The 72089-nt window shown below is 46.5% G+C and overlaps 1 protein-coding gene across 1 annotated transcript; it reads right to left on the reverse strand.

Annotated features, from left to right (window-relative positions):
• Positions 1 to 244: 244 nt before the first annotated feature.
• On the reverse strand, positions 245 to 28136 carry CCDC69 (coiled-coil domain containing 69). Its single transcript, XM_040974457.1, has 9 exons — positions 27840 to 28136; positions 14686 to 14755; positions 12606 to 12706; positions 10998 to 11085; positions 5319 to 5392; positions 4448 to 4549; positions 3878 to 3997; positions 2612 to 2709; positions 245 to 1944 (listed from the first exon to the last, which is right to left on the reverse strand). Exons 1-9 carry the CDS (start codon positions 28134 to 28136, stop codon positions 1767 to 1769), a joined length of 1128 nt encoding a protein of 375 aa, XP_040830391.1. The 3' UTR covers positions 245 to 1766.
• Positions 28137 to 72089: the final 43953 nt, after the last annotated feature.

Below are 72089 nucleotides of genomic sequence, written 5' to 3' on the forward strand. Positions count from 1 at the left end.
AGCCACAGATACATGAGGGACACTGCACTTCCCACAGCTTGTTCGTTCCCCAGCCCTGGCCTCTTTCAGATAAATTCATGCCTTTTAACATGCACTCCACAGCCTACAGTGCTTGCAGAATAACAGGGGTACAGAGGAAGGGATTAAAGCTTGACTGAAGAAGTTTGGAAAGTGCGGGATATTTTGCTCTCTGCTTCAAAATTTGCAATGCACATTGGCATATTGAAGGTTCTGAGATGTCCTGCAAGTTTCATATCTCTTTATTTCCCAAAAAGACACGGCCACTGGTTCTTTCTTTCATCAGATTATGGCTGTAGATGTCCCATGACCTGGCTTCTCAGATGTACTTTGGAGAAAGTTGCACAAACAAATGCACACATGCTCCCATCTGCAGCTGTCCTCCAGGCTCCCACATAGCCTGGACAGACCGCGTCTCTAGAGGCAGCTCAGCACATGTTCCCTGCTCAACATCCATCACACCTGAACTTCAAGGGCCAGAAATGGGAGACCATGTCCAGTGCACTGAAAAAGGCAGTTATGGACAATGTCCCTTTAAAACTGATCAAAGCACAGGCTGATTCTTCCTATCTTATCAGCCCAGAGCCTGACGCTGAAGCTGGGAAGCCTAGAGGTCTTTTGGAGCCGGTGACCTTGGTTTACTTCAGTGACAGGGCCTGTGAACCTGCTGAGGAGAAGAGGGTGTGGGGTGTGGGAGAAGTGCATGGGATCAGGGGAGGGAGGCTGCACAAACCTTTAGAAGAAAAAATTCTGTGCAGGGAAGGTGACCACTGACCTTCAGCCAGCCCGAAGCTTCCTAACAAGAATGGGAAGTGTACAGTTTGTTGGGATGGGTGGCCCTGTCTGGGTGAGGAGCTCCAGACACCCATTCCTGCTGCAGCAGGGAATTCCGGGCCCTGCGGGAGCCTGGGGCTGGGTTGGGAGTGGGAGGAAGAGAAATTAAGGCAGAGAGCAGGAAAAAGGAGAGGCAGGGACTAAGGCTGAGGCTGGATGGCAGCAGAGCTGCGGTCCCAAGTATAGGGGCCACTCCCCATGGCTGCCTCCTCTGCAGAGGGCTGGAACTCCAGCTCTGACTATTGAGGGTACGCAGACCTTAGGGCCCAGGTGGCACTAGCCAGAGGGACCAGGAGGGCTAAGGAGATGAGCCAGGCCTGGTGAAGGTAGAGGAGCTTGGGCGTGGTCCCCTGGCTGAACTGACTGGCACCACAGTGACACTGTGGCTGGGTTGGATGTCTGTGGCATCCAGGGATTGCCTCCCAGCTCTCACCTTGCCCAGTTTCATTTCTGATTGGCAGGCTTTGCTTGGTGTTCCTGCTGCTAACCCTAGCCTGATCTTCAGGCATCTGAGAAGGGGACACTGCAGTGACCTGGAATCATTTGGCCAGTTGCCCCAACCATCCTAGAGTAAGGGTAAACTGAGATTAGGACAAGGCCAGGGTGCAGATGGGCACAGCTGGAAGAGACTGATAAGACAGAATCAACAAACTGGGCCTGGGAGCATCTTCTCTTCTGCTGGCTGGCCAATGGGATGGGGATCACCCTGGGAGCAGTCTCAAGACCTCCCTGATTTGTTTCTTCCCTGGACCAAGTTGAGGGAAAGCATTTTTGGGGCCTGCAAAGTCCCATGGGGGATCCTAGGTGACCCGTGCTCCCCAGGGCTCTTCATCTCACCCCCGCCTCCTTCTTTCCTGGGAGCAGGTGGCTCTGGCAGTCTTCTCCACAAAGTCCTTGGAGAGAGAGCCCATGGCCTAGGTGGCCAGGAAGGAGACCTCAGTTGCGGGCACAGAGGCCAGGGGGAAGGCAGGGGAGGCGTCAGCCCCCAGGACCCGGTACAGCAACTCTTCCTTCTCCTGCTGCAACTGTCGCCGCAACTGCAACTCCTTCTCCAGGGTCTCGCGGGCCAGAACCAGGTCCTCTGAGAGCTGCCTGTGAGGAAACACACAGAACCAGGTGGCCTCCTGGGCACAGCTCTTGCAGGGCCAACCCATCCTTGGCCTTCCTGAGACCCCACCACCCTCAGTGCTGGCCTGCGTGGTGACTAAAGAGCTGGGTCTTGCAGGCCAACAGCTCATGGCTGCTTCAAACCTCTCCTCCCCCACTTAACAGTCAGCTCTCACTGAATTTTAGGGTCCTCCTTTACAAAATGGGAACAATAGCAAAAGAATCCAGCCTTTGGATGGACCAGAAGACCAAGTGAGAGAGTAGGTAAAGGATTTGATTAGTGAAGACCAACACAGGACACTTGCTTTGGCAGACTCAGCCCTTAGTGCTAATTCATTCCACATTAGGCCCATGCAGCTCTATGGGGCTGGTCTCTTGCACATCTGGGCATTCCTAGGGAGCCCACTCAGCTAGGTTGGATACGAACAAGTGCTAATTGGGCACTGGGAATCCAGTTTTCAGACAGAGCTGGTCCCTTGGTTTTGATAACTTTCAAGACAAGAGGAGCCAGAACCCTAAACAGGCACCAGATACCACCAGAAAACCCTTCCCCAGGCTCCACCCAGGCCCTCCCAACTGGAGAGCTTGGCACAAAACAAAACAAAACAAAACAAAAAGGTTAGGGGTGGAGGCACCAGGGGGCAGGCAGTACCTGGACAAGAGTCCTTGGTTCCGGGCGCGGACGTGCAGGTCCTCATTCTCCTGCTGCAGGGTCGTGATTTTCTCCTCCAGCACCAGATTTTTTTCTTTCTGTAACAAAATCAGACAGTGCTCAGGAAGCTGCCACAGTGTGTGCTGTCACTGCTCTCTTATCTGTGGTCCTGGAAACACTGACATGTTCTGGCTTACATGTGACATTTCACAGAGCAACATGATAAACATTTAAAGAAACAGGCGTTAACAAAGGGCTGTCAACTTTTAAATTTTGCCACAGGAAAATGCTTGAGAAAGAATATATGTGACAGGCTTTGTGGTACACTGCTTAGTTAAGCCACTGCTTGGGTTGGCTGCACTCCATATTAGAGTGCCGGCTCCGAGTCCCGGATGCTCCATGTTTTCCATCCAGTTCCCTGCTAATGTGTCTGAGGTTTTGCCCTCCATGTGATTCCAGCCTGGTCCAGTCCAAGATACTGCAGGCATCTGGAGACTGAACCTGCCTATGGAAGATTTCTCTTACTCTGCCTTTCAATTAAATAAATCCTTAAAGGTAAATAAATAAAGAATACAGCCCTGATCATTTCATATCACCATTATTCACAAAGAGAGGATGTTTTGTGTTTGCCAGAAGAATAAGATCTATATAAGTAAAGTTGTTTGTCTTTTATGCTTTTCCCCAAAGCAGCTTCACAGACTTTATATGGACGAAGTGAGACAGTCTGCTTAAAACAGAGGGCATGTATCTTTCAGAGGCCAGCAAGATTTTCCCAGAGCCACACCTACTCTGTTCAGATTTGGCTCTGGGCTTCTGGCTCCTCTGTCAGGGACAGGGCCACCTGTGTCTCCCATGTCCACAGCTCCCTAGCCCTTGTTCTTGTGTATGCTGGCCTCCCTCATCTGTCTGACCTTTCAGGCTTGCCTCCTTGGTTAGGTCCTGCCTGACATGTGACATCTGCCAGTCCCTTCTGAAGAGCCAGGATACCAGCCCCAGCATCACACAAGTGACAGCAACATAGGAAACTAAGAAAAGCATAGCGCCCATGTGACAAGGAGCCACTGTACAACCCAGACCAGCAACAGCCTGGCCCCAGCTGGGCAGCATGGGCAGGAGATGAAAGCCCGGTTGGAACAATCCAGGGCATCCTCCAAGTACTTCCCTCCACTCTCCTTCCCTCCCAGGGCACTGTGCCGAGCAAACACCCAAAGGACAGAAGTCAGGCCCCAGCCTCGCCCGCCTCGCCCGCCTTGCCCTGTCACAGACCACAGCTTCCATGAGGAGCAGTCGCTTGTCCAGCTCGTGGATACGCTCATTCTTCATCTCAATGACAAAGTGCAGACTCTCCAGCTCTTGCTCCCAGAATTGGCTGGGGCTCCCATAGACCTAGATGGGGACACAGAGTGATCTCATCAGATGGCATGCACAGCAGGGCACGGGCTCCCTCTCTCTTCCCCCATTCTGCTATCAATCCACAGTCAGACACTTACAAATTGCCTCTTTCTCTTGGCTCATGGCTTTACCTCATTTTACCCCAGTAACAACCTTGTAAACAGGCTCCTTTGCAGACAGGGGGAAGTGCAGTTAGGGTAGGTGAGTGGTTTATGCCAATGAGACTGGCTATTTGTACCCAGCTTTGAGTTCAGGGCCTGTGTCCCCTGCTACCCCCATATGTCTCCCCCTGAGCCTTACTATCTCCTTCTGGCTTCTAGACTCTTGAGAGGGTAAGAGTGTCAGGTGGAACCTTGCCCTTGAAGAGGGGCTAGACTTCCCTGTTGCTTGACCTTGACCTTTCTGAAGATTGAAGAAAAGGCCTGCAAGTACACAGCTACTTACCTGGATATGCTTCTTATAGTCTCGGCTCAGAATGGACTCCTCCACCCTCTTCATCTTGCCCTGGAAGACCTCTAGCTGGGAGGTGAGTCCCTCTATGGTCTCCTGGAGAAGTAGGCAGGAGAAAGATGGTCAAAGCCTGGCTGTAGGTAGGCTTTTCCTCATCCCAAGCAGGAAGAGTTTTGAGTTCTTCAACCTGTCTTTGGCCTCCCCCACCATAATAATGCAGGATGAATCTACTCCAGTCCAGCCTCTTGCTATACTGCCTTTGATGGCTTCCCATACCTAGAGACTGAGTCTTGGTCATCAACATCAGGGTTAACCTGTCATTCAAAGCCCATTTAATCATGTTCCATGAACTGTTCCAGTCTCAACTCTCATTGCTTGCTTCCATGAACTCTCCCTTTAATTTCAAGGCACCGTCTTCTCTCCAAACTTCCTTACCAAGAATTTCCTCCCCCTTAACCTTGACCTTTGGGACAGAGTTACCCTCTCACAACAGCCCATGTGCTCCCCTCTTCTAGCCCTTGCCATAGCTCAAGCCTCACCTCCTCTCTCACCTCCAGGCAGCCTGGGTCTCTTAAGGTTCTCAGGCCTTTCATTTTTCTTCCCTTCCTCCACAGGAATAGTCTAGTTACACTATGGCCCAAGCAGTGACCAAGAGCCCCTTGACAGTTCTTGGGAACATAAATCTCATCTCAAACAAGTCCTCTTATGCTAATATCCCAGTCACCATACTGAAAGACCTGGGTTCACAGAAGACACCTGAGTCCTTCATACTTAGGTCAAGGCCAATAGCTGTGCTGCCCTGGGATTCTATGCTGCCTTCCTGCCAGTCCTCCCCTTCACATGGACACAGCTTAGTCCTTCTCACCTGCAGGGCGGCTTTGGCATTCTGGAAGGAGTGGGTAAGGGCTTCTTTCTCTTGTTCATGTGAGGCCTGGAGAACTGTAGGGAAAGAGACCTCTATAAGCTCAGACATTTTTCAGAGCCCAGGCTTCTTTAGGTCCAGAATGATCTAGGTGATCAGCGGGGTCCCTGAGCAGGCAAACAAGTGGGGATGCTCTTACTCATTCTTTTCTCACCTAGATTTGTGTGGGGGCTTTGCTATAAATACACTATTTAATAAATGCTCAGGGATACAGAAATAACTTACACACACCCTGGGAAGAATGGAGAACCCTACGAGATTGTGCATGTCACCCATACCCCACTGTAGCTAAGATCCAAAAATCTTGTAGCAGGTTTTTTTTTTTTTTTCACCACAGACCCACAAGGTCATGGAAAGCACATGGGGCCATTGCTTTGTAAACTGGGTTGACCACTTCACAAAACCATTAAATCATTGGGTTGTCAACCAGAGCACAAAGTTGTGGTTAGTATGTTGGATTTGTGGTCAGGAGACTCAACTGGCCCTGCCTCTGCTTCTCTAAACCAAGGCCTTAGAAGATCACATCAAACATCTGAAACTTGTGGAATGGGTTCAGAAAGCTTGGCTTGGCTGCCTCTTAGGTGTGATTTGAAAGTCACAGGAAGGGAAGGACAGGTGAGGACTTTCTTGACAGGACAATGCTATCTAGAGCTGGAACTATCAACATTCCCAGGTTAGTGCAATTTCTGCTTAGCATCCCACCTCTTCCACTGAAACCCTTCGGGAAAATTCCACCTACATTTCAGCTAAAAGGAGACAAGAGGGAATGACTAATCAATGGACAGGAAAAGAAAAAAAAAAGATACAAAATAAAAGGAAAAAGAGAGGACAAGAGTGGGAAGTTTAATTGAGTCAAGAGGCCAGATATAGAGTAGTGACATAGAAAAGAATGTTCAGTAATATCAATAGGCTACAGTGGTCAGAAGCTAGGACCCGCTGAATACAAATTATAGCCCTAGTATTTTTGCTTTTATTTTTTATGAAAAATAGGCTGAATTTGTTCATTTATCAATGACAAGCTCTCTCATTCCAGCTAAGATGGAGGCAATAAGCTTTATCAAGTTGGACTTGATGGATGTAGCAATGAAATTTGATGGAGTGAATGAAGCAGGGAGTTGGGACTTGGGAAAATAGATGGTAGTGGCAGATTGGGCAAGAACAACAGAAAAACCAGCAGATTTAAACAAAACCCAGGATTTTTTGTGTTCCAGTATTAAAAATGTTCAGGGTACATCCAAAATTGCTCAGAGTAAAACAGGGAAATATCAACTTATCTAAGAAAAGACATTCCTTTGGTGCCAATATGAGATGCCACAGGTGGTATAATAATTAAGAGTCCTTAAGGCACCCAATAAAAAATGCTCCAGGGAGGGGTCGGCCTTGTGGTACAGTGAATTAAGTCGCTACCTGTAACGTCAGCATCCAATATGAACACCAAATCAAGTCCTGGCAGTTTCACTTCCCAACCAGCTCCCTGTTAATGCACCTGGGAAAACAGTGGAGGACGGTCCAAGTATTCGGGCCCCACATCCACATGAGAGACCCAAAGAAAGCTCCTGGCTTCGGGCTTCCAATCAGTCTAGCTCCCGCCACTGTAGCCATTTGAGAAGTGAACCAATGGATGGAAAATCTCAATCTCTCTCTCTCCTTCATTTAAAAAAATGCTTATTTATTTATTTGAAAGGCAGAATTGCAGAGAACACTTGGCCCATCTTCTGCTGCTTTCCCAGGCACATTAGCAAGAGCTATATTGGAGGCAGAGCAGCCAAGAATCAAACCAGTGCCTATACAGGATGTGAGTGCTGTAGATGGCAACTTTACCCACTATTCCACAGTGCAGGCCCCTCAAACAAATAAATAAGCCATGTAAATAAAACAGGAATAAGGCTTGAATAGACATTAGTCCAAAAAGGATATGTAGGCAGTGAATAAACACAGCATCCCTGCATATACATTGGAATGGCTAAAAGAACAAACAGTAACAACAAGAAGTTTAGCAAGAGGAAGGAACTGTGAAATCCACAGGACACTGAGGGTAATGTAAAGTGGTAGTCACTCAGCAAAACTGGTTAGCCACTTCTCATAAAGCTAGACACGCATTTACTATATGACCTATCAACCCCATTGTATTTAGCCATTAGCAATGAAAGCCTGATTCCGCAACAAAACACACGCACACATACAACCTGCACATGCTTTTTTAGAGCAGCTCTCCACGCTGGAAGCAACCCAAAAGTCTTGTAAGTGAATGAGTAAACAAAATACAACTCAGCAATGGGAGAGTGGCTTATGGAGACACAACAATTTAAATCACGGTAAGTGAAGAAAGCCAAGATCGTTTTAAAAAGTCAGTGTCATTCATTTTTACAATAGCTTCCAAAAGGCAAACTAGAATGAGGAGAACAGATCAAATCAAATGTGATCAACAGGGGTTGGCTTAAGGGAGGATGTCAGCAGAGAAATTAGTCTTAGAGGGTTTTAAGGGGGTGATGAAATGGGTTTTGCATTTTGTCTGCAATCACAACCATGACAATCCACACATGTGTGACTGCTATTGTAATTCAGCAAGTTAAGCTGTCATCTGAAATGCTGGCATCCTGTCTGCCTGCTGCACTTCCAATCCAGCTCCCTGCTGGTATGCCTGGAAATGCAGCACCAGATGGTCTGTGCACCCTCCATCCAGGAAACCTGAATGAAGTTCCTGGTCATTCTGATCATTTGGGGAGTAAACCAGTAGTTGAAGTTCTCTCTCCATGTCTCTGTTTACCTCTGCCTTTCAAACAAGTCAATCAATCTTTTAAGCAATAAAAAGTACAAGTTGATTTTGGTACAAAAGATGTTATATTCACGCATAGCATTTTTGTTATGTGTACTTCCCATGAACTTTTTGAAGATCCTTTATCTGTGATAAACACTTTAAAATAACTGTGAAAGAATTCTGATTGATGGGAAGAACTTAGAACAGGTAATCCTTTCCTACCTGGCTTTTGCAATAGGACAACATGTTGTAATGCTAATCATGACATCAACGCAGTTTATAGCAAGATGTGCTAATACTAAAATGCGACTCTTCAAATTCCCAGGCAAGGGCTTTCATTCCATGTCATAATGTTTTCTGTTAATGTTGCAATGTCTCAAGATTCTTAAAACTGTTTAGGCCTCAGTTACAGTGTTCCATTTCAGGGAAATCTAAGGACATAGCGGGCAATGTAGGCAATCTTTATGCAAAAGGCACTTAAGGCAGTGTTCGTTATAAGAACTAAAATCTACACGTTTGGACACACCGCAAATAAGGAAAACCAGGAATGATATGTTCTAGTCATTGTAAATGTTTTAACAGCAGTAGAATGACTTAGGAAAGCATTGCTGAATGGAAATAACAGGATAAAATATTTTATATATAAATGATCACAACTGTGTTTCAAAATGATAAATTATTTTTGGAAAAAAGTTATGCAGATACTGTTGAGAAAAGATAAAATCAGTATGGCAGTTTTGAGGTAAACTTGAATTGTGTCAAAATATGCATTAACCTTCTCTAAACATAAACAGTGGTCTGTAGGTACGTGAAGAGAGGCTTAACAATATTAGTCTTTAGGGAAAGGCAAATCAAAACCACAAAGTGATACCATTTTACACCCACTAGAATAGCAATAAAAGAAGAATAGAAAACAACAAGTGTTGACAAGGTTATGGAGCAATCGGAACCCACAAGCCTTGCAGAAGGGAATGAATGCGAAGCGCAGCAGCTGCTGGGCAAATAGTTTGGTGGTTTCTGAAAAGTACAGTGCAGAATTAGCATATGACCCAGCAACTCCTGGCTGCAGACCCAGGGGAACTGAAAACAGCTGTTCAAGCAGGTGCTATTCACAGAGGCTGGGGGCAGTGCAGACAGTCCAGGTGTCCAACAACTGCTGAATGGAATAGGACTCAACCCCAAAGCAATGGAGTACAGCGCCTGATGTAACCCCAGTGGGCCTGGGGCACAAGGTACTGGGTGAAGGCAGCCACATGTAGGGGTTTCCAGCTGTACAGCTTCATTTACATGAGGGTCCAGAATGGACATGAACATGGAGACACACAGTAAAATGGTGGCCACTGAGGGCTGGAGGTGGGGGGCAGGGGCAGGGGATAGAGAGGTTGCCTTTTGGGTATAAAGTTTCCTTTGGGGTTTCAACAGAGTCCTCGAAGTAGACAGTAGTGATAGAAGCATAGCACTGTGAGTGTGCTCTCATCAATGTGAAGCTTAACATCTGCTTTACTGTGGTGATACATATGCTTTTTTGCACTAATCTTACTGGGATGTTATTCTAAGGATAAAACCATGAATGTACCAGAGATATTTTACAAAATGGGGTTCTCTGTGCAAATGCAATGATTTGCTGCAATAGTAACAATAGCAAAAGTGTTGGAATCCCCTAAATACCTAAGCAAAGAGATGAGGTTAAATAAATGAGAGAGCATGTTGGGATGCTGTGCAGTTACTAAAACTTATTTTACAACAGACAAAATGACAGGATGCAAGTGTAATTCCAAGTGAGAAGATCAGTGCATCCCCTTCCTTTCCGCAGTGTGTGTGTGTGTGCGTGTGAGTGTGCTTGCAGATGTATAATTCATACACAGGAAAAGAAACAGAGGGAACAATCTTGAAGGGGTAGCAGTGGTTGACTCTGCGTGCAATGACACATAATTTTAATTTGCTTAAGAGTAAGATAAGTTGTAGCAATTATTTGCTAAGTACTTGCACTGCTCTAAATTCTGTCTATCTTTCACTGAACTGTTTAATGCGCACAAAGACCCTATGGGGAGGTAAAGGAACTTTTTCAAGGTTATTCAGGGTGTGAGTGGTGCAGCTAGCTGGGAGTCCCGTCCAAGGGTCACAGCTCCAGAGAATGAGGCTCTCGTCATTATCCTGGAAGATCTTTCTCTTTCATCTATAGATCCTAATTTTCTTTTCTTTTTTAAGTTATTTATCTTTTTATCTGAAAGGCAGAGCCATAGAAAAAACAGATAGGGAAATGGGAGATAGAGATCTTCCATCCACTAGTTGTTTCTCAAATGGCTGCAACTGCTGGGGCTGGAGCAGGCCAAAGCCAGGAGTGTCCCTGGTATTCGGCCATTCTCTAATGCCTTTCAAGGCACATTAGAAGGGAGCTGAATCGGAAAGGGAACAGCTGGGACTTGAATTGTCATCCCTTTTGGATGCTGGCATTGCAAGTGTTGGCCCAAGATTCTAAATTTTCTGTGATGAGCATAGTATGTGAAAACGAAATAAAAAAAGTCATTTTAAGGCAAACATTTAATTTAGTCGTGAACTCTAAGACTGGCATTGCTGGGATGGATATGAACATTTTAAAATTCTATTTTTCCAGATGCTCTTTAGTACATATGTATTGCTTTTTTAAAAAAGCTTTCTAAACTAAGTTTAAAAATAAAATAAAGTATAATACCAGCCACGAACCCCCAAAGAAAATCTGTCACCCCTCTAGGGCCCAGGACCTGGCCGACTGCAGCCCTGAAGCAGAAGTAGGAGGGAGGAGCCTGCGGCTTCAGGGACAGGAGTGGGCGGAGCCAGCTGCGGGAGCCACCCACGCCCTCTCCTGTGAGCATCTCCATCCTTACCTCGCAGGGCCTCGTCCTGCTTTCCTTCCAGGACCCTTCGCTGCTCCTCCAGTCTCTTCTGGAGTTCTAGCTCCTTCTCATTCTCCACCTGGGGGCGCAGGGTCCCAAGCAGCAGTGAAGAGTGGGAAGAGGCAGCACAAGCCATCTCTCACCCACCCACCGCACCTTGGCGATAAGAGACCCACCCCCTTTCTGAGTGACAGGAATGGCACAGCCAGAGGGAGCTGAAGACTTCCAAGGCTGACTTGGACTCCTTGAGGGCTGGCAAGGGAGCTTCCCAGAGCCACATGCAGCCAGGCAGAGACTAGGAGTCTTCCAATCCCACCTGACAGTCCCAGGTAGGGCTGACTGTTCCTACTACTCATGTGTAAGACATGAGTGGAGTTCCAAGTTCCTGGTTCTGCTTGGCCCAGCCTGGGCTATTGCAGTAGTTTGCAGAGTCAATCAGTGCATAGAAGATTCTCTGTCACTCTGCCTTTCAAATAAGTAAAATACATCTTTTTAAAAACACATATAATGAGCTTGCATTATATTTGTAATTTAGAATAACCAATAAAAATGACTTAGAGGAAAAACCACTGCGCATCATCCTAAGGTCTTCCCTACCACTCCACCACCTCCCTCTGGTAAGGAGAGAAACTGAGGTAGGGAGAGAGGAAGAGCCAGACTGAGGACAGGGAAGACCTGGCCTGGGCCAAGTTCTGTCCTCACATCACTCCAACCTCGGTTCACCTACAATTGCTCGGCAGTTGCTCCTGGTTTTTCATAGCCGTGGCATGTGGCCAATCCAGGCTGCCATCCTTCCATTTTCATTTTCAAATAATTTTGAAAGCCTCAGTGTCACCTGCTCACAGAGCCTTCCTGAATCCCACATTTTGAGAAGCACTGTTGACAAACACTTGGCCAGCACTCTCACCTTTACACAGCACTCATACTGTGGTAAATAATGCTGCCTTCTGTAGGCTTCTGGTCTCAGTCAGGATGGGGTGAATTATGCTGCCATAATCAATAACAGCACAGCCTCCTTGGCTCGGAACAAAAGATGAATCCTGCATTCGGGGAGTGTCCACCTCACATGGACGGCAGCTCCACCATCCAGGGACCACCACCTGGTGGAGAGTCAGTCTATGGAACAGGTGCTATTCCAAATTGTGCCAGTCACTTAGCCAGACAGAAAAGCCTCAACACTCGTGAATCAGCAATTAAATGCCTGGCCCAGAAATGAGGCTGGTCCTTCCTTTCACAACTCACCACCCAGAACTAGTCCCAGGGTCCCTCCAACCACAAGTCAGGCCCATAGGATAAACTTCGGCTCTTATTAACTAAACGACCAGTATTATGAGAATGGCTGCCTGCTCTGCTTGATTTAACCAATGTTCTGGCACCTAGCGACTGGATACACTTACAAAGGGTCTTCAAATAGTCTACGGAAAAGAGCAACTTAAAAAATAAGGTTTTTTTGGTGCATAATTTGTCCATGACACACATCTCCCACAACTACATCAAAGCCCCTTCACGTGTGTGCAACATGTCAAGGACTCCCTTAGAAAAACAAAAACAAACAAAAACTCAAATGTAGCAGGGGGATCTGGGGTCATTGTGACAGACCTGTTGAGCCCAGTTCTTCTTTTCCTCTTCATGCTGCTGGAGAATTCTGCTGATTTCCTTCTGCAGTTGCTCAGCCTCCTCGGGTGCACAGGACTGGACAGCTGTGATTCCAGGCGAGAAAGCAAAAAGAAATCACACAGAGCCAAGATAAGGCAGGACCAGCAAAGTGGGAGGCTGGGCAAAGGGCTGGGATCCCTGGCTTCAACTTCCAGGACAGCCTCAGTTGGGGACAACTGAGACAGCTCCTCAAATCTCTGTGGCATTGGAGACCCTATTGCAAGGCAGGAGCTGGGAGTCCTGGGTGGCCACCCACAGGAAAGATTCAGTCCATTCCGAAGTCCTGTCTGCTCCACCCAAACTCTGCACTAGAAAAAAAAAATCCATTGCTGAGATGGAGTAATGTGAAATCTGGCTCTTAATAACACAGACAGCCAACTTTTCTTGAAGCATCTATAAAACGGTGGCGTGTGCCTTTGTGTCAGCCAAGGTGGGGGGCGGCTGCCTCCTCTGCAGGCCACAGTCCTCGATGGTCCCTACTGAAGATGTCACTGGGATTCCTGCTGGAGCCCGTGGGCATCTGAACATGTGACTCCCTTAGCCTTAGCATCTCCCCAGCTTCAGGCAGAGTGGCTGCCTGCAAGCAGGAAGGAGATACAAACAGGAAGTCTAGCCCTTGTTCCGGGGATTCCCCCACACCGCCCTGCCAATGCTTTTAAACAAATGCTGGGTGTGACCTAAGAGAGGAACCACCCCTCTGTGCCTTGGTTAACCAATACATCTGAAATCAGAATAATAGTACCTACATCACGAGGCTATTGAGATTGACACATTAGAAAACAAGGACAAACAAAATTTGTAAAACAGGGCAGGAGTGCTGAGAGCCTCACAGTATTACTTTATTCACCCTCACAACAAACCACTGTAGTGGGTGCTCTTTTGAAAAAAAAAAAAAAGATTTATTTATTTTTATTGGAAAGACAGATATACAGAGAAAACCAGAGAGAAAGACCTTCCATCTGCTGGCTCACTCTGCAAGTGGTTGCAATGGCCAGAACTGAGCCAATCCAAAGCCAGGAGCCAGGAGCATCTTCTGGGTCTCCTACGTGGGTGCAGGGTCCCAAGACTTTGGACCACCCTCTACTGCTTTCCCAGGTGCATTCAAGGTGAGGATTTTACCCACTGAGCCATTGTGCCAGGCCCTGGTGGGTACTCTAGTTATACCCATTTCACAGATGAGCAAACTGCGGCACATGGAGCCTCAGATTCTCAGAAACCATGAGTCATGAGTGCTGGTGCTCAAGGTCTGTGCCAGACAGGACGTAGCTGGACAGCAGCTTACTAAGAACCCCACTCCTGCTGGAAGTGCCGCTCCTTTGCCCAACACCCTGAGATACTGGCTTGTCAGTGTGGGTCCTCTGCAGGCACATGTTGAAGGTCTCTGGGCTCTCCTACCAGTCAGTTCCCAGAAGCTCTGAATTCTGGCCCAGCCGCTTGCTGGCTACTTGGATTTCCTCTACACTGCCCTCAACAGACTCCAGGTGTAATGAAACACCTCAAGAGACAGGCAGCTCATTCTTTCACCACAGAGCTCCAATGGTGCTAACACCGACAGCCGCACAGGCAGTTCTTTGAGGCCAAGCTGAATCCTGCCTGCGTGTTGTTGTGGCTTCAAGGCCGGACAGCAACCTTGGGGTCACGGGGGACAAGGCACGTCTTTCTTCTCCACTGGCCACTTCAGACAGGGCTTTTGTTTTACAGCCCTATCTTCTTTCTATTGGAACATACTCTGTTCCCTCAGCTCTTCCTATGGGACAGGCTCTCCACTAACCTGATCTTCTCCTGCTCCTCCCCTCCTTCCCAACAACCATGTCAAATTTTCTGGATCCTGCTGTGAGTGTGTATTCCAGAACTGCATGTGACACGCTTAGGTATGGGGCCCACAGGCCCGAATAGGGAAGATCACCTTCCTGGTTTCAGATGTGACATTCCTGCTAACATAATCCTCCTCCACACATGGCTGAGCTATAGGAGCAGATGTATCACCCTTGTGGATGAAGTCAGTAAGGGGTTGGTTACTCACCTGTGTCCCTGTTGAGGGGCCCTAGTTCTTGAGACTCCGCTCTGGGTGGCTGATCTGGTTCTTGGCGCTTCTAGAAGAAATGAGATGAGGATGAGAGGGTAAAGGGTGGGAGGTAAATGTGATGATGGCTACTACCCTGGGAGTCCTCCAAGAATAAGCTGAACTTTGAGTAACACCAGATCCTGCCCCCTGGCTGCCCACCTAAGGCTGCCTCCCCCACTAAGTGCTTGGGCCCCTGCCCATGGGGGTGCCTGAGCCAGACTTCTCCCCTGGAAAGGGAGGGCTGAGACTTCACCAGGGTGATTTATTCTTTTTATGTAAGGTAAGAAAATAAACAGGGCCTAGGCCCAATTTTATGAAACACTTTTTAATAATCAGGGGCTATAAGTGATTGCTACATAAATGACCCTCATGACATACCACAAGGCTACTAGAAAGCACATCTCTGAATCACACAGGACACATGGAGGAAGGTTTTCTAGGGCAGTCAGCTCTTGCTCCTGACTCCCAGACAGCGCCTGGTACAAGCAAGCCCTTGGCAGAGTGCATGAGGCCTCCCCGAAGCCTGGTGGCCCAAGCCTGCCCAGGAACTGCGTGGGCCTGACTTGGTAACCCTTGGCCCTTGAAGACTTGGGCCTCCCTTCCCAGGGGGACAAAGAAAGCCTGGCTCAGGTGAGGGAGGGAAGCTGTCACCATGGGAACTTGCAAGAGTGACAGGAGCCAGCCTCACCACCCTGGGCTGCAGCAAACAGGAACCAACCCTGGTTATGCCAAACTGAGGTGACGCTCTTAGGGGAGAGAGGCCTGAATCCCATACCTGGCTGAGTTCTGAACTTGGGCAGGTCCTGCCCTGGGCTTCTTGAACTCCATGGGGAAGAGGGATCTGGTGGTTTGACCCAATGAGTCCCAAGCATTCAACACCCAGTGTACCATTAGACAAAGGTTATCCTAAGTGTGGAAACTGAGGCACAGGAGGCCACATTGTGTCCTGATGTCCCAACCAGCATTAGAACCAGGGGCAGGAGTAGCAGAGACTCCTGAACTAGGAGTCAGAGAGCTAAGGATTTCTGGAATCAGAGCTGGATTCAAATCTTAAATCCAACACTTGCACAACCATAAGACCTTTAGGCTTAGGTTTCCTCATGAACTTATTTCAGGATTAAATAGAAAATCATGGACTTGCCATATCTGGTAATTCTAAGAGTTGAAATACTGCATAAGATGATTGTCTGATATTTTGAGAAATGTGGCAAGAACACAGATCCCAAGGTGTCTCAGTGGATCTCTTCAGGCCACCTCCAGGTCTCAGGTTTTGCCATCTGAAATACGATCCTAAGCTCACAAAACAGCAGCCTTTTCCAAATTACAAGTACAGAACGGGGGAGAACTCTCCATAAGTAGTTCCGAACCACAGACAGGACATGACTGGGGCTGGAGTCGCCATATCCCAACATGGGATCCCAATGCCATATCCCAATCCCAGGATGAAGCCTTCAGAACAGCGTTTGAGGCTTTTCATTTTATTTTTCTAGATTTTCATTTACTTGAAAGGCAGAGAGAAAGAGCACTCCCATTTGCTAGTTCACTTTCCAATGGCCAACAAGAGTTGGAGCTGGACCAGACTGAATCCAGATACTGGGAATGGGTGTCAGGGGCCCAAGCACTTGAGCCCGCACCTGCCACCTCTTAGCGTGCATCTTAGCAGGAAGCTGGACTCAGAAGGGGAGTTGGGACAGGAATCCAGGCACTCTGGAGATGCGGGTATCCCAAGTGGCACCTTAGCCATAGCACCAAATATCGGCCCTTCATTTTCTTAATGCTTGGATAGCTGTATGCATCTTCTTCCAGTTAAAGTATTAGTAAGCATTCACTATGTAAAGTATGAAAAATACATTAAAAACCTTGTTAGCCTCTTTATATTGTACCTTCAAACATACTGTGTTTACTTTGTAGCATTAGCTAATTTACAAATGCATTAATATTAATGACCCAAGTGAAACATCCTTATGGTGAATTTGAAACATCCTTATGGTATGGGATTCCAGCACTAGCAAGGCAAAGACTTTAGCCACTAGGCTACCACGCTGGGCCCCCTATGGTGAATTTTACTACTTAATCTGCTGTTTTCATATTTGGATATTGCACTGGGTGAACACACTGACAGGATACTTTATGCATCTAGCACTCCTGGCTCTGTCTTTCAGAAAGCTTCTCTCAGTTCACTCATCCACACAGGTACGCGAGAGGCCCCGTATGCCAGAGGCCTTGCCAACCTGGAACAGCCTCTTAATGCTTTTTAAAAGCTGTTGGCAAAATGTCTAGATCATAACCAAACCAAACAAGTAGATCCTCCCTATGGCATTCCTGGCTCCAACAGGCACCCTTTCCCATGTCCAAGATACCTTGGGCCACTGCAAGTCACCACCTAAATGGACTGTCAACTCCCTCTCTGGTCTCCAGCTCACACTCACTTCCCTGTGGTCTTTCCTGGGGGCTGGGTAACTTCCTGTCCCCTTCCAGGGGACACCTACACTTGGGTGGCTCTGGCCAGCCCTACAGCTCTGTGAAAACAGGGTCCATTTTTGAAGTCTACTTTGGTTTGCCCAGGGGCTGCCATGATGGCATATCAGTATTTCTAAAAACATGATCTGTAGCCCTCCTGTATGCAACACATCCAGGTGCTGGCTTAACCCAAGTGGCCAGGCCAGATTTCCAACCCACTGAACCCCAGGAGACAGTGTGTGCTGAACCTCCACGTTACCCTCCAGATAATCCTGGGGATACAGAGCCCAAAGCCAAAGCAGACTCAGTAACTGACCGCTGTCTGAAAAATCCCCAGGTTGGGGCCCTGGCCACATCTCCTGGGAGATCACGGAGCAGCAGTGTGCACCCTGCAGTGGGGGCAGCCAGCAAGGAGGGGACATAGAACTTTCCTTTCCAAAAGCAGGGATGGGATGGGAAGGCCGAGGGCAGGGTGGGGCATCCGGTCTGAGCTCTGGAAGAGAGATGGCTGCTTCCTGAGACATGACAGACGTTCAGAAACCTGAGGGCAAGGAAGTTGTTGCAGGGAGCAGCCGGGTCAGCAGGACAGGGAGCCCAGCTTCCCCATGGGACTGTAGGTACTCGCTTCCTGTCTCAGTTCCTCCAGTTGTAAAGGGTCAGGCCTGCCCTTCTCCCAGGGCGGGAATCAGAGCCCCTGCTCCTGAGCAGTGTGGAGCCAGCTCTGTGCAGCCAGATAGACCCAAAGCCTGCCGATCATTTATTGTGAAGCAAATTTAGTCCACCTTAAAGGAGCACATAGGACTACATCCAGGGCCACGGGGAAGCCAGTCAAACTCAGACTAGGCTTGGCAAAATACCTGACACACACAGCCGCAAGCCTGTTATCATTATGTATGATAAGTTGACAAGCAAGTTACACACTGTGGAAGGAGAACTCAAAGCCATGCCACTGGAGGGGCTGCTAGCAGGACCACAGCCATTCAGCCTCTGGAACAGGCCAAAACACTGACCGTGGCCTTCAGAAGTACAGGGTGGAAGCTGCCATTGTGTTCACTGCAGGCTTGGACGGTGACCAGGGCAAGGACGGTGACCAGGCTCTGGCCGTTCCATGGACACGTTTCAGCTTGGCATGCAACGGGCTCTCCAAACTGCCTCACACAAGGGAAGGCTGCTGTGGGAGATGGGCCAGTTGCTGCTGCTGCTACTGCTCCTGGTAGTGAGCACCCATCGCTGGCAGTACGTAAGGAGAGACAGACTTTGCTTTTGCATGTTGGATGGAGTATAACTCCAGAGTGTCCCTCGGGTGAGCATGCAGTGTTTAGCTGTGGGAGGTGGTCTATAAAGACACCCCCCTTCCCCGGCACTCACAGAGCCTCAAAGAGTTCAGCCAAGTACTAGTTAGGTGGAGTACTGGCAAGTAAATCGCTATTACGTACCGAAGCCTTCAGGTTAGACTTCAACATGCTTTAAATTCTGAGCCTCACCAGGCGAGTATAAATTAAGCAGAAGTGACTGGGCTGGAAGCTACCCAGACAATCCCTACCTTAGAGTGCTTCCATGATGGAGTTTAAGCACAGCCTTGAAGGAGGCTCCCTCCCCACAGACACTTGGAATAGCCCCCCCCCCCCCTTTTTGGAACCATTACCCTACCCTTTGTGGGCCTTCAGGGCACTATGTGTTCTTTCTTTCAAGATTTATTTATTTGGGAGTTCAGAGTTACAGAGAGGGAGAGATAGAGAAAGAGAGATCTTCATCCCACTGCTTCACTCCCCAAGTGGCTGCAACAAACAGCTCTGGCCAGGCCAAACCCAGCAGCCCACAACTCCATCTGGGTTTCCAATGTGGATACAGGTGCACAACTGCGTGGGTCATCTTGTGATGCTTTCCCAGCTATTTCAGCAGGAAACTGAATCAGAAATAGGGCAACAGGGACACAAAGCAGCACCCACATGAGATGCTGAGGTTGCAGGCGGCAGCTTAACCTCTTGTGCCACAATTAGCTCTGGCTTTGTGCATTTCTGATGAAGTGCCCTGAGTCCCCTGTAATCCCTCAGTAATCAAAGGGTATTTTAGAGATGTGTGGCTCCCCCTGGTTCCAGAAGCCACAGCCCTGGCTACCCTGGCTCACACAGTCCTTTCACCTCCTTAGAGGCTGATGTAGGCATTGTGGGCTTGAAGCACCCCTGGAGGCAGCTAATTTCACCTGCTATACTAGGATGGAGGGCATGTCAGAGGCAACAGGGCATGGAAGCAGGGAGCAAAGCAGCCTCAAGTTCAAGGCTGGGTCTGGAGTCCTTTCCCAGTCTCCAATGTGCATACCAGATTCATCTAAGTAGCTGAACCTTTAGGGCAGGGGTGGTCTTGGGTCTCCAGGGACTTGGGTCACACCCCTACACGGTATCAGGGCTGCTCTTCCGGTGTCTGCACTCAGCCTGGGTGGGGCCCGACGCCATTCATTTTGGGGTTGAGCAACCATAGGCAGAGCCCATTGGCTGAGCCTACTCTCAGGCAGGAAGGAGGTGGGGGTGGAGGCCCAAGGGGCCCTCTCCAGAGCTGGTGGGGGGAGGGGAGCGGGGAAGGACAGGGCCTGAAGGCTATTGAGAAACTAGCATTCACACTCAAATTACAGAGGCTCAGACCAAAGAACACCATCAAAATGAGCCTCAGCTTGCCCCTCTCTAAGATGGGCAGGTAGATTTTGCCAAAATGGTACCTGGATTTGATTTCACTTTCACATACACTGAAGATTTAGCTCAGCCTCTTCCTGTGACAGAGTGGGTCTTAATCATGCATGACCTTGCTAGAGAGTAGAACAAGGTGAATATTAAAGCTGACTTAAAGCTAGGGGCCACAGCCTGGATAGCTTCCCTGTGCTGAAGGCCCTGCTCTGCCCTAAACACCTGCATTGCCCCCAAAGCGTCACAAGCCCGGGACGGATGTGGTCTCTCTTGCCGTACTCTGATAGACAGAAGAAACTGGTCTCAGGATGAAAAAGAACACAACCCTCCCAAGGAGAAAAAAACAAAATGAAACAAACACCCTCTGACCCCCATCCTGCGCTTTGCACCTGCCAAGCCAGCTCAGGGCAAGCTGAGTCACCAAGGCTTGGTGAGGCTGTGGCTTTTCACTCTGCCTTCTGACTTCCTCCCTCCCCAGATCCCATCTTTTCTTGTCCCACATCAGCCTCCCAGAGGGACCTGCCAGTCTCAGGGCCCAGGGCTGGTAAAAGCATAAGACACCATTTCCCGCACTTGGGTCAGCAGGGCAAGGCAGAGGGACCCTGCAGGAGCTGGACGGAAAATGGTATCAGTGGCTGGGGTGACTGTTGAGAGGAGAGACAGGTGGAAGGTCCAGCTACACCATCAAGGAAAACCTATCATTCCAATCCAACATCAGATTAGTTCAGAGTTAAGGCACTTGCTGGTACTTGTTTGTTGTATGATCCTGATAGAGTAGGCTGCTTCCCAGGCTTCCCGTCTCCTTCCCTGTCTGGTATGGAATTGGGCACTGGGACATGGAAGAGCCCTCTGGCTTTGACAGGCAGAGGACAGGGTGAGCGGGAAGAGGAGAGAGGTGGAGCAAGGTCATCTTGCTAGTTCCTTCTCCAACCATCCTGTCCTGCTCCCCGGCTCCAGGCGGGGCAGAGGCCAGCCACCTGCCGCTCTCAGCTGTCCACTGTTGTCAGACAGGCAGCTTCTCTGGAGGATGGGAGAGGAGGAACCTTTACCCAGGAGGGCTAGGGATGGGATGAGGACCCCCAGCCCTTGGCACCCCTGTCTGACCTGTGGCAGCTGGTGTGGGGAAGTGCTAACAGCAAGCAGAAGTGCCAGCAGGCAGAATGCCAGCCATCTCCCACATTAAGTCTCATGGGTACTGCAAGCACACCTTGAGCAGAGAGAGGTCCCCATTGGCGAGGACCAGGAGGTACCTTGAGGACCCTGGAAATAGCCTTTTACCAATCAACAGGGGACTGATTCAATCCACTCAGGGACATTGCAGGATACAATGCCACTCATTTGTGTAAAAGAAGAAAGTGCAAGGGTGCTGTTTAGCACAGTAGGTAAAGCCCATGTTTGGGAGGCATGCATCCCAAATTGGAGTACCTGGTTCTAGCCCCATCCCTGCATCCAATCCAGATTCCTGCTAACACGCGCTTTGGGGAGCAGCAGGTGAAGACTCAAGTACTTGGATTCCTGCTACCCATGCAGGAGACCCAGATGGAGTTCTAGAATCCTGGCTTTGGCTTGGCTGTTTTGGGCGTATGGGGAGTGAACCAACATATGGAAGGTTGGTCTCTTTCTTTCTTTGCCTATTAAATATATTAACTGAATTCTTAAAATTTTCAGAATAGCTTACTTGAATATTGTTCGTGTACAAAGACACTAACAAGAAGAAATACATCTCTCAGAACTTGAAAGCAACCTAGGCCGTGACACACAGATGGGGAAGAGAAGAGGTAGTGAAAGAGGAAGAAGTAAGGCCATTCTCAACTCCCAGTCCAGAGCTCTTCCCTCTACAGGTGTTGCGGCTGGTGGCTGGCGGCCGGAAGCTGGTGGGCCTTGCTCAGATCCTTGGGTTTCTGCTACTCTTCTTGGCTCATTGTGATAGGGCTCCCTGTCTGGCACCTGCCAGACCTGCCCATGCAAAGCTCCCCATCAGTCACTGCCCTGGGTCCCCAGGGAGCCAGCTCCTTGGGAAGCACTGTCTGCTGTGTTGTTGAATGCAGAGATGGGGCAGTGGATTCCTGCTGTCTTTTATGCTATTGCCAAGCTGGCATAAGACCTGTGAGGTGGGCAGCATAAACCTGAAGACACAGATACCTTCCAGGGCTGCCATGACAAACTGTTTCTTCCCTCACAGTTCTGGAACCTGAAAGCCCAACATCAGCTTGGGTTCCTTCTGGAGGGTCCCGGGAGACCCCAGCTGGGCTCTCTGCCAGCTCCTAGCAGAGGCAGATAGCTGCTGGCGTTCCTTAACTTTGCAGATGCATTGCACCAGTGCCTGCTGTTCTACCCCCAAGGGTCACATGCATGGATTCTGGGTGTCTGTGAGTATGGGAGTTGTTACTAAATCCAGTACAGATACCAACTTTTCTGGGTTATTTCCTGAAGGAAAGGGCAGGGGGTAGGGTATCATGAGGCAGGGAAAAGATGGAAAGGAGGTATATCACGTTCATCATTCACTCCTAGAAAAAGATCCCCCCATGGCGAGGGCCTGGAAGTAGGTCAGGTAGTATATTGCTGATCTGGGGTACACTTTTTCTATTGTGAGGTGGTTGTCCTAAATATTCTAGAAGGTCCAGGTTTGAATACAAAATGGCATGAGACAAACGATTTTTAGGGATTAGAATTCACCTGGTGAGAGAAGTAGGGTGACTCGTCCTCGGGTAATGAATGCATTCGGCTCATGAAGATGGATGAGCTTCCCCTCACCCTGTCTCTCCACCCTCTTCCTGCACCTGCCAGCCCTGCTGTGGTGAGGTTTCCTGTCTTACCCTCTCCCTGCACCCCAAGAGGGCAGGAGGCTCTGAGAGGATCGAGTGCAGACATCAAGGACGGGAACCCAGGCACACCCGAGACGTCAGAGCCAGAACCAGCACCTTCTGATTGCAGAGGGAGGGAGGGTCCTCATGAACACTTGTGGATTTTGCACCGAGACCCCTCAGAGCTCCTTTTCCAGGCAGACAGCAGACGTCCGTTCCCTAGCTGATCTCTGAGCACCGAGCTGTCAGGTGGCAGCCCCCCCACCAGGCATCACCATCTGGATCTACACATCAGCCTGCTCTGTGCGGTTAACTTAAACCTTCGCCTTGTCTGCCCTTTTATGACATAAAAGAAACATACATGCTAACCCAACTTTACACCCAATTTCTTGGCAAAAAAAGGTGTCCCTCTAAGTGGCTCTCAGGAGCCCCATACTAGCCACCTACGAATGCAACAACAAAGCCAGGAACATAATTAAGAACATGTTCTCATTCAGAAAACATGCCACCAAAGGTTGTGTGGCAAAGGCAAAAATGATCAGGGATCTTTCTGGTTTCCTGACATTGCTGGGTACAGTTCCTTATGACACAGAAACCTGGTGGTCAACCGCCTGTGTCTGTCAGGGTGCCATGTGTTGGAAGCCTGAATTGCCACTGGCTGGAGTGATTTTCGGGGCATGATTTTCTCAGTTAAGCAAAACCTTCTAGCTCAGAGGTCAAGTACACATCAACATTCTGGTGCCTCCTGTGTACAACTGAGCAGGCAGCACCTCTTTGTGCTCCCAGACTGGTCTGCCTTTGGCAAGCTAAGCTGCAGAATTTGCAGCACTCCTACCGACCTGGTGTCCAGTGCCTTGCCCATAGACCTTCAGGTTGGTCCACCGGACACCTGCCCATATGCCCTGCTTGTCCCATCACAACTGTCTGACCTTTCACCTTCACAACCTAGCCACATGACTTTCCTCTAAGTCAGCTTTCCCAGACCTGCATGGAGCCTTCAGTCATGCTAGCCCCAAGTTAGGAGGAAAATGCAAGGGGACTCTTCAGTGATCATGGTAGGAGTGCAAAGGAAGCTATAGCACATACTAACATACTAGGACACGACACAGCATGAAAAAGCCATGTTTCTGGGGGTGGCACTGTAGCTCAGTGAGTTAACTCACCGCCTGTGATAGCAGGGATGCCAGCATCCCCATGAAGGCCTGGTTTCTGTCCCAGATGCTCCACTTGTAATCCAGCTCCCTGCTAATGTACCTGGGAAGGCAGCACAAGATGGGTCAAGTACTTGGGCCTGCCACCCATGTGGGAGACCAAGATGGAGTTCCAGGCTCTTGGCTTTGGTCTCCCAAGCCCAGCTTTTAGGTCCACTTGGAGAGTAGAACAACAGATGGAAGATCTTGCTCTTTATGTCTCTCTCCCTCTCTTTTTATAACTCTGTTTATTCTCCATGGACTATTTAACATGGGAAAATAACTAGGCTATGTATAACCATGTAAAATATATTCATTGATTTAGAAAAACTCACATATTTTATGTGTAGGAAAAAATAGTAATAAGAATGGCATTGAAATATACACAGTGGATAATCTTTGCAGTGGGATTTAAAATGATTTTAAATTTAAACTTTTCCAAATTTGGAAATTTTGCCTCAAAATATAATAATCAGAATAATAAGAGTGCTCAAATGGAATTCCAAGTATTTGTTGAGCTAGGCTTAATCCTCTCCAGGGCTCGTACTGAAATGTGGCCTGAAATCGACTTGAACCCCTCCAGTGATGGGGAACTCACTACCTTTGGAGGTAATTTCTGGCTGCTTCTTCCTCATGAGAAGTAGGATTGTGATCCCCTGGTGCTTCTCCTACTGACTACTATTCCCTTTTCTGGAACATCTGAGAACAAGGCTGCTTCCCATGGCCCTTGATAATGCTGCCAAGGTTGGAGGGCATGGCCAGCCTCAGGACTGCTTGCCCCTGCCCCACCCACATCAGCCTTGCAGGGTTATTAAGGCCTCTGATCTGCTACCTCCCAGCTTGCTTCCCTTGGATACACTCCAGGTCGTGATGTCCTTACAGTAGGACTCTATGCTTCGTTACCTCTTCCAAGGGCATACGCTGCCAGATCAGTAGAGACTCTTACATTCCTTCTTTCATTTCATCTTTAGGACTGTCCTATGACACAGGAGCTAATACCGTGTCCATTTTATAGATGAGGAAACTGAAGCATGCAACAGCAACCTGCCAAGTCACTTCCAAGATCATTTCCAGGTCCCTGATGGAACCAGGACTGAATCAGCACTTAGCCCAGAGCTGATACGGCAGACACACAGGTTTGTAACAAGAGAACAGGTGCACTCAGCTCTAAGACCTATTACAGCATCTAAAATTCTATTTTATAACAGGCCTGTGCCAGCCTCTTCCAAGGCATTCACTTCTACAGTTCTTCTTTTTCATCTGGCCCACGAGAGTACATGTTGAGCAGACCCCAAAGCTAAAACAGGTGCAGGTGCAGGCTAGCCTGGGGCTTAGCCATGGGGTACCTCTCCACTCTACTCTACCTTCAGGAGTCTGGTAACCTGTTGGGGGTGGGGAGGGCACTCCTTTCTCTGGAAGCCACCCCCAGAGGAAAGACTACATAAGTTCCTTTGCTTGGCCCTTACCCCTTCTGCCTGGCCTTCTCCCAAGATCCTGTGGGGAGTGTGGCCACACTGGCTATGGTCTCTGTCAAGAAGTGGTTAGGAAGAATCATACAATCCCAATGGCTCCTTAGCACCTGAGCTGCAGCCTGCCAGGAACCCCACTCATTCATTCCTAAGATTTCAACCTGTCCCAAGTAGGTCATGGCTTAGCCCCAGACAAGGTCTCAGTCTAGCGAAGGTGTGATTAGCCAAGGCCAGCAGGCACCACAAACCACAGAATTCATTGAACTTGATCTTGAACTTAGAGGGGTCCTGGTGACCAAGTTCCTGTCCCTTGTGAAGGTGCCTCATTCCTGGCTGCAGGTCACCCTGACTCTCCACACAGCCCCCTCATGCTATTATCAATGCCCAAGTCTGAGAAGCTCCCACCACAACCAAGAAGGCTGCCTGCCTTCTCTCTGGTGAGATGTTCCTTTGGCACTCTGGGCTGACTCTTGGTTGGCCTCCATGCACTCAAACATGTACTCAGCACCTGCTCTGCATGCTACAAATGGCAGGAGCCCCAGAGGGGGAACACAGAAAGTTGGGTTCAACCGTACATCTTTACCAACTATAGCCATGTGACTTTGGACACATGACCACTCACCGAGCCTCAATTTCCCACCTGTAAGGTGGGGAAGATTCCACAAGTCAGTCTCACTCACCAGGCTTTGGTGAGGCTCAGTGGGATGCAAAAGCACTCCCTAAGCTGCCACTGAGGACGAGTCATGATGGACATGACCTGGCCCTTTTGTTTTCCAACATGCCATCTCCCCACAGGCAGCCTGATGGGGATGGACCTAAGAACCCAGGTCTTCTAGGAGGTCTGCATCTGCTGGGGGAATTGGGCAGGAACACAGCCGAGAGGATGGAAGCAGGTATGTACTCTAAGCAAAACCAGCCTAGCTCGTGTCTGGCACTGGGCATCAGCCTGGCTGTGCTGGGAAGACAGGGAAGGCTTGCCCCCTGTCCAAAAGCTACAGAGTGCAGGCTGTTATGCCAAGGGATGTGTTGTCACCAAGAAGCTACTGGAAGCATAGAACTTAGGGCTAGGGTGACCAGATGCCTGGGTTCCAAGGTGTTGCTCTGTGACAAGGCCAAGACTAGGTTCTCCCTCTCTAGGCTGGGTGCACTTGCCCAGGGGGTACCCAAAGTGCTTCCAAACTCTGAGAGTGTACCAACTTCCATTGCCCTTCACAGTATGGGTGAAAGGGATTTGGCTCAGGCTGTGCCAGAAGTACACATCAGGCCTGGCATGGGCTCCTCTTGGAATTGACTTTGCAGGTCACTTTGCAGGCTGGGAAGCTTGACACAGGTGCAGGGGACAGACTCCTAGCCCCTTAAAGTTCATTCTGCTCATTCAGGGAGGGAGCTAAAACCTGCATAAGCAGAAAAGGTTTGCTGGGGCCTGTGTGTGTGTGTGTGTGTGTGTGTGTGTGTGTGTGTGTGGTCACTCAGCAAACCCGTGATACAATTAGAACTTACATTTAGTGTCATTATCCACCTGCCCCCTGCTCAGTTACAGGATTCAGAGTAGGCTCAAGTGTAACCGTCCCGTCATCAGCCAGGAGACAGCCTGGTCTCAGTTTCCCTTATAGCCCAGAAAGACGGGAAGGTTCTGGATCAGAACCTGGAGTCTGATTTTGGAACTCAGAATACAAGCAGAACAAGTAAAGCTTTTACTTGGGACCCACACTTGCAAGCCTGCATTAGGCACAGAGAAGGCTGAGGACAGAACCCAGCACCCAAGGGGCAGAGAAGTTTGTGCTGGTGACACATGCAAAGCAGGCACAGAGAGCAAGAGAGAACAAAGTTATCTGCAAAATTAGAAAATATTGTCACGGTTTGGGGCCACCCAAGGTCTCAGAAGGGAGCATAGAATGAAAGGCACTGTCTGCTCCCACTTTGCCTGAGGGACAGACTGTACCTTAGTAGGAAAAAGGGCCAGGACTTGAGGATTGCCCCGAAGAGGCTGTCCCTCTAGCTCCAGGCTCTGACCCTCTGAGTATGTCACACTCCAAGGGGCAAGAACCCTGAGTGGAGTCCCCAGGGCCACATCAGGCCCTGGTCCCAGTGGGGGAGGGGCAGGAAGGGTGGAGAGGGCGGCAGGAGGTGGTGGACCTCCTCCCTCTTTGGCCCCTCCCAACGACCCCAAAGGCTGCCTACAGGCACCGGCTGCTGTGGGGCCCTGGCAGAGGCGGTGGAGGCCCCAACCCAGCGCCTCACAAACTTAAATAAGGCGTTTGGCAAGTCCCTGGCGCCTGATTAAAAGGCAGGTTAGGTCGTGTCTGGCAAAGTCTGGGGCCGCGCCTGAGCTCCCAACAGGTCCCGCTGATGCTGGGTCACCGCGAGGCCGTGGACCAGGCAGCCAGGAGGTGACCGGGAGGGAGACGCGTCTGTCTGCGGACCGGCCCAGAGAGGTCACGCCGCGAGTCCGCCTCCACACAGCCAGCAGTCCCAGGCCCGAGTGGGAAGCACCTGCCAAACACACCATACCGTTCTCTGCCGGAGGCGGACAGCGGGAACCCGCGATCGCTCTTCCGTTCGGGGGCTGCCTCGCGCGGCCGAGATGGGGCCGGGACCAGGGCTTGCAGCACCTCCTGGCAGAGCCTGCCTGGTCCCCGTGCCCGATCCGGCCCCTGGTCCCGCGGCGCAGCGGGAACGCGGAGCGCCGAGTCCCCTTCTGGCGCTTCGGTGCCGCACCCCCGCCCTCAGAAGCAGACAAACTTCGCCGGCGCCCTTTACCTTTTTGGGGGGGTTGCAGCAACTCAGTCTGCTGCGTCCGCAGCCCATCCTCCGCTGGGGGCCCCCGGACGCCGCTTCCCAACTCCGGGGACCCCAGAGGACCCCGCGGGTCCGGGCTGCGCCGCCAGCTCCGCGCCGCCCGCTGGGTCTTGCCGGCCCGACCCTGAAACTGAACCTGGAAGCGCAGACAGGGAGCCCGAGTCGGGACGGCTGGGCGCCGTAAATACCCGAAGAGCAGTGCCTCCTCCGCGTCTGTGGGGCCCCGCGGGGCCACCGCCGCAGGCAGGTGACCAGAATCTTTCTAAATGACGAAAACCTCGGGCCAGGACATATCTCTCTATAGGGGCGGCGTTCAGCTAAGAAAGAGAAAAATTAAAACAAATACTCACTGTCGTTTATTGAGGGCTGTTTCTGTTCTGTTCTGACAGAAGTTATTCGTAACAACAGCCTTTTATTTATTTATTTTTTTCCTATTTCTCAAGCGAGGAAAATGAAACTCAAAGATGCAAAGTGATTAGCTAAGGCCACACAGAGAAGAAGTTAAGTACCGAGGCCCAGATAAAATTCAGTTCTAACTTCAGAACCTAAGCTTTGGACCGCTTCCTACAAATCAGTAATAGTACCAGATGTCATGGCCACGCCTCCTCAGCTCTGTCATTTCTGGATGGACCCGTTTCTGTAGCTCACACATGTACCTGCAATTTTCTTCTCTCTGCGTCTTGGACAGATGTTATCCATCATGGCCACCTGGTGGGGCAGAAAGGTCAAGTGTTGTGGGAAGAGGGCATGGGAAACATCTCAGAAAAGGACTTTTTATCTGTCCTCACCTATTTCTGGCTGGGGTTTCTGGGAGTTGCAATGGGGAGCAGAGAGACCTGGTTTAGAATATGAGTAAGCATAAGCATCAGTGTGGAGTCAGGCCTCCCAACTCTTAAAGATGTACTGATGAAAGGGACTTAGCGTCATGAATGAGGGAGAAATAGGAGACCTGGAGCCCTCCATGAAGCATGAACCAGCTGAGGGGGTTGCTATGAAAGCAGTCCAGGATCAATATCACCAGGAAACTTTGCAGATTTTCAGTCCTCACCAAACTTGCGGGGCTCAGGCATCTATAGCTTCCCAGGTCTTCCAGGGGCTTCTGAGGCAGGCTAATGTTTGGGGTCCTTTGCTGTAGTATGTGATCAATGAGTGAGGAGGAAAGAGTGCTAAAATAAGCCATGTTGGCTCATGGTCTATGACATTAAAAAAAAAAGTTTTTTTATTTGAAAGGCAGAATGAAAGAAAGAAAAATGAAGGAGAGCTCTTTGCCATCCATGAGTTCACTCTTCAAATAGCTGCAACAGCCTGGGGTGTGCCAGGCTGAAGCCAGGGGTCTGGAACTCCACCCAGGTTTTCCATGAAGGTGGCAGGGTCATCCGCTGCTGCTTTTCCAGGTGCATTAGCAGCAAGCTGGGTCAGAGACAGAGGAACCAAGACTCACACTGGCACTCTGATATGTGAGGCTGGCTTTGCAGACAGCAGCTTAACTCACAGCTGAACTAACTCACTAGCCTAGTGTTCATGCCTTAAACCAATCAAACACACTCCCCCCCCCCCAAATATAGTTAAGTAATTGTGATATATCCATAAAAAATAACATGTCATCCAGCTGGTAAAAATGGTGATGAGGATCAATGTTTTTGAATGTTAGAAAATGTAACAAATCAAGTCTGGTACAGTAGTCTAGTGGCTAAGGTCCTCACCTTGCAATTGCTGGGATCCCATGTGGGTACTGGTTCTAATCCCAACAGCCCCACTTCCCATCCAGCTCTCTGCTTATGGCCTGGGAGAGCAGTCGAGGACGGCCCAAAGCTTTGGAGCCCTCACCTGCATGGGAGACCCAGGTATTGGAGCCACCTGCGTGTGGCTCCTGGTATTGGATCAGCTTAGCTCTGGCCATCATGGCCACTTGAAAAATGAGCCAGCAGATGAAGGATCTTTGTGCCTCTCCTTCTCTGTAAATAAATAAATAAATAAATCTGTATTTCCAATTAAAACTAAAATGTAACAAATCCATTTGAAAGTCAGGGTTACAGAAGAGAGGGACACACACACACACACTTACACACACACACACACACACACACACACACACTTCTTCCACTCAATGGCCAGGATTGGGCCAGGCTGAAGCCTGAAGCCAAGAGCTTCATCCAGTTTCCCATGTAGTGGCAGGAACCAAAACACTTGTGCCATCTTCCACTGCTTTTCCCAGGCCATTAACAAGGACCTGGATTGGAAACAGAGTAACAAGATACTAACAGGCACCGGCATTAAAGGTGGTGGCTTTACCTGCCATGCCAAAATGCCAACCAGAACAAATCTATTTTTATATAAAGAAAAAAATTCATCTTAGGCCTGGCACAATAGCCCAGAGGCTAAATCCTCACTTTATATGCGCTGGGATCCCATATTGGCACTGATTCATGTCCTGGCTACTCCAGTTCCCCTCCAGCCTCCTGCTTGTGGCCTGGGAAAGCAGTCGAGGATGACTTAAATCCTTGGGACCTTGCACCTGCATGGGCGACCCAGAAGAAGCTACTGGCTCCTGGCTTCGGATCAGCTTAGCTTCAGCCACTTGGGGAGTGAACTAGCAGACCAAAGATCTGTCTCTGTTTCTCCTTTTCTCTGTAAATTTGTCTTTCTAATAAAAATAAATAGGCCTTTTAAAATAAATAATTGTTTTTAAAAAGAAGTACCCATTTTTCCTATTGTAATAATACAATTTTAAGTATAAGAAAAAAGGCTTTTAAAAAATATTTATGCATGTAGTAGTGATCTTTTTGTCCAAGAACAAGTTAGTGAAATCCCAAAGAAATGGAAAATGCTTGTGAGGGGCCATAAACAGCCATTTGACCTGGAGCCTGTTGTTTCTCTTTTGTAGGAGTCACTCATCTGCAGATTAAAGAGTTGAGCTTTCTGCAACTGATCTTGAGCTTTAATGTCAACATTGAAATCAGCAACTAGGACTGTGGGTAGGAAGGAGGAACAGGAACTGTTCCCTGAACCTCTGTTGTCAGGGGCCTTGCCTCAGCTTCTTCTAAGCCTCCCCAGGAGAACAGATTCACATTTGCCTCAGCTCCCACTGCTGGTCTGGGGGCCTGTGCTTTGGAATTCCTCTTTGAAAAGAAACCTGGAAGAGTTTTTCTGTTTGCTTGTTTTAGCAGCTTGAGTCCAAGAAAGTTGCCAGTGGATTTTTGATGTTGGTGTACCAGTCAGGTTACATTAGGTTTTTGCTCTATCAATGAAACTGCATGAGATCCCAATGACTACAGTGAGAGACGTTAAATTGTGGCTCATGCTTCACATCTAGCACGGGCAGGTGGAGGGCTGCATGCATGGGGACATTCCCCCATCACGTTACAGTGCAGCTCTCACATGTCGTGACTCCAGACCTCAGGTGAGAAATGAGCATGTGCTGAGAATAGCCACACCCTTCAGTGCTTCCCGCAGAAGTGACACACATGAGGTCCACTCCAGTCACACAGTGCTGCCCAACTCAGTGGGTGGAGGGGTGCAATGTGCATCCTGAAGGGGAGGAGAATCGGAAATAGTGACAAATAGCAGTGATGTCTACCGTGATTAGCAATCCACAGGTCTTTATAGTGTCCCCATTTTGAGGGCAGGAAGGATGACTGACTCATTTTGATTTTCCCAGAATCTTCCCACATTGAATGTTCCTATCACCATGGCAGAACACACTGAAGGATTGGGGGAGAGAGACCCTGTTCTTGCTTTCTTGCTCTTCAATTAGTTGTAATCTGGTTTTTGACATTAAACGTGGTAAACCATACAATATGCTATAGAAAGCTAATGCCAAGTTGTGTGATTCACTAGAAGGGACTGATAGTAAAGATAAGTGAGCAAGGTAGAAGGGGAGCTTCCTGGAGGAATATGAAATCCAAAGGACATTTGCATCCATGGGGATTCTAGAACCTCCGGCTGGGATGGAACTGGATGCTGGCTTCCATGGTTTTCAGCAGGGCATACTGACTATGCGTTCCATTTTCACAATCTCCCTGTAGGTGATGATGCAGCCTGTGGGTCATACTTCCAGTCAAAGGGAAATCACTGGTTTTCTCTCTGCATCCTAAGGGGAAGAGGAAAACCAGGGAGGGATAGCATGAGTCAGATCGTGGTAGAGGGCAGGGCCCAGAGAGTTATGCAATAAGATAACCAAGTGGATGGGGAGGGCTGTTTGGGAGAAGGACTGGAAAGGACAATGCAGATTGTCTCAAGAATCTTGTGTGAGAAAAAGTGCCATATAGCCATGTAAAGTGCCATGGATCCATGTGTGACAAGGTCTGCACAGAATTCCAGGCACCCTGGCGCCCCTCCTGCAGCCCACACAATGAAACTATGTGGAGATACCAGGGAGAGAATCTTTAGTTCAGTGGTAACTAAAAATCTTTCTAGCCCTGCAAGCTCTTTTTGGCAGGTGCTTCTATTTGAGTCCATCTGTCGCTAGGCATACATCCCCTGCCCGGGCTGACCTCCTTCACGCCCATTTCTGTGGGCTAGCAGTCCACCTATATGTCAAAGGGAAGCTCATGAGCCTGCTCACCTGACGGCTTTGCAGCACTGGTTCTACGTGTCTGGGCACCCATTGCAACTCCCCTCTGAGTTATACTTGTTTGTGTGCTGTGTGTGTTGTGTGTCCTCCCTAAAGGACCCAGGTCTCCCCACTCCTTACCGCAGGCTCTAGCAGGAGGTTGCAAGCCGAGAGTGCCAGTTACATAACTCACCTGCCATTCTTCTCTATTCCTTCCTTGCAGAGTCCTCATATTCTATGGGACTACAGAACACTGGGCTATCACTCTCCTGACCCAGAATCTCTTGCACGGAGGCCATGATGCACATGGGAGATTGCCATGAATGTCATTATTTTTTTTAGATAATATATTGAAAAGTTTAAAAATATGTAATTGTATTTGAAGGGATTTGGGTAGAAGGAGAGAGATATTCCAGCCACTGGTCCACATCCCAGATGCCCACAATAGCTGGGGCTGGGCCAGGTCAAAGCTAGGAGCTCAGATCTCTCTATCTGAGTATCCCATGTGGGTGGCAAGGATTTAAGTAATTAAACGATCACCTACTGCCTCCCAGGATGCACATTAGCAAGAAGCTGGAGTTAAAGCAAGCTGGGACTTGAATACAAGATTCTGAGATGAGATGTGAGTGTCCAAAGTGGCGTCTGAGCCACTGTGCCAAAGTCCACCCCCAGGAATACTTTTAATAGAACAATTTGGCTAGAAGCAAGCTTTCCCCTCTACTTAGTTGCTGCTTTCCCTGCCTGGAACACAGACATGATAGGTAAATCCCAGAAGCTGTCTTATTACCTTGCACAAAATGGTAGTGAGACTCTTGACTTGTATGGAGCCCCTGTACTAGCTCTGGGTTGTCCCTTCCAAACTTTTCCACAGATTAAAATGAACGATGGATCTGCTTAAGCTGCTGCTATTGACATTGTCACTAGCTTTAGAATGTCTTTTTTTTTAACCAATTCACAAATCACGCCTTAATATTTGTTATACAAGGGGCCAGCATTATACACACAGGGTTAAGCTGTCAACTCCAACACGGCATCCCATAGGAACTCAAGTTACAGTCTCTGCTGCTCCACTCTGGACCCACTTCCCCGCGAATGCGTCTGGGAATCAGCAGAGATGACCCAGGTGTTTGAGTTTCAGGTTCTTCATTTCCGCCTGAATCAGCCCTGCTGTCATGACCATTAGGAGAGTGAACCAGAAGATGGAGGATCTCTCTCACACTCCCCCCACCCCTTTTTAAGATTTATTTAATTTTTGTTGCAAAGGTAGATATACAGAGAGGAGGAGAGACAGAGAGGAAGATCTTTTGTCCGATGATTCACTCCCCAAGTGACTACAACAGCTGCAGGGGTGCCGATCCGAAGCAAGGAGCCAGGAACTTCTTCCAGGTCTCCCACACAGGTGCAAGATCCCAAGGCCTTGGGCCGTCCTCGACTGCTTTCCCAGGCCACAAGCAGGGAGCTGAATGGGAAGCAAGGTTGCCGGGATTAGAACTGGCGTCTATATGGGATCCTGGCATGTTCAAGGCGAGTTATTTTAGCTGCTAGGCCATCACGCCTTACCCTCTCTCATACTTTCTTTCCCTCTTTGTAACTCTACCAAAGGTTCATCATGTTGAATTTAGTTAACAACAATTTCCTCTTAAGGATGCTGTGTGAAGAGTCAGCTGAGGTTCTGGCAGAAGAATTGAGGGTCTGTTGAGCAAGGTCCCTCCCTAGTTTTTCTAGACTTGATTAAAAGGTCAGTTTTGATAGTTTCCTTTTGGAATAACTTAGAGGAAAAAAATCAGAGAAAAGCTGGAACTGCTATGTCCTGAAGCTCCTGATGGAGTCCATCTCGAGGTATATTGTAAAATCTACCTCCCTCTTTCCCCATTCACAAATCTGGGCAAGAGGGCTGTGCGGGAGGACTCCCAGCCACGATTGAGTCTCATCACTCTGAGGGTGGTGGCCCCACACCAGGGAATGGAATTGCAACACTGGCTGTTTTAGATTGTGGTGAATTGATTTAAGGAGTAAGTCCTTGGGAAGAAGTATTAAGTGTGAGTAATGCTAATTAGTAAGACACTATTCCTGCCTATTCCCGGAAGAACTGTGGTTTGGGATTTGGGGCTGCCTCAAGAGAAGTGGTGAGATTCACTTTACTGCCATTGCCACGGGTCATCTTCAAGGAACGTTTTCTCTGTGCAGGCAGGTTCAGATGGGCCCTGGAGTGCTCATATGGTCATATGGGGCAGGTGGAGTGCAGGACATCACCGAGGATACATTTCTGGGAAAGCTGTCCCCACCCGCTAAATTCCTTAAGTGAGCTCTGGGGCTGTTAGCTGCTGGAGTGGATAAGAGAGTGTGTTTCTTTCCATCAGTGATTCTCTAATTGTGGCCCAAGGGTTAACAGCATCAGCACCTCTTGGAAACCTGTTAGAAAACTTCACTAGAAATTCTTGGATGGGGCCCAGCAATCTGCGTCTTCCTATTCATAGTTCAGGCATGTGCTGGCGTTTGAGAGGCACTGATTTAGCCTCTCGTGTCCTCCTCATGTCCAGTGGCCTTTCATTGGACCCATAGGTGAGGGATTGAATCAAAGCTAATCTCAGTGCATCTGTGGGCAAGCAGTGTTGTCCGAGTTTGAAACACCTTAGACAGGACTGTTGTGTGGTACCCGGCCCATCCCCATCTCTTTGAGGCAAGCCCTGCACCAGCCCACATCTGGTTACAGGACTCGCTGCTTTGGAGTTTCTAAAGTTCCCCTGGACATGATTTCCCAGCCCTTGGTCCACTACAGTAAGAGAGCCATACCCATATTAAGCAGCTTTAAGGAGAGTTGGAGGGTGATAGAAACAGGCCTGGTGGAGCACACAATTTAGCAAAGAAATTCTATACCTTCTGCGTATTTGTGCTGATGGGATTCTATTTGTATAATACTCTTTTCCAAAATATTGGAATTTCTGGAACATTCTCTAACAGGATGTAGAACAATAGTTGTAAGTAGGAGGTATTGTCTGGATATGTACCTTAAAATCCAAATGCCTACAGAGCTGTATGGGAAAACATATAGGAAGATGCTAGCTTGAAGTGGGGGGCGGAAGTCATGGACTCATCTAAAAAGCAGCTGGTGGATTTGCTGCAGTGGATCAATGATGGAAGAAAAGTGGAAGCTTAGACCAGCCTGAGTTTCTGCTATGCTGGGCTGTGGTTTGTCCTGCAAGGGTTCGTGCACTAGATGCTTGGTCCTCAGTGCAGCCATGCTGAGAGGAACTGGAGCCTTTAAGAATTTGGGGCCAGGTGCAAAATGGTCAGGTCACGATCAGGTCATTAGGCATGCTACCCACAGAAGGGGCTGATGTAGTTCCCTAGGACTCTGGGTGGTTTTAGGGAAAAGTGATTGATTAGAAAAGAGTGAGCCTGTCCCCCAAAATCTTACCAGCATCCTGTCTGGCTGGATGCTGTCTGCTTGAGGCCCTCCCTTACCAGATGCTAAAGAGAGGAGTAAAAAAGTGATCCAGGACTTTCCACCCCAAACTATGAGCTAAAGAAACCTCTTATCTTTACTAAGTGCCAAGCCTCAGGCATTTAGTTACAGCAGAGAAAAACAGATTAATACACATTGCAGTTGTCCAAGAGAAACTGGAATACATTTTGGTATTGTTAATGCAAAATCCTTCCCTCTGGCTAGCCTTGTGGCACAGTGTGTTAAGCCCTGACTTGGGGGATATGCATCCTTTGTTGCAGTGCCTGATTCCAGTCCATACTATTCTATGCTTCCACCCCAGCTTCCTGCCAGTGTGCCTGGGGAGCAGAGGATGATGGCTGCCGAGTACTTGGGTTCCTGTCACCCGCCTGGGGAGATCCGGATGGAGTTGCTGGCTAGTTTTGGCCTTGTTCTAGCCCTGGCTATTGTAAGCATTTGGGGAGTGAAGCAGCAGTTGCAAGATCTCTGTCTCTCTTTCACACACACACACACACACACACACACACACACACACACACACACACGTAATCTAAACAAAACCTTTGAAGGAGGTTGTATTTTCTCTGGTGGTTCAGGTAGCCAAATACTGTGCACAAGGAACAGGGAAAAACACCACAGAAGCAGGAGTGACTGATTCTAAGGGTAAGCGAAGGTCAGGGATGTGATGTTTGGGCTGGGCTGTGTGGAACCACGTGGAGCCAATGTTTCATGCAGAGTCAGGTGCAGTGCAGTGTAGCATTCCTGCACTCCTGGGGTCCATGAGGTCTGGGGTGTTGGGCGAACCTACGGAGTGAGGGAGACATAGATATCCTGGCCAAGACATTTTTATTTTATCTCACAGGCAATGAGAGTGACATGGTCAAATTAATGCTTTACAAGGTCACAGAGAAGTTCAAGGGGAGGAAGCACAGACAATGCAGCCCTGGGAACTGTCACCCTTCTGCTGGAACGGCTCATGGGAGAGCTGGCGTGGATCCAACAAGCAACCTAGACCAGAAACCTGAGGTGCAGCTCAGGCCCTGCCCTTGCCAGCTCGCAGCCTGCTATAATATGATAACTACGGTGCACAGACTCAGTGCAGAGTGTCTGAGATAGGCGGGGAGCCGCTTCCTCTACTCTCAGCCTGGGAGGGAGGCACAGCAGCTAGCAGCCGGCAGTGTTGTGGTTACCAGGGCCTTGGGTTACAACACATGTTTGTTTTTCAAAAACGTTGCAATACCTTTTAAATCAGAGCCCTGGACGGGATCCAAGGACAGTAGCAGGGACCAGCCCTCGTGGTACTTCTTAAAGCAGCAGCTGCAGTGGGAACGTGGCTTGCCACAGACCCTGGGTGCAGGCTTGGAAGCTGGGCTGGAAGGAGCTAGAGCATCCAAGTCACCTCCTTTTTCCTTTCTTCTTCAAGGTACCTTCAGATAAGGTGCATTAAAGATGAGCTGTCTTCCAAGATGTCTTGGAAAGCTAGGAGCAGTGCATAGATGGTGCTCGAGAGGGTGCATCTGAGCTCCTTTGGGAGTAGGGAAGCACTTTCGTTGGGTCAGATTTGGGGCACTAGCGTGAGAGGGAGTGAATGCCCTGTCACAAAGGCATGTAAGCAGAAGTGATACTGATCAAGAGTGCCAGATCTGCTGAGGGCGGGGCTATGCAGGAACTGTTGCCTAGCTCCATTTTGACTGGGATTGGGAGGGATCTTCTGTGTGGTCCCTTTTCAGAGGCAAAAGTTATTTCCTAAAGGATTGGGATTCCAGAGAATTTCATCTTTGTGCACTGCCAATAGAATTGTAGAATGGTACAGCCACTGCAGAAAACAGTAGGGAGCAGACCTAGAAGTACTGTCTGGTCCAGCGATCACACTTGTAGCTGTTAATTCCAAAATAATTGGAAGCAGGGTCTTGAAGAGACCCATGCTCATAGCAGTGCCATTCACTCTAGCTAAGATATGAACACAGCCTAAATGTTCAGCAAGGGTTAAGTGGATCAGGGAAAAATGACATAGGAAAAATAAGACAGAAAATTGTTCAGCCTCAGCAAAGGAACGCTACCATCTGTAAGATGGTAGCACCTGCTACCATGGAGGCACCTGGAGACATCATGCTAAGTGAAATGAGTCAATCATTCTTCCACGTAGGTGTGATACCTACAGCAGCAAACTCAGAGAAGTAGAGAATAAAAGGGTGGCTGCCCAGAGCAGAAGAGAGCGGGGAACCAGGAAGTGTTGCTCATTGGATATCCGTGATGGTTATGCAAGGTAAGTTCTAAGGATCTGCTGTACTGCATAGGACCTGGGGTTAACAGTGTCTTATGAAGTACTTACAAATCTGTTAAGAGGAAAGATCTCTTACTAGGCATTCTTGCCATTAAAAAGGGGAAAAAAAAAAGCGGGGGGCCCGGCGTCATGGCCTAGCGGCTAAAGTCCTCACCTTGAATGTGCCAGGATCCCATATGGGTGCCAGTTCTAATCCCAGCAGCCCACTTCCCATCCAGCTCCTTCCCTTCTTGTGGCCTGGGAAAGCAGTCAAGGACAGCCTAAGGCTCTGGGCCCCTGCACCCACGTGGGAGACCTGGAGGAGATTCCTGGCTCCTGGCTTTGGACCGGCTTGGCATAGCACCAGCAGTTGCGGGCACTTGGAGAGTGAACCAGCGGACAGAAGATCGTCCTCTCTGTCTTTCCTCCTCTCTGTATATCTAACTTTGTAATAAAAATGAATAAATCTTTCAAAAATAAATAAAGTAAAAAAGGAAAAACAAAGAAGGAAGGAGCCTAGGAAAACTTCAGGTGATAGATATGACTGTTTCCTCAGCAATGGTGCTGGTTTCCCAGGCTTATGTATGCATACAGGGACTTAGGGACATGAGATTAAAGTAAGTCTGAGGCAGGGGTTTGGCCTAGTGGCTAAGGCCCTCCATCCGTTAATGCCACTATCTGGGTATGGTACCTGATTTTGGCCTCTGACTCCAGCTGCCTGGGATGCAGGTCCTGGGAGGCAGCCATGATGTCACGAATCATTTTTTCCTGCCTTCTTTGTGGGAGATCAGGATTGAATTTCTGGCTCATGACTATGGTTCAGTGCCCAATCCTGGTCACTGTGGGCATTTGGGAAATGAATCAATAGATGGAGCCTGTTTGTCACTTTGTGTCTCAAATAAATAATGTCGAAAAGAAAAGCATATTTTGGTGCAAGAAGCTGACATTTATATGCAGTTTTCATTAATAATATGCATTTCCAGAATTTTTTGAAGACCTCTTCTATGGTCCAACTTCACCAAATTGTGTACTTCAAGTGCGTTTTTCTTGTATATCAATTACATTGCAATAAGGTTTGCTTTGTAATTAAAGACTTTCATTTTGATCCTTGAATTGCTATTAATTTGCATTGTGACCTTGGCTCATGCACACACATCCCATCTATGTCCTTACATACAGCCCCCACCCCATCCTTTTCCTGCAGTCTCACATCAACTAAGTTTTAATAAAGATTTTTTAAAATTTATTTTTATTGAAAAGACAGCCTTACAGAAAGAAGGAGAGACAGAGGGAAAGATCTTCTATCTGCTGGTTCATTCCCCAAATGGCTGCAATGGCCAGAACTGAGTCAATCTGAAACCAGGAGCCAGGAGCTTCTTCCAGGTCTCCCACATGGGTGCAGGATCCAAAGGCTTTGGGCCATCCTCCACTGCTTTCCCAGACCACAAATAGGGAGCTGGATAGGAAGTGGAGCAGCTGGGACTTGAACCGGCACCTATGTGGGATCCTGGCGCTTGGAAGAGGAGTCTTAGGCAATTTTGGAGTCATTGCTCCAGGTCTTGTAACAAATATATGTTGACCAAATTTTTTGGTGGTTGCAAGTTGGATTGAGATCGGAGGGCTTCAGTGAGTTAGTAGACCTTCCAGGATTGCATTCCCACTTGTGGGAAGATGAGCAATTCCATTATGGATTGGGGTCTGTTTAGAACTTTAACTGCCATTGCCATCTTTGACTAAGGATTTATTAGAATATGGTAAGGTCCCATTCACTTTTCAGCACAGGTCAGGGACATGAAACATGACATGGACATTCATACCTAACGTGGATGCTCCCAGCTCTTGCCCAGGGTGACACTCAGGGCTTGGAACCCAGCTCCTCCGCCCTACACAGCTGTCAGCCCCACAGTAGATTGATTGACCCTAGCTTCTCAGAGATCTTCCCAAAGTTTCCCCTTCTTTGCGGTAAAGCGGTGGCGGGGGGCGGTGGGAGGGGTGGGGGGAGCAAGGGCAGACAGGCAGCAGGTGGAGGAGCTGATGAGTCAGCAGGGACACGCCCGCAGGAGTTGCTATTTAGGGCGGTCCCCAAAGCCCCCGGGGAGGGACGATGAGGGGCGGGCCGGCCCGAAGAAGCCCTTCTGTCCTAAAAGCCAGGCCCCGCCAGGGCGGGGGAGGGGGTTCTCTCCTGCTGCCCGCGGCTCACCCTGTCGCCTGATGTCTAAATAAGGTTTCCAGGCACGCGCTGGCAGCTAAAAATAGACTCCAGTTCCCCACCCCCTCGCCCCTCTGGCGACCTCCCCAGCCACCACTCCCTCCCCTAGGGCTCCCCTGGGTAAGGCCAGCCGAGATCTCACCAAGACGCACAGGGTCTGCCCCAGCCCTGGCGACCCCAGGAGGGCTGGCAGGGAGATCTGGCTCAGGAGTTGGGACACTTAGGGCCTTTTCTCGATCAGCCCTGACAAATACGGGCCGGTCCCTTCTTCCTCAGGACCCGTCGGCTTAAGGGCGAAAATGCTCCGACGTTCTTGGGGTTAGACCCCAGCAATCTGCCGTCTCCCGGAAGCATAGGTACCACAGACCCATCTTCAGCTCAAACAGAAGTCGTGTGTGTGTGTGTGTGTGTGTGTGTGTGTGTGTGTGTGTGTGTGTGTGTGTGTATGTGTGTATGTGTGTATGTATGTGTTAGCTGCCCACCCTCAAAGATCCCATCGCGTCACTTTAAAGCTTGCATTTCCAGCCATCGGCGCTGCACTTGTCCGGCCCTGCACTTGTCCTGCTTCTGCAGGCGGACTTGTGCAGCGGCTCCCTCTGCTGGTGACATGCATGCATGCATCGCTGGGGGAGGCAGGCGGCGCCCTCGCGCGTTTTAACCCAGCCCTGCAGTTTGCAGTGCCTGCGGAGCCTTGCAGCGGTGCCAGGGAGTCCCTGCTGTGGGTGGACTCTGTTGTGCATCTTGGAGCCAGCGCCGACGGCTAGTGTCGTTCTGCCTGGCTCGTGTTTATAGAGTGAGCGGGCGAGTGAGTGAATTAAACGGGTAATAGAATTCTTTGGAAACTTGTCAAGGGGCCGTGAAGGGGGTTTATGAAACCACAAGGTGCTGCTCCCTGTCCTGGAAGCCAGATCCTTAAATCCAAAGAAAGGACAAGCGTCTCATATTCCCACCCCCAGTTAAACTCTTCCGTGGGAATCGCCAATTAAACTTCTCTTAGGCAGTGCATGTATCTCCCAAGAGACTAACGGGATTTGTCCCGGGTTGGAAAATTAGAGGGGAGCAGAGTGGTTCTGGGACCCCAGGCTTTGGGTCAGCCTGCTTGTAATCACCCTTTTCCCTTAGATGATACATCAGCCCTTGACACTTTATGGGATTACAGAGCGCTGAATTTCCTCTGATCCTCAGACAGCATGGGGCTTACTGCACACACCCAATCCCCATCTAGCAGGGCTGTTAGGCAGAGGAGAAGCTGGAGCCCACTGGAGCCCACTGGAGCTTTGGCCTCCCTGCATTGTTGCAGTAAGGGAACAGAGGGAGCTCTCCAGACATCTGTGTGGGGTCAGGGGGTGAGACACTGAGACCTCATCAGTGTCCTATCCCTACCTCTCATAGAGGAGTCTGGTCTGGACTCTTGCTGCTGTAGGGACAGAAAGGTGAACCTTCCTCCAGTAGAAGCAAATCAAGACAGAAGAATAAGCAGTTATTTTGTCCAAGTTTTAGGTGATAACAAAAGTTTGCACCCTGAAGGTTTGAAGGCTCAGGGAAAACTGGCCATTTTCATGTGTGAATTTGATGAAGAATGCATTGTGCTTTAGCGCTGTGTTGGACCGAAAGGTGCAATCTCATGGAAACTGACCAGGAGAGGTGCTCCAGTAGGTTTCTTCGATGGATTCTTCGTGTCCTCCCCACGTGGTCTCCTGTCTTGCCTGGATAGGGATAGGACCAGATGCAGCAGAAAATTTCTTCATCATCAGCTGTGAAATCTCAAATCACATTTGAGAAGTGTTTGTGTTTTATGGCTGGTCTTACAGGTGGTTGAGGGTGTAGGGATAGGTTCTGATTTCTATGATCACCTTGGGGAAGAGGAGTTCCTTTAAAAAATAATTTGTTTGAAAAAGTGTAAGAGATAGAGATAGATAGAGATAAAGGGAGAGGGAGATCTTCCATCCACCAATTTGTTTCCCAAACTGCACAGCAGCTAGATCTGGGCAGGCACCCGCTGAGAATCAACCAGTCTGTTAGGGGATTCTACATGAGTGGCAGGAACTCAGCTACCTGAGCACCATCTGCTGCCTCCTGAAGTTGTGCATTAGCAGGAAGTTGGGTCAAAGCAACAATGGCAGAAGACCCCAGACACTCCAATATGGGACACAGGTATTCCAAGCAGAGGCATAGCTTACTGCGTGACAACACGTTTCCCCACCTGGAATTTTTTTTTTTAAAGATTAATTTGTTTTTTTTTTTTTGAAAAAGCAAATTTACAGAGAGAAAAAGAGCCAGGGAGAAAGATCTTTCATCCTCTTGTTCACTTCCCAAGTTGCTACAACAGTCGGAGCCGAGCCAATCCAAAGCCAGGGTCTTCTTCCGGGTCTCCCATGTAGGTGCAGGGTCCCAATGCTTTAGGCCATCCCTTGCTGCCTTCCCAGGCCATAAGCAGGTAGCTGGATGAGAAGTAGAGCAGCTGGGACATGAACTGGTGCCCAAATGGGATTCTTGACACTTGCAAGGGGAGGATTAGCCAATTGGGCCATCACATGGGGCCCACCTGCAATTTTTTTTTTAGAGTATCAATGGCTATGTCCCACCTCCAGAGATTCAGATGTCTGGAGTGTGGCTCAGAGGTTGGGATTTTGTATAAAGCTCCCCAGAGGACTGCAAAATCCAGCCCCAGCTGGGCATTATGTCCTGATGGTTTTGACCATGTTTAAATTGCATTTACTCTTCTCCCAAATATTTCTCACTTAGCTGGAGGATGGTCAAGGTCTAGCTCCTCAGACAATCCCCATCAGATGCAAAATGACACTCTACCCTGCTTCGTATTACTTTACCCTTTCTTTTTTTACTTCAATAGTAATACTGGATGATGTGTCTTCAAATTCTTACTGATTGCTCTTCAGCAAGACTCCAGTTGAAGCGCTTTTTGATGGGTTGGGGTGTCCGATGATTCACTCCCCAAGTGAGCGCAACGGGCCGATACTACGCCGATCCGAAGCCAGGAGCCTCTTCCTCTCTGTCTCTCCTCTCTGTATATCCGCCTTTCCAATGAAAAAATAATAAAAATAAATCTTTAAAAAAAAAAAAGACTTCTCTGTCTTGTAATCCTTAACAAAATAGAACTATTAACCTTAAAACCAAATTAAGTTATATAGACAAAACATGACTGGCCTATAACTTTCAGCATTTTCAAGATTTTGAAGTTACCATGCACGCAATTCATGCCTCTCCCCCATACACCAAAATACTTAACATTTTAAAAAAAATTGGAGGGCCTGGCGCAGTGGCACACTGGTTAAGGTCCTCTCCCTGCACGCCCGGGATCCCATATGGGTGCCGGTTCTAATCCCGGCAGCCCTGCTTCCCATCCAGCTCCCTGCTTGTGGCCTGGGAAAGCAGTTGAGGACAGCCCAAAGCTTTGGGACCCTGCACCCGCGTGGGAGACCTGAAAGAGGCTCCTGGCTTCGGATCGGCATAGCATCGGCCATTGCGCTCACTTGGGGAGTGAATCATCGGACGGAAGATCTTCCTCTCTGCTGTCTCTCCTCTCTGTATATCTGCCTTTCCAATAAAAGTAAAACAAATCTTTTAAAAAAAATGGGAAATCTCTTCATTAGTAAGAAGACCAACAATGCAGTTTTGAGATGAGAGGACAGGAGCAGATTGTCCCCAAGCGTAGATCACAAACAGCCAAGAAGCATGTGGGAGATTGTTCAACATCACTGTTCAGGGGAGTGCAAATGAAAACCACAGCGAGGCAGCATTCTACACTGACCAGAGTCTTGAACAAAACAGACAGTACCACACCTTGGTAACAAACGTGTTGCAGCTTAAGTGCTGGTAGGAGTGGAATATGCTAGAGTCACTTCAGAAAGTATTTAGCAAACTTATAAAGTTAGTGTGTACCTCCCCTGCAAGCCTTCAGTTCAGCCTCCAGCAGCTTTGGCTGAGAGAATTCCACAGTCTCCACTCTCTGGGGCCGCTTGCCAGCAGGGGGAGCCAAGGAGCCCGAGGGACACTGGGACCTGAAAAGGAGAGCCACATTGCCTCTTGGCCTTCCACCCCCACGACAGCGCCAGTCTCGGTTTGCTCCAGTGCAGTGACTGCTGCATTCTGTTCTGACTCATTCAACGGCCAGCAGTCCTGCTGCTGTTGGAGCTCAGCAGGGTGAGGGGGCCAAGCCAGAGCAGAGAGAACTCAGTGCTTGCACTCTGCGACCGTGCGAGGGCTGGGCATGAGCACTGGAGCTAGGGAAGCTGCAGGTCATGGCTTGGTTCCCTGTGCCTGCCCAGAGTGACTGTGAGACTCCGAGCTGTGAGCATGCCCAATGTGTGTGCCCGATTCTGTGCTGGGAAGGCTCCCACAGCGCAGTGGGGAACAGTAGGAACTGGAGCTCCAGGCCATTCTGCACACCTGGATGCGTGAAATGTGGTGGCACCATGAGCTCACTCAGAACTGAAGCAGCTGGGACTGTGGACACACCAGCTTACTCCTGACCCATAGCTGCAGCCATAGGTCCTCCACTACACCCATCTTGGGTGTCACCCGGGATTTTGCCACACCCTGCACGTTGCCAGAGCTCCATGTCCCAAACAGAGTCCCAGAGCCCACTAATTAATGGGCACAGCTCCAAGAATAAAGCCTTTGCTTAAAAATAATTTTCCAAAAGTGAGATGAGAACCTCTAGATGCACAAACAGTGGCACGGGGAATAGGAACAAGGAAGGCAGTCTGACTGCTCTGTGAAGGAGGGCTGAGCAATGAAACACCTGAAGAGGAATCCAAAGGAATGATGGCACAGGCACTCTAATACAGAGGAAGTGCAATGAGGAACGCAGTACGTGACATGAGCGAGAAATTCTACAGAGATTTTGGGAAAATTCCAACAAATGTTAGACACGAAGCACTTCATGTGTCACCAACATGGAGCAAGATACAGACCTCCCAATACCAGAAGCACACAGAAGCCCAAATACAAAGCCAGAAAAACCTGCACCGTGACACTCCCACCTAGAAAGTGAAACACAGAATATCCTAGAATTTGCAAGAGAGAAACACCGGCCACTTTTGAAGGAACTCTCATCACAGTGATAGAAATTTGTTAACACTCAGCAGGCCAGGAGAGAGTGGAGAGACAGTCAAAGTTCTGAAAGAAAAAAGCTTCCTGTACCACAGCTCACTTCCATCACTTAGAGTGAAGCAAGGACCTTGCAAAGCAAGCAACAGTGAAGTGCTACCACTCCGTCCTGGAAAGACAAACATTCAGCAAGAAGGAAAAGCAGAAAACCTCCTAGGAAATGAATGAAGGGGGTTTCAAATGAGAAAGTGGTAGGACCTAGCCATTACTTACCAGTAAGGAACTCAATTCCACAATTAAAATAGAAAGTCTGACTGATTGGATAAAACAAGATCAATATGTTTTCTGTAAGCAACACATTTAACCAATGAAGATACACACAGACTGAAAGATAGAAAAAGATTCCATGCTAATGGATATTAAAAGTGAACAGGAGTGACTCTCGAAGTAGCTGACAAAATAGACTAACACAGCACTGAGAGAAAACCCAAGATCTTTGTGCAGTGATTCAGGGGTCGGATCGACAAGATGTGACTGTAATAAGTATATATGCACACCTTGCTAGGGTACCCAACTTTGGGGGAAAATGTAATGGGTTTCAATGTGGGATATAAGCCTCAGCAAATAATAATGGGGAAATTCAACATCCCACTTTAATCAACAGATCAAGAAAAAAAATTACCAACCAACAAAGTCATTCTGTACTATAGACCATACGGATTTAACTGACATCTATAGACTATGTCGTCCTCTCGTACACGAAATATTTTGAAAATTTTCTAAGATGGATTGCATCCTAGGCCATAAAACAGATCTTACTTACTCTGAAATTAAAATCATTATGAATCTTTTCTGACCACAATTGAATGAAGCTTGAAATTAGCAGTGAGGGGAACTCAAGAAAATACATAAACATGTGGATACTAAAAAATCAAACACAAAAGCTCCTGAACAGCCTCTGCCTGCATTGCTGGCATCCCATAAAGGCACTGGTTCACATCCTGGCTGTTCCACTTCTAACCCAGCTTTCTGCTTATGGCCTGGGAAAGCAGAGAAGGATGGCCCAAGCCCTTGGGACCCTGCACTAATGTGGGTGACCCAGAGGACGCTCCTGGCACCTGGCTTCAGATTGAGCCAGCTCTGGCTGTTGTGGCCATTAGGGAAGTGAACAAGAGGACAGAAGATCTTTTTCTCTGACTCTCCTCCTCTTTGACTCTCCCTTTCAGGTAAAAATAAAATCAATCTTTTTTTAATGCGTGCTCTTGAATTAGTAGCGAGTCCTAAAAGAAACCAAAAGGGACATGAAAGATTCATTGAAATTCGGGACAATGAAAACACAACATACCAAAACTTATGGGATACATTAAAAACAGTGTTAAGAGGAAAATTTATATCAATCAGTGTCTGCTACAAAAAAATAGAAAGTTATCAAAAAAACGAGCAATTCATCCTCTGCACATTGTGGGAGATGCAGAAGCTCCTGGCTCCTGGCATAGGATCAGCTCAGGCTCCTGTGGCCTTTATGGAGTGGTCTAGCAGATGGAAGACCTCTGTTGTCTTGCCTTTTCTCTCTGTAAAATCTGCCTTTCAAATTAAAAAAAAAATCTTTAAAATAAATAAAACCAACTAACTGACTAAACCCCAAGCCACAATAATGAAAATTAGAATATAGGCAAAATATAAATTATATAACAGATCAATGGAAGGAAGAAGTGTTTTTTTTTAAATTACTTGTATGTAACAGGTAATTTGTGTAACAGAAAGAGTCAGGGAATGATGAATGACAGGATGAATCTTCCATGTGCTGGCTCACTCCCCAGTGACCACAATGGCCAGGGTTGAAGCAGGCTGGCCCCGCGGGTTTGATCATGGAATTGGCGAGGACACAGTCACTTTGTCCATCTTCTACTTTCTCAGGCCTTCAGCAGGGAGCTGGATTGAAAGTGGAGCAGCTGGGACAGCAACCAACACCCACGAGAGAGGCTGGCATCTCAGGCGTCTGCTCTACTAAAGCTCCTTAACAGTGACTCAGAGAGAGCACCCAGCTACTAGAGAGAGGAGAAAGGGCGTGTTGGAACTATCACCACAGATACAAATTCAGAGCTATTACAAATACCTACATGTCAAAAAAATTAGGAAATCTGAAAAAAAAGTAGAGAGACTCCTGGATTCATAGAATTTATCAAAACAGGCGTCGAAACAAAAAATCTGAATAGCCCAATAACAGAGGCTGCTGAATCAGCAATAAAGATCCTCCCAGCAAGAGAAGGCCTAGGAACAGATGGCTTTGCTGATTCATTTCACCAAACATTCAATGAAGAGCTAATTCTAACACTATTCTGAGCAAGTGCAAGGGAGGGAACCCTTCTAAACTCCTTCTATAAGGCCCGAAGTCCCTTCATTCCAAGACCAAAGACAGAGCAGCAACAAGAGAAAACCCTAGCCTGATACACTAGATAAATTATGGGAACAAAAATTCTCATAAGACTCTAGCAAACTGAATCAAGCTATGCATCAAAAAGCTTATTCACGTTGACCAAATGGGATTTATCCCAGAGGTTCACAAATGGTTTGACATATGCAGATCTATCAACATGATGCATGACATCAACAAAATGGTTCAGACAGCACAACTCTCAATAGATGCAGAGAAAGGCATTTGATCAAGAATTCCATCCTTTCCTGAAGAAACTGTAAAAAATGGGCGTAGAACACAATAAAAGCAACAATATGACAACCTCAGCACCAGCAGCATACTAACTAGAAAGCACTTGGAAGCATTTCCGCCAACGTGTGGAGTCAGAAAAGTAACCCCGCTTAGCACTATGATTTAACATTGTTCTGGAAGTTCTAATCAGAGCCATTAGGCAAGAAATAAAAATATGGCCCTTCCCTACATTACTGCTTAACTGTGGTCTCTAACTTTTAGTTCTTGGGCCCTTTATTGTTGCATTAAGCCTTTGACTATAATACAAATTAAAAATATCTCAAGAATAACAAATGAAAATATTAGGCTAATAAAAGACACAGTAGTATATGGTATGAGAATTCTAAACAATGGTTGCTCTGCAGCACAATGTACGGATCACCTGGAAGGGGATGAGGGAATGTTGGCCTTCAGTGTGAATCTGCAGAGCTCTGCGTTACCAGCTAGATGCACCAGCTAACACGCAGTGCATTTTAAATCGAAGATGTTTATGTTTGTAGGCATTTTTTTTTCTTAAGAGAAAAACAGTAAAGAAATATTAAACTACAGAGCGTGATATGTACTTTAGCAGTGGAGTGTTCCACAATTGAGTATATAAATGTCTGCCATTAGCTTGGAAATATGTAAAAAAATAAGAAGGAGGACTAGAAAGACAAAGAGACACACATTATAACAGTCTAGTACAACGTTAGCTATCCAGGAGAAGGGCATATAGGTGCACAGTGTAAAATTTCCCCAAACCACTTCTGATCTGGTGTTTGGAAAATTTCAATAGATAAAGAAGCTCTGGCTGGATGCAGTAAGATAATATAAACAGGGACAAAGACTGAAAGAAAAACATCTGAAAGCAACCGGATTCAGAAAACACAACAAAAGGTGGCAGGCAATGGAAATACAGTGTTAGAGCAACTAGAATTTAGAGCAAAGGTATGCTACTGTAGGTATAATGGTAAACGGAAGCCTCCATCAGCAGGAAGACATGCTTACTATGAGCAAGTCAGCTTCTAAAAACATCACTTCTACCTATAAAGAGAAAGAAAAGCTATCACTGGGATGCCAAGATTACAACTGAAAAAAAATACAGCATCAAAAGTACAGTACCAAGAAGACGTTTTTGATGGGGCTTTCAGGAAAGTTCCAGGAAACAGTTCATTATGCAAAACTTTGCAAAAATTTCAGAACTGTTTTAAACCAAATAAACACAGTAATATTTACTCACTTATCTGAGAGGCAGAGAGACAGGGAGAGAAGAGAGAGCAATGTGGCATCCCCGAACGGCTAAAACAGCTAGTTCTGGGCCAGGCCAAACTCAGGAGCTGTACCTCCATCCTAGTCTCCCCCAGGTGACAGGGGCACAATGACTTGGCCATACCCTCCTGTCTTCCTGTATATTAGCAGGCAGTTGGGTTAGAAGCGTAGCAGCCAGGACTCAAACCAGCACTCTGACAGCAGGTCCTGGCATCACAAACAACAGCTTAACCCACTGTTCCACAACACTAGCCCCCAAATAGGTTTTCTAAACATGTCTAAAAATCTCTACTTTGATGCACTTAGAAAAAAAAAGACATTAGTTTTAGAAGAGCCCCAATCAGATCCACAAGGGTTCTGATAACACTGAAGGAAGAGCAAACAAAGCTTACAGTGAAACTTGGGTAGACAAATGGTGAATTCACTCATCCTTTAGGCAAACTTTATGGGAAATAGTGTTGCAAAGAAGCCAGCAGTTTAAAGGGGTGACTCATTTTAGGAAAATGTGAGATATGTTGAAGGTGCTGCCCACAGTGGCAGACCATCTGCAACAATCTGTACAGGAAAAATGAATCTTGTTTGTCTTGTAACTTAATATGGCAATTAACAGCAGAAGAAATTGTTCAAACCACAGACTTGTCAACATCACAACATCCACAACACTTCCCAGGAAGCACCGTAACCTTTCCACTGCTCCGGTGCCAAGATTGGCACACTCAGGTTAGCAACACACAAGAGCACAGGTCTGGTAGAGGCCTCCACATGGAGGCTTCCCCAAAGTTTGGTTGGGAGAATGTTCTGAAAAGTTGGCCAAACTGATGTCACATGTTTTAGCCTGCCTGTAAGGAAATCAGCATGCCAGGAAGCCTTCGCTTGGCTGTCTTTTGCCTTGGGCCACTTCTGCATCACAGCAGTCATCGAGCCGACTGCATTTTGTCTTTGACACCATGCTCATAAACCCCGTTTTATTTCTTGTTCCAAGTCCTTGAAGAAATGCTTCAGGACCCTGATCCCACTTACGTAAAACTGAAGAAAGGAACAAAGGTTATGCAAAGAAGAAAGAACTGAAAAGAGGGACTAAAAGCATGTCCTTATCGTGGTACCTTAAAAGAGAAACAAATTACATTCTCCAAACAGATAAAGTCAATGAATGGCTTACAAAAACCAGCCCTGGTGCTCTTCTAGAACATGTAAACCCGATCTGGCTGGGGAGGTTTCAGAGCCCTCGGCAGCACCATGGAGAGCGGCTTTGATTCTGGAGCGGGAATTATTTCTCCGCTATACATTGGCAAGATCACAGATACATCCTTTGGCAAGCCAGACTCATGTCTCATGACCCTCTCAGAAGACACTCAGCAGCTTCATCTGCCTGAACTCCCTGACAGGCTCTATGGTCACAGCTTTTGTAGGTCCTACCTCTTCCTTTTCGGGGGAGGAAGTTCAGCATGTAACATTCCCTGTGTGTAAGGAACCACCATGGCAGGAAGATCTGAAAGCCAGTATTCTTCTGAAAAGTCTGGTGCTTGATACCAGATAAGATAACCTCTAGCAGTTCTTGAGCTCAAAGGAGGACATGTCTGAGACTCACATGGAGACTAAGAATCTGCTACATACACTAGTATGTCTCATAGGAGAATGAGACTCATGAGCACTGCACCATTGATGAAGCTGCTGAGGAATACAGGGCATAGATGTTAATGCAAATATGGTCCTTCCAAGGAGAAAAATCAAGAAAACCAAAGAAGTTAACGATCAGCCTATAGATTCCCCACGGCAACCTGCAGACACGGAGGAGGCATGGAGCACTGGAGGACACACTCAGACCGCTCTGAGTTCATAAACGCCTGCTGGATGAGGAAGACGAAGAGTTCAAAAGTACTGAAACCAGAGTGCAGCAAAAGGCTAGTCAGCTCAAGGCAGTGTGTGAGGTGTTGATGCAAATGAGCCACAAACCAGTTGTGCAGCTGCTCAAGGGAGTGGGACACACTGACAGTGAGTCCTTCTGGCTGCCAGCAAACCAGCCTGTGAATCCTGAACTCGGCGTGAAGTCCAGCCCCTAACTCAAGGCTGGGTACACTCGCCTTAAACTAGCTTCAGGTTCTCAATGACATTCCCTGAGAGCTCATCACCAGACACTTCGTATTGTTCCAGAAGGTACGACTAGAGTGGCTGGATGGCTCAGAAAACAGCAAAGGCCTCCCTAAAGTTAAGAAACAAGAACTTTAACCCAGTAGGAGAATAAACTTTTAAAAATTACATAACCTATGTTGGAATATTTCTGAACTGAGACTGTGTCAACTTGTAGCCACTCCATAAAAGACAAGAATGTACCCATTTACATATTCATTTTCCCTTAAGAGAAAAGATAATTATCCCTGCTTGAGGTACATGGTTTTAGAAAAAAAAAAAAAAAGCCCGACCATACTGTGTATAAACTACTGACTTTACCAGTAAAATTAAACAAACTGAGAGTTAATGGAAAGAGTGTGTGTGTGTGTGAGAGTGTGAGTGTGTGTGTGTTTGTGTGTGTGTGAGTGTGTGTTTGTGTGTGTGTGTGTGTGTGTGAGTGTGTGTGTGTGTGTGTGTGTGTGTGTGTGTGTTTGTGTATCTCACCAAAACGAATACATAAACTGAGCAGGAATAGTTATCATATGAGAAATTTTATGTCAAAAACTAAATAAAGAAGTCATTACACAATGAGAAATCTTTAATTCTGCAATAAGAAATGTTTAAAATATACATTTACATAAAGCAAATATTATTACATCTAAAAGCAGATATAGAATCTAATGTTGTAATAGATTTCAACACTCCACAGGCTGACCAATGAGACTCCATCTAGACTCCACCCACACAACAGATAAAGAAACTTTGATGCTAAATTATATTATAGCCCAAATTAACATAAGAAACATATGTAGAATATGTCACACATTGCTTTAGGAATTTCTATTTTCATCAGCTTATGGAATATTCTCCAACACAGATCATATATTGAGCCACAAAATGAGACTCTGCAAGTTAAAAAAAATCCAACTTAAAGCATATATGTTTCTAACAATGGAATAGAAACAGAAGAGCTTTATAAATAGAAATACATGAAAATTAAGTGGTATACTCCTGAGTTACCACTGACTTCATTAAAAAAAAAAAGATGGGAAATTTAAAAATTCCCCAAATAAAGGAAAATGGAAAGCAACACTATAATTTTCAGCTGTGCAGCAAAAACAGCTCTAAGAAGGAAGTTTATGGCATTAAGTGACTACTTTAAAATACCAGAACTACTTCAAATGAACAATGCTACTTAAGGAACTAGAAAAGTAATAACAAAGCAAATTTAGTTGAAGGAAACATATGAGCTCAGAGAACAAGGAAGTGAAAGAGTTAAACAAAAGATTGATTATGAACATATAAAAGAATTAGTATCTTATTAGACTAAGAAAGAAAAGATCCAAATAAATGTAATATATTCTTTTTCAGGTGTGATTTCAATCACTAGCATAGAAAGACAAAGAACCACTACTGCTATTATGAACAATTATGTGCTGGTATTGGGAAATGTAGATGAAGTGATTAAGTTTCTGGATACGTATAACCTTTCAGGATTAAGCTGTGAGGACACAGAAAATCTTAATAGACTAATAGCAAGTAACAGAATTGAATTTGTAGTAACAAGTCTTCAATAAAGAAAATCCATGGATCAAATGACTTCACTGCTACATTATGCCATTGTCAAGGAACCAACACCATTTTTTTTTTCCTAATAATTTACTTAAGTGTTGGCATTCCTGACCTGTGAAGTAAGGCAAGAGAAAGAAGTAACGGGATTCCATGTAGGATGTTGGGGGTGGGGGTTAAACTAGTCCTGTTTGCATGTTACCTGATTTCGCATATAGAAAATTCTAAGAACTTCACCGAAAGTGTTCATTTCTATGAGGCTGCAGGATACAAAGTGAAAGCTTACAGAAATGAGTAGCTATTTTATATACAGAAATAGCAAACTTGTTGAGAGAAACCGATACAATTCACAGCAGTCACAAAATAAAATATATCGCAACAAATTCAATGAAGCAAGTGACAGAGCTTTATAAGGAAACAAAGAGTGATGAAATGAATCGAGGGCACACACAATCAGTGAGAAAACATCCCATGTTCATGGATTCTCAGGGTAACTATCTGAAAAATCTCCATATGACCTACAACTGCAGACAAGTTCAGTGTAAGTGCCATCCAAACACCAATGACCTTTTTTAAAGAGCTAAAAAAAAAAAAAAAATCACGAAGCTCAAGCCATTGGGAAGTATCCAAAACAACCCTGAATAAGAGCAAAGTTGGAGGTGACACGACGTATGACTTCAAAATGTAACTCACAGGTATAGTAACCAAAACAGAATGACATTAGCTTGAAATAGAAATGTGGCAAAAAGCAGCAAGATGTGGGACTTAGGAATAAATCCACATATTGGCAGCCATGTCATTTTAGCCAAATTTATCAGATTTTGCAGAATGAAAAAGTCTCTTTAATAAATGAAGCTGAGAAATTGAATGTCCATATGCAGAAGAAATTAAATTAGGCTCACATATCCAATTGTCTATAAAATTAAGCACAAAGAAGACTTCAATGTAAGCTATCCAACTCTACATTTTTTGGAGGAAACCTAGTGAAAACACTTCAGGACAATGATCTGGCTAATATTTCTTTCATATGTGGGACAAAAGCACAGGTAACAAAAGAAGAAATTGACAAATGAGATTAAATAAAACCAAGAAGCTTCTGTACAGCAGAGAAAAATAATCTACAGAATGAAGAGATAGCCTTCAGAATGGAAGAAAATATTCATCGAGTATTCATCTGTCAAAGGATTAATCTAAAGAACCAAAGGGACTTAAACAACTCATATTGGAAAAGTAATCCAATTTAAAATTCCAAATGACCCAGCCAGACGTTACTTAAAAGATTTACATAGAGACAAAAAGTGCATTAAGAATTCAATATTGCTAATCATTGGAGAAATGCAAATTAAAGCCATATCTCATTGCAGTGAGAAGGTCTCCAACCAAACGGATGGGAAGTAACACTTGCTGGTGAGGATGTGAATTAAGGAGAACTCTGATTCACTGTTGGCAGGAACACAATTAGCAGGAAAGTCATTATGGAGATTGAGTGTGGAAGTTTCTAAAAAACCTAAAAATAGAACTGCTTTCCGATCCAGTAATCCAACTACTGAATATTCATCTCAAGTAAATGAAAAGAAACAGCTGCATTCACTGGTCTATTGCAACACTGCTCACAACAACCAAAATACGGAATTATGCGTAACCTAATGGATAGATGGCCAAGGAATTTATGGCATATACATACAGGAGAATATTATTCAATCACAAAAAAGAATGAAATTGTTTTTTTGCCACAATACAATGGCACTAGAGGCTATTATGTTGAGTGAAACAAGTTAGGCATACAAACACCAACACAAGTACCTCAACTTCCGTGTAAGCTCCAAAGCTGCTCTCCTACAGATCTACTCGCAAAAGTGATGGAAAGGTGGAATTCAAAGAAATTTATTGTGGTGCAAAAGCCCTGAAATTATGAGGAAAAATTTCTATAATACACACTTTTTTTGCTTTTTGGTAAGTCCCCTTATATGAATGTCAACATTTTTGGCACGGAAATAAACTTGCCTTTAAATGCCATTTTCCCATGAACACGTTACCGCATGACTAGAGAATGGAATAGTAGTAACGAGAGCCTGTGGAAGGTGTGTGAGGTGGTGGGGGACAGAGATGAGGACAGGATGGTCAAAGCAAGCCTGTCTTAAGGCCAACAGGATAACTTCTACAACTAATTATTTCCAAAGAACTAAATCAAGGACTTTTCAACTACTCTCAACACAAAAATATGATAAATATCTAAAATGACAGATATGCCAATTACCTCGATCTGATCATAATACCTGGATACATAGACCAAAATGTCTCACTGTATACCACTAACATATTACTGTGGCAATCGAAAGACATTAAAAATACATTGAGCCAAACAATATTCAAGAAGATAAGATTCAAGATGTTGCAGTGTTTCTACAAATCATAAAATACAATCAAAAGACAGTAAAATTAAAAATACCAGAAAAATTTGATTGTATTCCTGACCCAAACATTTAGGAATCAAACATCTCTGAGCGACATAGTCATAATTTCAAAAGAAAATCACCAAGATGCATATCATTTATATATTACGTCTGTAGATGTGGATATTCACCCAAGCATATACACATATATTTGTATGTATATGTATGAAAATACAGCATCATTTTCAGGGATATAACTAGAAATAGCACAATATTCAGTAATGAAAACACAATGAATAAATTAACACACCACTCTATCATGAAGTATTAGTGAGGCTTAGAAGAGAATTCACTTCTATGCTACAGCATCCAATATTGTCAAATGAGAAAAGCAGTGCTTAAATAGCAGGCTTTCACTCTGTGTTGAGTAAACCAAGGACATGTATTTGAAATATATACAAATATTTTTTTCATAGTAGAAAAATATTACTATTCTGTTAACAAGGATCACTGTCATAGTTGGCATAATGATGACTGAGTGTGGAAAAGCAACACAAAGTCAGAAAACACGTAATGATCATGTTTGGATTCTGATGCATTAACTTTATGAAATTATGTTTGTGTATAAAACGTGAAAATCATGTAACACTGCAGGATTCAGCTAATACAATGGAAAAAATTCCAGAAGTTTAAAAATCTCATATTAATTGTAAGAAATATAAATTAATGAACCTTTATATTCAAGAAGTTGGAAAAATTAAAAACCTAAGCTAAGCAGAAGAGAATGGTTCTAAATCCGACAGTACAAACAACCAGACGGATGAGCGGACCAATGGGACGACTCTTCCTAAGATGAACAACAGCTGTGTCCCTGTCTCCACTACTAAAACAAGCCTCATGTCAGTTAATTTAAAAAGCGTATAAAGCATCTTCTTCACTGACCCCAAATTGAAAGACAGTCGAAAGAGATATTTTGACATGGAAGAATTTTAGAAAATGTTGAGGAATAACTATTCTGCCCGAATTCACTCCCCAAGCGGCTGCAATCGCCAGAGCTGTGCTGATCTGAAGCCAGGATCCAGAAGCTTTTTCTGGGTCTCCCAGGTGGGGCAGGGTCCCAAGGCTTTGGGCCGTCCTCAACCGCTTTCCCAGGCCGCACACAGGGAGCAGGATGGGAGGCGGGGCCTCCAGAACACAAATCCATGCCCTTATGGGATCCCAGCATGTGCCAGGTGAGGACTTTAGCTGCTAGGCTATTGCACTGGGCCCTCAAACCCCTAATTTGACCATGCTGGTTATACATCAACTGAATATCAACCAACAGAGGGCATGCCCAAAATGAGTGAAACTGGGAAAAAGTTCCACATTCAAGGAAAGTTGAATCTGCTTTTGTTCTGTTCCAACTACTCCTTCCATGTTTCCAAACACTAATTCTCTCCTATTTAACTCGTGTGAAAACCACACGGACTAGACAGACAGCAAGCAGTCCTTTCCGTTTTCTGTATGTTTCCAATCTAAGATGCCCATGTTTCTTTTTTCCCCATTTAAAATTTTTTGACAATCTTTACATAGTTAATTAGGGCACAAAGTTTCAAGGGCTATACGAAAGTGGGTAAGACTATTATTTCCACATTGTTTTTTTCCTGTATCTGGGGTCAAGGGGGAGATAAGGGGAGAAGCCCCACCCAGTCTCCCACCCACCCCAGGTCCCTGACATGGGACATGCTCCAAGGGTCCTGCTCAAGTGGTTTGGATAGATCAGCAGGTCTGAATTCCTGCCAATCTCACCACTCCAAGCATGATGAGGTCACTGCAGAATCCACTGATTGACATAATCCACCTTAGAGTCTCCGTTTGTCCAGTTTTTCACTGCCAACACATGGCTGGGGCAGTTGATTGATTTGCTCTGCCCTCCGTTGTGGTGCCAGGTGTCCTGTGCAGGTTCCGACGGACTGCCATATCCTCCACGTGCACCTGGTTATGCTCTCCACTGCTCCCACTGCTCCATCTGAGCAAATGCCCATGTTTCGCCTTTTTTTTTTAACAGATACATTTATTTTTATTGGAAATGCAGATTTACAGAGAAAGGTAGAGACAAGGAGAGATCTGTCCTCTGGTTCACTCCCAAATGGTCACAACCATTGGAGCTGAGCCAAGCTAAAGCCAGGAGCCGGGGCTTCCTCCTGGTCTCCCATATTGGTAGAGGCCCAAGGACCTGGGCCATCCTCTGCTGCTTTTTCTGGCCATAAGCAAGAAGCTGGAGCAGGAGTGGAGCAGACAGGACTCAGGCACCCGTATGGGACGCTGGCACTGCAGGCAGAGGACTGGCCTACGATAGCACTGTGCTGGCCCCCATGTTTCACCTTCTAACACCCCCCAAATTAGTACGCATCTTCAGACAGACACTTGACTGAAACAAAGCCCCCAGCAACAGTGTCTGGATTTCCCCGGGGCCTGATGACTGCCAGTGTCGAGCCAGCCAGAGCTCTCTCCTGGTCAAGGTTGCCCACTTACAGTTGCCTCCTTTCCCAGCTACTTCAGGGAGAGCTCAAAGCTTGCACACTCACACACCCTTCCAGCCCAAGCTTCCAAGTAGAGATGGATACCCGACCAGAACATGTGAGTTTCACTGCTTTCCAGTCCACAAGCAGAGAGCTTGGTTGGAAATAGAGTAGGCATGACACAAACCAGCATTCATGCACTGCCAGTGCCAGAAGCTGAAGATTAGCCCACTATACCACCACACCAGCCCCTCCTTGCTACTTCTTAATGATTATTAACATCTAAACATGTCTTTCCATCTCTACCTTTTTTTAAAGATGTATTTATTTTTATTGGAAAATCATATTTATAGAGAAGAAGAGAGATGGAAAGATCTTCCTCTCATGATTTACTCCCCAAGTGGCTGCAATGGCCAGAGCCGAGCCAATCTGAAGCCTGGAATCAAGAGCCTTTTCTGGGTCTCCCACATGCGTGCAGAGTCCCAAGGCTTTGGGCCATTCTCAACTGCTTTCCCAGGCCACAGCAGGGCGCTGGATGGGAAGGTGAACAGCTGGGACACAACCGGCACCCATATGGGATTCCAGCATGTGCAAGAGGAGGACTTTACCTGCTATGCTACTTCACTGGGTTCTCCATCTCTACCTACTAAAGATCGTATGATTTCCCGTTGAATTGACTTGTTAGTTACCAAGAATGGGCCTTTGTGGAGTGCTCTTTCTGTAAGATTAGGCACAGCCCCCAGCAGTGGACCTAGAGGGAATTCTCCTACAAGGTAAACTCAGACAAGGGTGAGTATTGCCCACCAACTTGACCGGAGAAGCGCCTTAGTGGTTGGCCATTCCGACTGTCCTTGTGCAGTCAGAAATGTACTGTTTATCCTTGCATGGTGGTTTAAAAAAATACGTTAAGGATCCATTCTGTAAGTGCCTTTATACCACACCTGGGGACTCCTCTCTCCTCCCTCACCCTGCGTCGGCAAACCTATATTATCGTGTAGTTCTACAAATAAAACTTTGTAATTGACAAAGATAAGTTCTCGCTTGAATTTAATTAGGCATATAACTACAGCTATAATGAAAGAATAATTCCAGGAGGCTCAAGACATGGACTGTTAACTCTAATTTCCATGCAATAACTCATCTTTTTTGTGTATCTCTAAAGGAAAATCATTAGTTATAAACACTGAATTGCTATAGAGCTATGACTTTCACATTCATGTACTTTTTAAAAATTGTAAGTTCAAAATTTACAAATAAAGTTAAATGCTTGATTTTCATGTAATAGATGAGAATTAATCACTCATGAAACTACAGCAGAAATTATTTCAAGTTTCATCCTTTATAAAAAGTACTACATTTTCAAAGAATTTATTGTCTATTTTAAAGATTTATTTATTTTTATTGGAAAAACAGATACACAGAGAGGAGAGACAGAGAGGAAGATTTTTCGTTCACTAATTCACACCCTCAGTGGTCGCAATGGCCAGAGCTGAGCTGACCCAAAGCCAGGAGCCAGGAGCCTCCTCTGGTTCTCCCACATGGGTGCAGGCTCCCAAGGCTTTGGGCCATCTCTGACTGACTTCCTGGGCCATAAGCAGGGAGCTGGATGGGAACGGGGTCGCTGGGATTAGAACCACTGCCCATCTAGGATCCAGCATGTGCAAGGCAAGGACTTTAGCCACTAGCCTACCATATCAGACTCTTATAGTTTATGTTAAAGGCAGAGTAATGAAGAGAGGGAGTGTTGGAAATGTCATCTAACCATTGGTTCACTCCCTAAATGCGCAGTACTGTCAGGGTGAAGCCAGCTGCTCGATCCAGGACTTCTGTGAGAGTGCAAGAACCAATGAACTTGAGCCACTATCAGCTACTTTCCAAGCACACTGGCAGGAAATTGAGTTCAAAGTGTAATTATCCAAGACTCTGACTGGCACTCCGACACGGATGCAGTAGCCCCAAATGGTAGTTGAATCCACTGCACTGCATTGCCTCTCCTACACATTTTCTAAGTCCATGTCAACACAATCCACTAGAAACACTTCAAGACTCCAGAAAGCCAATGCCACTAAACAGTCTGACGTTCACACGGGACCTGTCTTCATGCTTGGTTTCAGTTTTGCATGACAAAAAATGAAAAAAAAAATTCTATTTTATTCTATGGTGAACATTATGGTCCCTAAAAAGGTGGTCGCTATAATTATATTATCATATTTGGTACAGAGCAAAGAGTATGTTCATTCATTACTAACAGGGACTTTCAGCTTGAACATGAGCTGGCAACTGGTAACATCTCAGTTTCATGAGCTCCTTACGTGTTCAGGAGTATGTCTATTTCTGTTCTCCCTTGAAACAGTAGCCCAGTAAAAATGGAGAGAATGGTCTCCTTTTGGGTGAGAACCAACGCCATTACTTTGCTGTGCCTTTCACTAGAAGCCAGGGAAGTCACTCTTGAGGCTTGCTTCCCTGCGAACGTAAGATGTTGGGCTACAGCATCACCACAAAGTCCGGAGGTTCACAATTTGAAGTGTCTTCGAACATGAAAATTCTAAGTTGGGTCTGACATCAACTACTTCACTTTTCCAAGTAAGAATTGTACTGTACATGTGTGCCCAAGGAAGAGGGAGAAAGCAGTGTTATCGGGCTGTGAGCAGTGGGTAGGGAAGAGTGCTGAGACCCCAAGGACCCCAGATCTATTGGTCGTATCTTTAACATCTAAATCAAGAGCCTGAGTCCCCATCTTGCTCACAGTCATAAATCCAGCGTTCTGCTGACACGTCCAGCCGTGCCTGGGTTACAGGATATCTGATAGTCTTCCTAGCATCTTTCTGATCTCATTGAATTCGTCTCTCACTTCACTACGTCTAGCTACTTTCTTCTTTCACCATTGCAATGAGTAACTGTGGAATAACATCATCCTTCCTTGGTACACTTCCCTAAACCACATGCATCCAAGGAATTACATGTGCTAGACCCCTGCAGAAATTCTAGATTCCCAGAGAGTTTGACCCTGCAGGAAGCTTTCTGAACACGCCAGTTACATGTCTTCAGATGTGGCGTGGCACCCACGTGCTGAGAAATTCCCAACAGACCGACTCCTCTCTCACCTTCACTTGTGTTGAGCAGCTTCAAACTCCTCCTACTTTTCCACAGCACAGTTCGGCTGTTCCTTGGCCAGCTCACTGAAGTGTTTCCACAGCTATTGGAGGTTTCGGTTTCTGTGCTTAAGAAATTATATTCTCGGGGCCTGGTGAGGTGGCATATCATGCTAATTCTCTTCCTTTAGTGCCACCATCTCAGATGGATGCTGGTTCAAGTCCTGGCTGCTCGCTTTCCATTCAGCTCCCTGCTTGTGGCCTGCAACAGCAGTAGAGGCTATTATTAAGGTCTTGAGCCCATACACCTGTGTGGGGGACTCTGAGGAAGCTCTTGGCTCCTGGCTTCAGATTGACTCTGTTCTGGCCACTGTGGCCATTTAGGGAATGAACCAGCAGATGAATCCCTCCCCTCTCTCTCTCCCCTCTCTCTCTCCCCTCTTCCTCTCCCTTCTCTCTCTCCCCTCTCTAATTCTGCCTTTCCAATAAGATTGTTTTAACTTTTTAATTTTATTTCTTTAAAGCTTTATTTTTATTGGAAAGGTAGATTTATAGGGGAAGGAAAGCGAGGGAAAGATCTTCCATTTAATGGTTCGCTCCCCAAATGGCTGCAATGGCTGAAGCTGAGTTTATCTGAAGTCAGAAGCCAGGAGTTTCTTGTGGGTCTCCCCTATAGATGCAGGATCTCAAGAAGTTTGGCCATCTTCTACTGCTCTCCAAGCCATAGGCAGTGAGCTAGATGGGGTATGGAACAGCTAGAATATGAACCAGTGCCCAAGTGGGATGCTCGCACTTGCAGGCAGAGGATCAGCCTTTGAGCTATCATTCTGGCTTCTAAAAATAAAATAAAGAAAAAATTAAGAAATTACCTTTCTTTCCAGAATTCTGACTCTAGGGAATTTTCTTCCTCCGTACAAAGCAGAATGTCTAGCTAGAGAGGAAAGAGTAGAGGCCGCAAAGTGAGCTGGGAAGATGACAACTGAAGTGTGCTAGCCACCACGATGTCCTGTGTCAAAGCTTTACAAGCCTTACCCTAGTTAATCATCACACCCAACCATACGAGTGTGGTGAGAAACACCATAGAGTCACCCCCACTATCAACATGAGGACACAGGGCTGGGGAGACTCAATAACCTGCTAAGAATCTGTTGTTAATAAGATGCAAATTAGGGATTTGAATAAAAGCAACCACGGTGCTTAATAGGTGGAAAACGCTGCCTTGTCTTAGTACCCTGGGTCCCCACATTCATTCTTGTCTTTCATTCCTTGCGTGATGTAGCATTTTTACTATATTTGCCCCCAAAGTGGAAGCTGTGCCAAAGTCATCGAGTTAGGATGCAATGGCAGCATCGGTTAACTCCAGCTCACTCAACCTCAGTGTCTACAAGAGCACTTCAACAGGCTCATGGGAAACACAAATTATTAAAAAATCCATGTGTGCATTTCACTTTTGTGCCCCAACATATCTTAATTTTCCCGTAATTTTTGTGAAGTACTCGTATGTGGTAACTTGTCTTGACAGGCTCGACACTTAAAATATTCATCTGTCTATACTTTTACTTGAGTTAAACAAGCAGAATTTATAATGATTCCATTAAAAATTTGCAAGGTTTTATAAGCATCAGAGTCGGTGCCCAAAGACATTTATTTTAAAAGTTTACAATGTGAGCAATAGTAAAACAGAAAAAAAAAATGAGTAGGAAGCTTGAAAGAAGATTAAAGAAAGCACTTCTGGACCTCTGCATGGCAAATTGACTCGGACAAAACCCTGTATGCTTTCATAGGCCCTGCTAGCTGTGTTTCTCTTTTGAAAACACAGGAGTAGGGGACTAGGCTATTAGGAACTAAAGACAGCAGCTGCCCTGTTTATAAAGCTTGGCTGTTATTCTCCAGGAATGAAATGTGAAAACTAAGGCTGGACTTCACGACCTCTGCCCACCTCCCTCAGGAACAACTAAACAGCAGCCATAATACACAAAACTTTATCCAGCAACTTCGGTTTCCCAACAAACTTCAACAAACCTCAAACTGAGAGCCACCTGAGAGTGCAGCCACTTTCTGCGAGTGTGTCTCTGCTCCCCTTATAGGGCCATGGTTTTGGGTGGAGGTGGACTGGCAGTCCTGGACTCTTCAGAAGCTCACCCTAGCTTTCAGTTTAGTCCTCTTCCAAGCACAGCTCAGCAACTTCCTTTTTTCTTCCTCCCCTTGTATAGAAGCCCGAGGTTCGTGTCAGTAAAAGTTGGCCTATGACACTTACAACGCCCTAAGGAAATAAAGGCCAACATTTTGGACACTGGTTTCCTCTGTAGAATTTGAAGCTGACCTAGATGACTGCTCAAGTGGATGAATAAGGCAGGGCTCTGGGTTCAGTAGACTCTATGTTCAAGGAACAAAGAACCAGGGCCTGAGTCGGTTGACATGTGATGTCTAGGGCTGCCTTAAGAGTACCACCTATGGCCAGAGTCACGGCAGCTTAGGGTGTGGCACCCACCACTGCCTGCTGCTTCATCCTTTCCCTCACAGTCTGGAATTGCACTTGTTTCTAGAGTTCGGAAGGAACTGGCACCATTTTATTGTATGCTTACTCCTTGCAACTTTGCAGAAAGCCTGCACATTTAGCCAGTAGTGGTTCCCAAGTGATAAACCGAGTCACAAAAAGCACCTTGTTCAAGGTCACATGGAATAGCATGCCAGCTTTCTGAAATCCAACCTCCAAGAGACTACAAATTGAGGCAGGCTGATGGAGCGGGAGGGGAGGCGAGTCTACAGCTCTAGTGTACAAAGCTGCTCCTTCAGGCTCTGGTGTTTGTGAGCAAAGCCCTTCCTCAGAGAGCCCAGAACAATCAAATCCCCTGTAATTGCACTCAGGTTTTGTATCAGCATTTTGCTCACCTAGGTAAGAGCATAATACATCATTGCCAAGGTAATGAGGGAAGGTTGTCAGGGGTTTGATGGAGTCCGCATATTTTTTATTCTCTAGGTGTCAGCTACACTTCCCCGAGGATGAACACAGACTGTGTAGGTCAATTCAATTTCTTTGGAAGTGAACAATTTTCTTTTTAAGTTGCAAGTAGATTCTTATATTACTTGTACACATCTTTTATTCTAACTATAATCTAATGCACATTTAATGACATGTGTAATTGCTACTGTGATCTGTAGTCATTACGGATAAATGTCAGGCCATTGAATACATTGTTTTAATTAGTGCTATTTTACCAAGCTAAGCCAATTGTGCTCATGGATTTTGTTTCTCTTTGATAGTTGTTCAGTATCTATAATCAGCATTACTATAATCAATTTTTTTCATTAATTTTTATGCTGTCCATACAAGAGAACACTTCTTTGCAAATTCAGAGAGGCTATACTGGATGTTAATTGATACCAGAAAATTTTATTAGCTGTAGTAATGCTATTGTAGTTATAAAAGAAATCATTCTTCTGTTGTAGAAATGCATTCTAAACTGTATCATTGGATAGTTGACGACACCATGCTCTCAATTTTTTTGTGCATATTTGAGCATTTTTGTAGTAAAAATGTAGTCCCCTCCTTCACATATGGGCCCTAAGGCAAAGCTACCAGATAGGAGAACCACTCACATATCAGCACCCACAGCAGCAGCCCTTGCTGGCTCACCCACAGTCCCCTTCTCTGGATTCAGTTCCATCCACAGCTCCTGATACCCCTAACTGAAGGCTGTGTGCCTTTCGCCAGGATCCTGCCTCCCGGGACACATCTAGGAAGATTCAGGTGAAGAATTCAGCTCAAGTCCGCCATAGCCTCAGACCTAAGCTGTGTTTTCCCATCCATTTTCTCAGAAACCCTTCATTTATGGAAATCGCTGAGCACCCAGTGGGGCCATTGGCAGACCAGCTTACAGCTCCCCTGTGCTGGCAATGATGATCAAGGAAGTGTGGCTCATGCCAGGGCTAGTGCTGCATTGTTGGAATGTCCAGAAACAGCCCTGTGTTTGTCGAGGGCCCAGGGCCTTCCTGGCAGCCGGGTGTTGCTGGGCAGAAGAGCACACTCAAGCTGCAGCAAAGTGCTGGAAGGCAGAGACGTGGCTCCAGAGGCCAAGTGCATGGGACTCTGCACTTCCGCTCACGCTCCCCATCGCCATAGCACCTCTTTCCACAAAAGCTTTCTGAAATGTTGCCTTCAAATCTTCCCAGTTCTGGCTTGCTGAGGGCCAAAAAACACAGGGAAGGGGAGAAGTCATTTCAATCCACGATCAGTCACAGAATGGCGGTTAGGAAGCAGCACTGGAACTCAGTAACCCGGAGGGCTAATCACAGGGGTGGTGGTGGTATCACAGTGGTGCCAGTGGTGGTGTTATCAGAGCCTTGCTTACCAGCAAGGCTAATAAAAAGAACGGAGAGGATGAAGATGGCATTGCTGCTTCTTCCTGGAAGGCAGGAGAGGCTGCCCTTGGCTCATTGGTGGCGACTGAAAGGCTTTTCTCATTCTGAAGCCCTCCAGCCCAAGGTAAGAATACCCCAGGGGGAGCCTGAGCTATGAGCAGAAGCCAGTCCCATCTGCAAATACAGAGCCATTTCTGGTCATCCGGGGCAGCAGGCAGTATCCCTGGACTGCGGCCAGCTTCCTTCATCATCTTTGCCAATGAGGTAGAAAGCAGTAGGTCACTCCATCAGTAGCCTTTGCTGGGCCACACAAATGCCACCATAACATTTGGCCTGGGGAGATCCATTTCACTGCTTTGCAACATGAGGTTCTCCTTTTCCCAAATGCTGACAGTAGAAAAAGTCCAAGAGCTTGGAAGAACGCAAAGGTAGATTTGGATGCCAGCATGCCCAAGAACAGCACCAACAGCCCAGTATGTCCCCCCTCAACCCAGGGCTAGGACAGATACCTCATTTAGATACTCCACGACGGGGTTTCCTGCTCTGACTCTGCTGTGTAGAGACAGACTGCACAAAGGAAACAAGGCAAGCTCCGAGTCCTAATGCAGAGTGCTCCGATTTTAAATGCCTGCTCTTTGCCATGAGCTGGTTGTCCTTGCTAACATACTTTGACCTTGTCTCAAATAGCTGTGTGAGTTGGGACAGGATAATCCCAATTGCTCCCTAAGCTACCTCACCTACAATATCAGACACATGTGGTCATCAGAACATAATTCTACACCAGGACCAAAGCAACAGTGCCTTGTGCCCGAGACTGAAATAATAGCAGCTGTATTTTGAATGCATTGCAAGTGACTTGAGATGAGGAGGAATAAATTAAGGTGACTATAAAGGGGCTTATGTTGTAGCCACATTAGCCCCTCTGGCTGTTACATAGTCTATTGTGGCCATTAGTTCCTTGAGTACATGGTCTCCATTCTCTGATATGTTCACAATCTATTAAAGTATTCACAATGGCAGAAGCCAATATCAAACTGTCTCCTTCGTTTGAGGGTGGAGATTTTTTTTTAGAAGTGCAGAAACTTCCAGAATACATGTGGAATTTGTTGAAGGGTGTGTGCCTCAGCACAGTCACAACCTGGTGAGCAGTTCCCACCTGCCCTCAGAAAATGGGTAATTTTACTTATTGGGTTCTTAGCCAAGTCAGGAGATAACCAGCGATGCTGTTACACCGAGACAGGGCAGCAGTGGTCTAGGAGTAGAGCAGCAAGAAAGGAAGCAGGATCCAGACCTCAGAAGGCCAAGTGTGTCTAAGGAACCCATGATTTAGATTTTGTGCAGGGTGTACCTGTTTAGGGTTAGGATTAGGCTAAGTGTCAGGAAGGTACTATCCTCCTAGATTTGTAGGTTAATACATGGGAATGTATGCCATGATATTCCACTGAGTCAGCAGTGGCTAGGCAATGTTGGAAATCTAAGTTCCTCTGCCAATGCCTGAGCCCCTGGGCAAGCAGCCTCCCCAGGATCAGGTGAGTCGATGCCAGTCCAAGCCTCATTTCCACTGGCCTTTGTGACCCAGCTATACCTATGCAGCCAAGAGGTTTTCACTCATGTTGGCGAGGTCAGAGCTTGGCTTTGAAATCCTCAAGCAGGGAGTTAATGGAGGTTGACTTTCTATGGCCATAGTTGACCAGAAGGCCCACAAGAAAGCCTAAATGATTGCTATTATTATAAGCAATCCAGGAGATACCTTTTCAATATAAAATACTTCTAAACTTAAGAATGGACTTTAGAGAAGGGCAGAGGGTGATTCCAGGAAATGCCAAACCAGAGACCTGACTAAAGGCTTTCAAGCTGACAGTATGAAAAAAATCTTAGCCTCACAGAAAAATTATTTAATGGTACCAAATGACATTTTATCTAAAGAAGGCATATGAAAATTCATCATGATTAACTGAGTAAGTGGCCAAATTTCAGTATAGGCCATTTTTACTTGCATAAATAACATATTTATCTCTATCAGCTCAGACACAATACCCACAGTGGGATGGAGTCATGAGTCTAGGCCTTGCATCACTCTAGGGCAGAGATCAAACGGCACAGGTACTCAACAGGATGCATCTGCAGGCAAACCTTTACAGATGGATAACCGTCCTGTACATTAAGGCCGATTCCTCAAACTTGGTGATGTACAGAATTCCCACTGGACTATGGATCTTCAGGAAGGTTTTCCTCCATTAAGGTCACCAGTATTTCCTAAGGAGCTACGATGTGGACAGTAGGGAAGAGCACCCCCTGCTTTTCACCCAGTTATAGTGGTGAAGGCCAGCTGCCTTCCAGTGAAGGGCAAGTTATTGACATCAGAATGAACAGAACCTACAGTCAGAATTCACACTCACACACAAATGACCAAACCTGACTTCAAGTCAAACTCCAGGCTCCTGAAAATAACATCCTCTTTGCATATCAAGGACAAATCATGTAAAATGCTGAATTATCACTCTAGAAGGAAAGAGATGCTTTCCGTTTTGGACACGGGCTCTTAATTTTCTAAAATTACCCCTTCCCTGTATATTATGCACTGAGCTAATTACTCCTCATTGAGTATTCCTGGCTGAATTGCTTCCCTCTCCTGGCTGTTCCTGAAATGATGAATACTCCAGTGTAGTTGGAGAGGGCTGCTTTAGATTTCAGACACCAGTTCGCACAGCGTTCTCCGAGTCCACTGGATGATAAGCTTCCTGACACTCAAATCTTGGAAATGAATCGTGAAAGATTTCTATGTCATCTCATCTCCTCCATCTTGGTAAATAAATGCTCTCTTACTAGAGGGCTAGAAAAATTGGAGTAATGCATCTTCCTTGTTCTGGGGAGGATTCTTTTATGCTAATCTTATCTTTAACAAGGAAACTGCAGGGCAATGGATTTTTATCCATTCAGGGAAATCTAAGGGAAATAAATGGCAGGCAACAAGCCGTAACCAGAAGTGCAGACAGAACGTCAAGCTGGATCGTAAATGAACTTAGAGCTGGGCTCTAATCTCATAAGGTTTAAGTCCATATATGTCTTTCCATATAGATGAGAGGATTCAGAAATGTAGTAGAAAAAGGAACAAGTTGATTTCGGTGCACAGTTTTCTCATAGTATGAATTTTTCATGGGCTTTTTTGGAAACGTGTGTTGGTATATCCATTTACTTGGATTATATACAAATAAGTAAAAGAAATCTATACTTATGCACATAGTTACCCACCGAGGGAAGGAACCTTTTCCCTTACTTGGAACTGTTACAGTTCCATTGGAGAGGAAGAAGACTTTTTAACCAGTAAGAATAAGAGGTTAGAAAGTTGTGAGGGAGGATTTGGAGAAAGCTAGAACAAGGAGCAGGGCACCTAGTATCTCAACTATAAGTTAAGGATTTCTATGCATTAGAGCATAAAATCCTCAAAACAGCATTTCAAGGAGAATAGCTGCATTTTGTAAGTGAATTACAGAAGCATCAAAAACATCAGGCTCCTGGACGGACAACAGGGACGTACTGTAGAAATCTGCATCAAGCGCGTCCAGAACCAGGACCTGCAAGCCAAGGATGCGCAGAGCCCAGCTAATGAAAAAATGTAGAGGCTCATCTGTGCCCTTGGCCACGTGTTGCTTCAGTCTCCACCCTCCCTACAGTCAGCACTGACAGTGCAGACGGCCTTCCATGCTGCTCCTTACCATGAGTTTATGGAAACTTCTTGTCTGAAACTTTTGCCCAGTGAGGTCTCTGTGGAGGCTGGGGCTCTCCTCTGGACTGCATCACCACCCCTTTCTTGAGCTCACTGTGACCCCATCCAAATGCTGTATGAAAGTCCAAAGAGGGTGGGCAGTATGGCATAGTGGGTAAAGAGCTGTCACCTCAAAACGTGGCATCCCACCTGGGAGCCAGTTCATGTCCTGCTCCCCATCTGATCCTGCTCCCTGCTGCTGCACCTGAGGAAGCAGTGGAGAATGGCCCAAGTGTGTACCTGCTTGCACCCAATGTGGGGTGATACCTGGATGAAGCTCCTGCTTTTGGCCTGGCCCAGCCCTGAATGTTGCAGCCATTTGAGGTGTACACCAATGGATCAAATACTTCTCATCTCTTCCACTGTTTCTCTGTAACTCTGCCTTGTTCACACATGCACGCACACGCATACACACACACACATACACACATTCTATTTTTTTTTTTTTAAATCTTGTGGCTGGCACCATGGCTTGTTCGGTCAGCTGCTACCTGTGGCACTGGCATCCCATATGGGCACCAGTTCATGTTTCAGCTGTCCCACTTCCGATCCAGCTCTTTGCTAATGGTCTGGGAAAGCAGTGGAGAAGACCCATGTGTGTGCAGTCCTATACACACGTGGGAGACACAGAAGTTACTGGCTCCTGGGTTCTGGTTGTGGATCAGCTCAACTTAGCTGTTGTGACCATCTGGGGAATATACAAATGGATAGACAATCTCTCTCTCTCCTCTCTGTAACTGTGCCTTTCAAATAAAATAAAGTAAAGTAAATATGTTTTAAAAGTCTTGACCATAGAGTTCGGATGATTTGCCATCCTGGGGACATTTGTGGGAGGCAGTCAAGAAAGAACACATGCCAAAGGTGTTGTGAGACAAGAAGCAGCAGTAAAATATTGTGGTACCACTGAAGTGGTCTTACAAAAGGTGTGGAAAAAAGAAAAGACACCTGGATTAAAATTCTGGCTAATGTCAACACCATAAACGTCAGGCCCTGAAAACGGAGGGTGAGGCATTCTCATACTGTAAAGAAGGCATAGCGACAGGTAATGAAGACAAGCCAGTTTAATCACGTGAGTGACAAATGCCCTTCGTTGGCTCTTTAACTTTACATTGGCAGAAAAGATAGGACCAAAGAAAAGGAGCAAAGAGGAGAAATAAAGGTATGATAAATAACCAGATTAGATAAAAGAAGTAAGTTCTACCATATAAGAAATTGGAATAATTGCCAGTAATTTAAGGTAACAACCTGAGAGATTGGAAATTAAAAAAAAATTTGAAAAGGTTATCATCAACCAAAGCTTTCAATTGCTTCATATACATTTTCTTCTACCAACTTCATAATCTCATTTACATCTTTGATACAGCCCGAGTTGATCTTTCGTAGATGGTGAGATTTAGGGCTCTGACTTCGTTCCTGTGCATGTATGCATCCAGTTTGTCAGCGGTGTTTACGGAAGAGATTATCTTTTCCCCCAATATATGATCTGCACACTTGTGTTAAAATCCCATGACCATAAGTACATGGTTTTGTCTCCTACACCCTACACTTTGCAGTCGTCTTTGAAATCAGGTATTGAGATACCTCAAGCTGATTTTTTTTAGCTTAGAATCTATGTCAATTCTACGTCTGCTGTGATTCCATGACTTTTAGTAGTTTACTCCCCTCCCCCACCCAATTCTGCAAAGAAAGCCTTTGCTATTTGGATTGAGCCTGTATATTGAAAACTATTAATTCTTTCAATTCATTTGTAAGGATCATTTTCCCATTTTTTGAGTCATTGATTATTTATCTGTGAATATTGGTGGCTGTTGTGAGTGCAATTTCTTCCCTGGTTTCTCCTTCAGCAAGTTTACTGTTAGCATGTAAAAAGCCATTTTTTCTTGTTTCATTTGTAACCTGCAACTTTATTGAATTGCTTTATCATTTCTAACAACCTCTTGGATCAGTGTTTATCTTTTGACATTAAAAAAATTATTCCATCCGCAAACGTGGACATTTTGACTGCCTCTGGTCCATCTTCAATGCCCCGTCTTTCATCCTCCTTCCTAACCATTCTCACTAAAACTTACAACAGCAAAACTTGAGAAATATAGTCATTTCAAACTCAGAAGCTTCTGCACAGAGGAGCCAACGGAGTGAAGAGTCCTCCAAGAACACAGGAAAATATGTACAAGCTACATATCCAAAGGACTAACATCCAGAACATATCACCAACAAAACAGCCAATCAGCCAAGACACAGGTAAACGACTTCAACAGACAGCCCTCCAAAGGAGAAATACACAAAGTCAACAAATGCAGGAAAAAAAGCTCAACATGACTAGCCATCAGGGAAATGTAAAATTAAACCACAATTCAGGAGTCTCCCATGCTCGCATCCCTCATGGGCACCAGTGCTTGTCCAATTGCTCTGCTTCAGACCCAGTTCTGTGCTAATGACCTGGGAAAAGAAAGAGCATATGGCCCAAGTCCTGGGCTCTGATCACCCACATGGGAGACCAGGATGAACAGCCCAGCTTCTGGCTTCCGTCTGGCCCCAGTCCTGGCTGTGGCAGCCATTTGGGAAGCCAATCCATGGATCAGACTTCTCTTTGTCTCTCCCTTTCCAACATTGCATTTCCAACAATAATTTTTTAAAAAATCACAAAGAGATATCACAGTGATGTAAGAAAGGCTA

Source organism: Ochotona curzoniae, unplaced genomic scaffold (assembly GCF_017591425.1).
Source record: "Ochotona curzoniae isolate NIBS_2020 unplaced genomic scaffold, NIBS_Ocur_1.0 contig_1, whole genome shotgun sequence".
Classification (NCBI taxonomy): Eukaryota; Metazoa; Chordata; class Mammalia; order Lagomorpha; family Ochotonidae; genus Ochotona; species Ochotona curzoniae.

Bases quoted from the DNA above. Each gene is read 5' to 3' on its own strand.
- CCDC69 (XM_040974457.1), bottom strand. From the start codon at position 28,136: ATGGGCTGCGGACGCAGCAGACTGAGTTGCTGCAACCCCCCCAAAAAG. The intron at 12,707-14,685 runs GTGAGTAACCAA...CTGGAATCACAG, and splicing joins GCCCCTCAACAGGGACACAG to CTGTCCAGTCCTGTGCACCC. The intron at 4,550-5,318 runs GTGAGAAGGACT...CTACTTCTCCAG, and splicing joins ATGCCAAAGCCGCCCTGCAG to GAGACCATAGAGGGACTCAC.